At 36.8% G+C, this 72,089-nt stretch overlaps 2 protein-coding genes across 2 annotated transcripts; both read right to left on the bottom strand.

Annotated features, from left to right (window-relative positions):
* Positions 1–26,173: 26,173 nt before the first annotated feature.
* LOC131659960 (uncharacterized) lies at positions 26,174–26,737 on the bottom strand. The gene has a single exon (XM_058929071.1). The coding sequence runs from the start codon at positions 26,735–26,737 to the stop codon at positions 26,174–26,176; it is 564 nt and encodes a 187-aa protein (XP_058785054.1).
* A 9,624-nt stretch (positions 26,738–36,361) lies between these two features.
* On the bottom strand, positions 36,362–37,294 carry LOC131659953 (uncharacterized). Its single transcript, XM_058929063.1, has one exon. The coding sequence runs from the start codon at positions 37,292–37,294 to the stop codon at positions 36,362–36,364; it is 933 nt and encodes a 310-aa protein (XP_058785046.1).
* Between the last annotated feature and the right edge of the window lie 34,795 nt (positions 37,295–72,089).

Below are 72,089 nucleotides of genomic sequence, written 5' to 3'. Positions count from 1 at the left end.
GTGTGGCTTTGTTTCTGATCACTTCACCTTTTTCATTCAACTTATTTCTGAAAACCCATTTTGTTCCAATAGTGTCCAATCAGTATCTTCCAGAGCTTCATCAACAGAGGTTGGCTCAATCAGAGACACTAATCCAAATAGAGACTTTGCATTGTTCTTTAGAAATGATCTTGTTCTGATGGGATCATCTTTCTTTCCAATGATGACATCATCTGGATGAGCTGAGTTGATCCTTGAAGATCATCTAACTGTTGGTTCCTCAGATATTCTGAGATTCTCTAACGAAGCAGCAACTTTATCTTCAGAGTCATCCTTTCCTCTAGGCTCTTCATGATCTAGATCAAAGATGTCTATATCTGCAAAATTCTCATTCTGCTTTGACTTTTCAATTCCAAGCTTATCATCAAATCTGACATGAATTGATTTCTCAACTATCAGAGTTTCAGTATTGTATACTCTGTAGCCTTTAGAGCGTTCAGAATATCCAAGAAGAAAACACTTCTGAGCTTTGGAAAAAACTTGTTCAGATGATCCTTAGTATTCAGAATATAACAAATACATCCAAAAGGATGGAAATAAGAATATTGGGCTTTATGTTCTTCCACAATTCATAAGGAGTCTTATTTAGAATAGGTCTTATGGAGATTCTATTCTGAATATAACATACTGTGTTAATTGCTTCTGCCCAGAAATGTTTAGCCATATTAGTCTCATTGATCATGGTTCTAGCCATTTCTTGTAGAGTCCTATTCTTTCGTTCTACAACTCCATTTTTGTTGTGGAGTTCTAGGACAAGAGAATGAAGGATAGAAAAACACTTAGAAAGGGGGGTTTGAATAAGTGTAGCTTTAAAAACTTGACAGATAAAAATAAATTGCACAGTTATTTTTATCCTGGTTCGTTGTTAACTAAACTACTCCAGTCCACCCCCGCAGAGATGATTTACCTCAACTGAGGATTTAATCCACTAATCGCACGGATTATAATGGTTTTCCACTTAGTCCACGACTAAGTCTTCTAGAGTATCCTGATCACAACCTGATCACTCCAGGAACAACTGCTTAGACACAAGCTAAGACTTTCTTAGAGTATCCTGACCACCACGTGATCACTCTAATTACAACTGCTTAGACACAAGCTAAGACTTCCTAGAGTATTCTGATCAACACGATCACTCTAGTTACTTACAACTTAATGTAATCTTTCTAAGAGTATTACAATGCTTCTTAAAAGCTATAATCACAAACTGTGATATTTCTCTTAACGTTTAAGCTTAACCTCACTAATATATTACAACAGCAATGTAGTGAGCTTTGATGAAGATGAAGTTTCTGAGCTTTGAATTTGAACAGCGTTTCAGCAAGTCTTTCAGAATAATTTTGTTCAGCGTTGTTCAGAATTATTAACCTTGCTTCTCATCATAACTTCATATATATAGGCGTTTGAGAAGATGACCGTTTAATGCATTTAATGCTTTGCGTGTTCCGTACAGCTTTGCATTTAATGTTATACGCTTTTGTCAACTACCTCGAGCCTTGTTCACGCTGTGTCTACTGACGTTGCCTTTAATAGCTTCTAACGTTCCTTTTGTCAGTCAGCGTAGCCTGCCACTTGTACTTTCTTCTGATCTGATGTTTGTAAATACAACGTTTGATTATCATCAGAGTCAAACAGCTTGGTGCAAAGCATCTTCTGATCTTCTGACCTTGAAGTGCTTCTGAGCGTGATACCATCAGAACTTCAGTGCTTCTGATCTCATGTTCTTCTGATGCTTCCATAGACCCATGTTCTGATTCTGCTTCGACCATCTTCTGATGTCTTGCCAGACCATGTTCTGATGTTGCATGCTGAACCTTCTGAGTCAAAGCTTCTGAGCGCTGATTTATGCATACTATATATATATTTCCTGAAAAGGAAATTGCATTGGATTAGAGTACCATATTATCTTAAGCAAAATTCATATTATTGTTATCATCAAAACTAAGATAATTGATCAGAACAAATCTTGTTCTAACAATCTCCCCCTTTTTGATGATGACAAAAACATATATAAATGATATGAATTTGCGATCAGAAAGAGCAGACGGCAAAAGACAAATTACACAGCTATAGCATAAGCATGTGAATATGTCTCCCCCTGAGATTAACAATCTCCCCCTGAGATAAATAATCTCCCCCTGAAATAAATACTCGAAGAACTTTAATAAAAGACTTCCCTGATTATTTCGGTAGAGACGATCACATAAGCTTCTGTCTTCAGAGAATTCATAGCTTCTGACTTCTGCTTCCATTGGACAGCTTCAGAACTTGAATTTCTTTAGATCCCTAGAACACTCATAGCTTCTGATTCCTGCTTCCATCTAGGACAGCTTCAGAACTTGAATTTCTTTGATCTTCAGAACATTCCCAGCTTCTGATTCCTGCTTCCATCTAGGACAGCTTCAGAACTTGAATTTCTTTGATCTTCAGAACATTCACAGCTTCTGATTTCTGCTTCCATTTAGGACAGCTTCAGAACTTGAGTTTTCTGGATCTTTAGAACATTCACAGCTTCTGATTTCTGCTTCCCTCGGATAGCTTCAGAGCTTTGAATTTCTACCAACATCACTTCATGCTAGATTTGTATCAGAACATTGTTGAATGTACCAGAGCATCATCAGAGCATCTCTACATCCTGAAATGTTACAGAACAAAAACTAAACGACAAAAGTCAGCATGAACGAGTCAGAACATAAAATGTATATTAGAACACATGATATGTATCAGAGCCATATAGGCTAAAATAATGTATCAGAGCAAATAGAATTTTGTCAAAGCAAATAGACAAATTTTGGATCAAATTCTATTATTAGTGCTTCTGATTCTGAAGCTTGACAGCACTCAGCTTGCTTCAGTTTCCATAAGCTTATTCTTTTTACAGAATAACGCTTCTTATGGTTTTGCTTCTTGTGTTTGCTTTGAATATTTTCTTCACTTCTTTATACCTGCAAAACACTTAAACCATATAGAACTTGCAGTTCTTGTTAGTGAAAGCAACTGATTAAATCAAATCATTTATCACATATTTCTCCCCCTTTTTGTCATATCATCAAAAAACAGAAAAGATTCAGAGACAAACAAAAAGAAACACACGGAGGAAAAGGATGATTTCATTTAAGTGCAAACAACAGGTACAGAAGTACACACAGAGAAGAAAGACAAGATGCACAAAAACAGATGCAGCAAAAAGAAAGAAACAACACAGACTCAATCTATGACCCTAGCTTTGACAGGATCTTGGCCAGCATCTCTTGAATTTCATTGTTGTGTCCATCTTGCCTCACCATGAAAGTTCTAAACTCAGCATTGAGTGAGCTTTGCTCATCCTGTCTCTTCTGAATTTCTTCCAGAGTCCTTGCAAGACGAGAAGATTGATCAGAAGAAGTTTCACCGCTTTCAACCACAGGAATAGCAACTTGATCTGTAGCTTCCATGGATAGATCATTTGCAGGAATTTCCTCAACGGGATCTGATTCATCAACATGATCTTCAGCATCTGCTTCTTGCATAGAAGCATCTCCATATTCTGCAGCATGAATTTCCGAGTCTCCATTCTCAAGTGCCTGAAGAATGGCAGCTAGATTCCTGGGAGCAGAAGGACCTTCAACTTCTGGTGGGTCAACAACTTCCGGAATGACCACGCTTGGGCCTTTCTTAGAAGGATTTTCCCTCAGATAGTTAAAGAGTGTCTTGATGTCTCCGAGCAGAACAGGATGATCAGGAATAAAGATAACCATATCCCTGCATGGATTTGCTTCCATTACAGCAGCCAATCTTAACTGTTCCAGCTCATCCACAAAGGGCTTCTCTTCAGCCGCAACACAATTTCTGAGAGGATGGTAGTATATACCATTATCATCCTCCAGAAGGTAGCCAGGGTAACCAGGAGCAGCAACCACTAGTCTTTTCTGTACTCCCATTGCTTCTACTTGAAAATCCTTGCGAAATCTTCTCCATAGATTTCTTGTAGAAACATCATCCAGACCATTTAGAAATGCATCCTTCAGAAGGTCTAGACTGCTAATCACCTCATGTCTGAAAAGTTCCAGGTAGGTATAGGGTTCAGGTTCAGGCGGATTGAAGGTGAATTTGTAGTCAGGGTAGAGAAGACAGTAAGGTTTGGATTTTCTGGTAGGTAAGGGATGGGATATAGAAGATGGAGGTGCGGTGGATGAGGAAGAAGGGATATCTGAGAGAATGATTGATGATGATGGAATATCAGAGATGATAGATTGAGAAGAGGATGGAGTATTTGTAAAGGGAATAGGTGAGAAAGATTTATCAGAAGGGGTTGGAGGAAGAATACTTAAAGGTGTGGGATTTAAAATAGGAGAGGAGAAGGATGATGGAGAAGGATTTGGTAAGGTGAAGTTTATTTTTGGTTCAGATGGAGGTGATTGGGAAGATGGTTTAGGGACAGAAGGTGGTGGAATGAAAACCTGCCTGGAGGTTTGTACAGAAGAAGAGGATCTGGTTCTGCGAAAGGAATCTCTGATCCTTTTATCTCTTCTTTCTTCAGAGTTTACCTTGTCAGGATCAAAGGTGACTCTCAACTTCTTTGCTTCCTTAGCCTCATCTTCTCGGGCTTTTCTTTTAGACCTAGCCTTTTGTTCCTTCTGATCCTTCTTTAAAAGGTCAGCCTTGGACGGAAGTATTCTGCCACGGATCCAAGCAGGATCAATATCTGATTGCTTCCTAACACAATCTTCCAGGTAAAGCTTGACAGTCTGATGCAGTTCTTTTTGAAACAAGGGGGCAAAACCTTCAACAGCAACTCTTCTTGAGAGAATGTCAGGAAAGCTTGAGCATACGGAAGGTACACTTTGAATGAGTTCTAATCTGAACAAATCCACACCATTGAAAATGGGACCTTGAACTACTCCAAGCAAATGGGATGCATTGAGTTTTCTGATGGAGTCCAGCACTTTGCTTTCAATCAGAATGTCTGAAATCATTCTTCCAAAAGGAATAGTCGTTCTTGAAATATGAGGGTACTTCGCCCTTTCGTCTTCTCTTGACTCAAAGATAGAAGTCTTCAGATTCTCAAACAAAATATGGGAGATGTTGATTTCAGTCTTTTTGCCAATGCAGAAAAGAGTATACTTGTGATCCGGACTGATGTAGGAGGAGGAGAGCATCCTTTTTCTGTGGTGAAGGGAACCCAGAATAATCTCAGCCCATACTCTATAAAACGGCCTTAAGGTGCCTGTGTTATTAGAGTCAATTCCACAAGTCTGAGAGATTTGTTGTTCAACTTTAGGCCAATCAACTGATGCATGTCGAAAACCAGTCCAGCCTTCTTCATCCTTCAAATTGTACAGCTTCCTGATGAGCTTTTCAGTGATAACCACTTCATGCCCTAGCACGAATGAAATGATGGCAGTTGGGGTAACCGTTGCATGTACCCAGAAATCCTTCACAAGTTCAGGATAAATTGGACCAACCAATCTATCAAGATACTTAGACCATCCTTGCTCAAATATTCTTGCATCACACTTAAAGCCATTCGCTTTAAGATTGATTAAGTCCACAGCAGTTTCACATAAAACTTCCAGTTCTTTCGTGGGTATTAAGCAAGTTTTCAATGGAGCATACTCATATTTGCTTAGAAGGATCTGTGTAGAGGTGAGGTTTTCTTTTGAGTTTGATGAACAAGAAGACGAGTTCATGATGATTATGCTTTGAGATCAAAATAAAAAAACTAGGGTTTTAAAAAAAATGCAACGAGGGGGATGCACAAGAGAGAGAGAGAAAGAGAGAGAAAGAGGGAACGAAGATGAAGCGGGTTATTTAAAAGATTTGAAAATAAAGAAATCATTATACATTTAATGAGAAATGACATTAGGAGAGAGAACATGGTAAATGAAATGATTTTAAAGCAGTTACCTAGGTCGGCGTCTTTTCAACTGCACGCTTTGTACTAACCGCACAGACACGTGTTCATCATCAGATAATGGATGTCAGTTGTAGAATATGAATAGACTTTACGCCTTTTTGATTCTGATCACTGCTTCTGATTGATCAAGTTTCTCTTCTGGAAACGCTCCTTCTGAAGTGTGCTGATGTAAATCTGAATGATCTTCTGATCCATTCCTTCTAATATACATAGCTTCTGGAGATTTGCTTCTTGGTTCTGCAGCTTCTGATAAGATAAACTATATCTGCAAAATTCTTAAGCTGCTTTGATTCTTCAAAACCAAGTTTATCATCAAACCAGATATTGATTGATTCTTCTACAATCAATGTTTCAATTATTGTATATTCTGTAGCTTTTAGAGCACTTAGAATAGCCAAGAACGAAACACCATTGCTTTAGAAACAAACTTAAACAGATGGTTCTAGATCTAATAAACTTGCTCTTCTGATCTCCTTCACACTTAACTTCTTCAGCAGATTTAAGTATCAGGACTTGGAAAACAGTCCTTCTTCTCTTCAAGTGTTGAGAACATCTTGAGTCCAGGTGACATGACATGTTGTATGTTATCTTCTTTGTCACCAAGAGAATCTGCAAAAGAAATAATCTTTTTCTTTGGTACCCACATCTTCTTGGGTCCTTTCTTGTTAGTTCTCTTCAAGTTCTGGTGGAACTTGGGTTTAGCAAAATATTTAACAGGAGGAACAGAATGATACATCTTATTCTGAGTTTCATGATATTTCCTAGGTTGTGTCACATGCTTCTTAGTGTGTGTTATGTGAAAGCTTTGTGCATGTGATGTGTGCCTAATATCATGGGAGTGGCCAAATTTAAATTGGTTATACAGAGGCTTGTATGATATTTTCATATCATCCACAGATTCAAGCTTGTATGGGATTTCACCCTCATAACCAATGCCTACTCTATTATTTCCAGACACAGCATATATCATAGAAGCAAGTTGACTTCTGCCTATGCTTCTAGATAAAAAATTTCTGAAGCTCAAGTCATATTCTTTCAGAATATGATTCATGCTAGGAATGGCTTTTTCTGTTTCAGAAGGAGATCCACTGTTTTTGGATAACTTTAAAACTTTTTCCTTCAGTTCAGAATTTTCCAATTCCAGCTTCTTAGTTTCAAATTCAAATTGCTTCTTCAGCTTTTTGTATTTGATACTAAGATGAGCTTTGAGTTCCAGAAGTTCTGTTAGACTGGAAACTAACTCTTTTCTAGATAGTTCAGAAAATACCTCTTCAGAATCTGATTCTGATGTAGATTCTGATCCGTCATCTTCTGTCGCCATCAGCGCACAGTTAGCCTGCTCATCTTCAGAGTCTGAATCATCTTCTGACTCATCCCAGGTTGCCATAAGACCTTTCTTCTTATGAAACTTCTTCTTGGGATTTTCTTTCTGAAGTTTCGGACACTCATTCTTGTAATGTCCAGGCTCATTGCACTCATAGCAGACAGCCTTCTTCTTGTCAGATCTTCTGTCATCAGAAGATTCTCCACGTTCAAATTTCTTTGAACTTCTGACGCCTCTGAACTTCCTTTGCTTGTTCTTCTAGAGTTGATTTAGCCTTCTGGAGATCATGGACAGTTCATCTTCTTCTTCAGATTCTGATTCTTCAGGATCTTCTTCTCTAGCCTGAAAAGCGTTAGTGCATTTTTTGATATTTGATTTTAATGCAATAGACTTACCTTTCTTTTGAGGCTCGTTTGCGTCCAGCTCAATTTCATGGCTTCTCAAGGCACTGATAAGCTCTTCCAAAGAAACTTCATTCAGATTCTTTGCAATCTTGAATGCAGTTACCATTGGGCCCCATCTTCTGGGCAAACTTCTGATGATCTTCTTTACATGATCAGCCTTGGTGTAGCCTTTATCCAGAACTCTCAATCCAGCAGTAAGAGTTTGAAATCTTGAAAACATCCTTTCAATGTCTTCATCATCCTCCATCTTGAAGGCTTCATACTTCTGGATTAATGCAAGAGCTTTGGTCTCCTTGACTTGAGCGTTTCCTTCATGAGTCATTTTCAAGGACTCATATATGTCATAGGCCGTTTCCCTGTTAGATATCTTCTCATACTCAGCATGAGAGATAGCATTCAGCAAAACAGTTCTGCATTTATGATGATTCCTGAAAAGCTTCTTCTGATCATCGCTCATTTCTTGCCTTGTCAGCTTTACGCCTCTGGCATTTACCGGATGTTTGTAACCATCCATCAGAAGATCCCATAGATCACCATCTAGACCAAGAAAGTAACTTTCCAGTTTATCTTTCCAGTATTCAAAGTTTTCACCGTCAAATACTGGTGGTCTAGTATAACCATTGTTTCCATTGTGTTGCTCAGCAGAGCCAGATGTAGATGGAGTTGGATTTGCTTGAGATTCACCAGCCATCTTTTAATGAAGTGTTTTTCTCTTCCTGAATCTTTTCTAAACACGGTTAAGTGCTTGCACCTTAGAACCGGCGCTCTGATACCAATTGAAGGATAGAAAAACACTTAGAAAGGGGGGGTTTGAATAAGTGTAGCTTTAAAAACTTGACAGATAAAAATAAATTGCACAGTTATTTTTATCCTGGTTCGTTGTTAACTAAACTACTCCAGTCCACCCCCGCAGAGATGATTTACCTCAACTGAGGATTTAATCCACTAATCGCACGGATTACAATGGTTTTCCACTTAGTCCACGACTAAGTCTTCTAGAGTATCCTGATCACAACCTGATCACTCCAGGAACAACTGCTTAGACACAAGCTAAGACTTTCTTAGAGTATCCTGACCACCACGTGATCACTCTAATTACAACTGCTTAGACACAAGCTAAGACTTCCTAGAGTATTCTGATCAACACGATCACTCTAGTTACTTACAACTTAATGTAATCTTTCTAAGAGTATTACAATGCTTCTTAAAAGCTATAATCACAAACTGTGATATTTCTCTTAACGTTTAAGCTTAACCTCACTAATATATTACAACAGCAATGTAGTGAGCTTTGATGAAGATGAAGTTTCTGAGCTTTGAATTTGAACAGCGTTTCAGCAAGTCTTTCAGAATAATTTTGTTCAGCGTTGTTCAGAATTATTAACCTTGCTTCTCATCATAACTTCATATATATAGGCGTTTGAGAAGATGACCGTTTAATGCATTTAATGCTTTGCGTGTTCCGTACAGCTTTGCATTTAATGTTATACGCTTTTGTCAACTACCTCGAGCCTTGTTCACGCTGTGTCTACTGACGTTGCCTTTAATAGCTTCTAACGTTCCTTTTGTCAGTCAGCGTAGCCTGCCACTTGTACTTTCTTCTGATCTGATGTTTGTAAATACAACGTTTGATTATCATCAGAGTCAAACAGCTTGGTGCAAAGCATCTTCTGATCTTCTGACCTTGAAGTGCTTCTGAGCGTGATACCATCAGAACTTCAGTGCTTCTGATCTCATGTTCTTCTGATGCTTCCATAGACCCATGTTCTGATTCTGCTTCGACCATCTTCTGATGTCTTGCCAGACCATGTTCTGATGTTGCATGCTGAACCTTCTGAGTCAAAGCTTCTGAGCGCTGATTTATGCATACTATATATATATTTCCTGAAAAGGAAATTGCATTGGATTAGAGTACCATATTATCTTAAGCAAAATTCATATTATTGTTATCATCAAAACTAAGATAATTGATCAGAACAAATCTTGTTCTAACAGAGAAATCATGGGCAATACCATTTTCTTTGAAATAAATTGCAAATAATCTGTTCTCAAATTCACCACTATGATTACTTTTGACTTTTATGATTTTACATTCCTTTTCAGATTGAATCTGTTTGCAGAAGTCAAAGAACACAGAATGTGACTCATCCTTGTGTTTTAAGAACTTTACCCATGTCCATTTGTTGTAGTCATCTACAACCAATCCATATTTCTTGCCTCTGATTGATGTTGTTTTGACTGGATCAAACAGTTCAATATGCAGAAGTTCTAAAGGCCTAGAAGAAGAAACAACATTGTTAGACTTAAAAGCATATTTTGAAAACTTCCCTTTCTGACATGCTTCACAAAGAGCATCTGATTTATATTTCAGATTAGGGAGTCCTTTGACTAGATTGAGTTTGTTAATCTAAGAAATTTTTTCATGCTAACATAACCCAATCTTCTGTGCCAGACCCACTGCTCTCATTGACAATAAGAAGGCAAGTAACCTGCTGGTTTTTAAGATCTGAAAGATCAATCTTATAAATGTTGTTCTTTCTTTTGCTTGTAAATAGGATTGAGCCATCCTTTTGACTAACAGCTCTACAAGACTTTTGATTAAAGATTATGTCATAACCATTGTCACTTAATTGACTTATGGACAATAAGTTATGAGCTAATCCATCTACAAGTAGAACATTAGTTATAGAGGGAGAGTTACCAATACCAATGGTTCCAGAGCCTATGATCTTGCCCTTCTGGTTCCCTCCGAACTTTACGTCTCCTCTAGGTTTAACTTCCAGACTTTGGAACATAGACCTTTTTCTCGTCATGTGACGTGAGCATCCAGAGTCCAGGTACCATGACATGTTTGTCTTTTGTGCTGTTAAGGAGATCTGCAACAGGGATAATTTTATCCTTAGGTACCCACATTCTTTTGGGTCCTTTGAGGTTAGTTTTTCTCATGTTCTGATTGAACTGAGATTTAGCATGGGAGTATCAGAATGTGCAACATGATATTTCCTAGTGTGTGTGACATGGAAATTCTTAGGATGTGATGTGCATTTAATATCATGTGAATGACCATACTGGAATTGTTTATACACAGGTTTATATTCAATAACCATCTTGTAAACAGGTTCCAGTTTATATGGGATATCTCCCTCATATCCTATACCTATTCTCTTATTTCCACTAACTCCATATATCATAGATGCCATCTGGCTTCTACCTATACTTCTGGATATGAACTTTCTGAAACTCAAGTCATATTCTTTAAGAATATTGTTTGTACTTGGAATAGAAGCATATGGACAAGAAGATGTTTTCAGACTTTCAACATCTTTTGTTAGTTTTAAAACTTTTTCCTTAAGTCCAAAGTTTTCTATCTCAAGTGTCTTAGTTTCATATGCAAATGTCTTTTTGAGACTTTTATATTTGATACTAAGTTTACTCTTGATTTCCAGAAGTTCTGAGAGACTAGAAACAAGTTCTTCTCTAGATAGTTCAGAAAATACCTCTTTAGAATCCGAGTCAGATGTAGATTTTTCTTCACCATCTATAGTTGCCATGAACGCAATGTTTGCTTGCGCATCTTCATAGTCCGACTCTTGATCAGTGGAGTCTGAGTCATCCCAAGTGGCCATCATGCCTTTCTTCTTCTCAAATCTTTTCTTGGGCTTTTCTCTCTGAAGCTTAGGACATTCATTCTTGAAGTGTCCTGGTTCTTTGCATTCATAGCAGACTATGCCTTTCTTTCCAGATCTTCTGGGTCCAAAAGATTCTCCCTTTTCAGGTTTCTTAAAGCTTTTGAATCTTCTCTGCTTGCTTTTCCAGAGTTGACTTACTCTTCTAGAAATAAGAGATAAATCATCATCTTCTTCAGATTCTGAGTCATCAGATCTTTCTTCTCTAGCCTCAAAAGCATTAGAACAGTTTTTATTATTATTAGACTTTAAAGCAATAAACTTACCTTTCTTCTGAGGTTCATTTTCATTAAGCTCAATTTCATGGCTCCTTAGGGCACTTATGAGCTCCTCAAGAGATACTTCATTCATATTTTTAGCAATCTTGAACGCTGTAACCATTGGTCCCCATCTTCTGGGCAGACTTCTAATTATTTTCTTGACATGATCAACTTTGGTGTATCCCTTGTCTAGCACTCTCAATCCAGCAGTCAGAGTCTGGAATCTAGAAAACATTGCTTCATTGTTTTCATCATATTCCATCTTGAAAGCTTCGTACTTCTAGATGAGAGCCAGAGCTTTTGTCTCCTTGACCTGAGCATTCCCTTCATGAGTCATCTTTAAAGATTCAAAAATATCATGGGTTGTTTCCCTGTTTGTTATCTTCTCATACTCAGCATGAGATATAGCATTCAACAATATGGTTCTTGCTTTATGATGATTTTTGAACTCTTTCTTTTGAGCATCAGTCATAGCTTGTCTACTGATATTGACTCCAGCAGTTTCTGGATGTTTGTAACCATCCAACACCAAGTCCTATAGGTCACCATCTTGACATAGAAAGTAGCTCTCTAGCCTATCTTTCCAATATTCAAAATTTTCACCGTCAAAGACTGGTGGGCTGTTGTATCCATTGAAACTGTTACTACCATTGTTGTTTTGTTCATTAGGAGGTGGTACTGGAGCTGCCATTTGCGTGTTTTTCTCCTGAATCTTTTATCTAACACTGTTAAGTGCTTGCACCTAGAACCAATGCGCTCTGATGCCAATTGAAGGAGTGAAAAACACTTAGAAAGGGGGGATTGAATAAGGGTTGTTTCTTTTTGGCAGATAAAAATAATGAACACAATTATTTTTATCCTGGTTCGTTTGAACTCAAACTACCTCCAGTCCACCCTCACAGGTGATTTACCTCCACTGAGGATTTAATCCACTAATAAAAAAAGATTACAATGGTTCTCCACTTAGATCAACCTCTAAGTCTTCTCGAGTCTACAAATCACAACTTGATCACTCAAGGAATTTTGGTTTACAAAGATATAATCAAATACAAGAGATTAATGTTGCTTCTAATAAAGCTGTAATCAACAAATGATTTTTCTCTTAAGCTTTAGTTCTAAATCTCACTAAGTATACAAAAGTATGTGAGCTTGAAGATGAAGTTTGCTTTTTTGTTCTTTAGCTTTTGCGTGAAAAAGGTTCAGAGTCAGACGATGAGAATGTGTAAAATGAATGTAGGCTTTCAAACATTTCTCCTTGTTGACTTCTTCCTTTTATAGGCATGAGAATATGACCGTTGAATAGTACCGCAATTAATGCTTTGAGTGTACAACACAACGTTGCATCTAATGCTTCACTCTTTTGTCAACTACCTCGAGCCTTGCAATAAATGCTACTTCTGACTTTGCTTTTTGTAGGCATAATTCCAATGTTCCTTTTGTCAGACACACAAACTAGTCTAGTTAGTCTTTTTATCACTTGCTTTCTTCTGGACTCGGACTTTATGTATTACTTTGATCATCAGAGTTTTCAGCGTTTGGTGCAGATCAGAACTTCAGCGCTTCAACCTTTGGAAGTCCTTTAGAGCGTGATACCTTTAGAGCTTCAGAACTTGCTTCTGCTTGTCATGATCTGAGAACTTCAAGTTCATCTTCGGATGTCTTCAAGACCATGTTCTGATGAGACCATCCAGAACATCTAAGACAGAGCATCTGAAAGCTAATGTAGTGCATACTCTTTTATATTTTTCCTGAAATGGAAAACGCAATTTATTAGAGTACCACATTGTCTTATACAAAATTCATATTTAATGTTATCATCAAAACTAGAAAATATGGTCAGAACATTTCATGTTCTAACAGTTGGTAGTCTAAGAAATATGCACATTAAATGTTAGTCGTGTCATTGAAACATTATTTTGGCAGAGGCATCCATGTGTACCTAGATTCCTTTAGTAAGGATGTGACGTCCTTAGGGTACTCGAGTACTGTTATGGAATCGAGGTTTCATCTAGACCGTCGATTATGACCTTTGATGCTTCCTTGATTTTCAATCGTTGATCCTGACACCCCTAGTCCCTTGTAAATTGCATGAGTGAAATCAGTTAACATTTTTTTCTTTCCCAGCTTCGAAGTGTCATAATTTTTTTTTGCTCCTTTGGTAAAACACATCATAATCTTTTAGTATTCTTCAATCTTTGCTCCTAGTTGCAAAGCTTAATTCTGAGCTTTTGGGTATTTTCCTACTTAAATTCTACAAAGCATGTAAAAAACATTCAAGGCATCAATTTCTCACATTTCTTTTTTATATTCTTTGCATTTTCTTTGTATTCATGGCCAATGTAGGAAACTGATACATCCCCTTCATAGATTTGGTTAGTGATGAAGAAGTCAGTGATGCTTCATCTCAAACAAATAAACTAAAAATCCCCACAAAACATAGAGTCGTCATCTTAGAGGTAAGACACCTTATATTGGCTTTTGTAGAAGTGAGAGAGCCCGATGGTGCAAAAGATCCAGGCATGGGCGCTGCTGGAAGTGAGAGACCCTCAAATAAATTTCGTTTGAGAGAGAGAGAGAGAGAGAGAGAGAGAGAGAGAGAGAGAGAGAGAGAGAGAGAGAGAGAGAGAGAGAGAGAGAGAGAGAGAGAGAACATGTTCCACTAGGATTGACATTAGTGAAGTTGCATGTGGCTTTGCCTTTCCTAAGCTTCATATGCCAAACCCAAAAAACCATAAACAATCCCATATATAGACCAAAGGCTCACACCTACATTAATGACCATAAACGCTTCTTTGTTTGGGAACCTACTAATAACGAATTTAGGTGGTGGATAGAGTTTCAGTCACACACTCTTACTCACAATCATACTTTTAGCATTTTGGCGGTGAGGTTGATATGGTGTGGTAGGGACAACAAAATCTTGAATTCTCTATTGATGGTGATAATTACCCATACATGGATCAAGGAATATTGGGGATGATATGTATTCAAGAAGAACACATGCTAGAAAATGAACATTGTGATAAAATCTTGTCTTCTAAGTAGGCAATATTGCATGTTGACCTCAATATGCGATTATGTAGTTGATTCGAAAAGTGCGAGTTGTCTGTGCATGAGTGCTATATTATCTTGATTGGGGTTTAGGCTCCCTTTAAACGATTTCGAGGCCGCGATCATGAACCATTAAGGAGTTTTCCCTTCATTGTTGCAAGTTATGAGTTGGGCTTAAATCAAGGTATTATAAGTTGACCAAGTGACTCCAAACATAAGAGAGTGTGAGTTGTGTTATTCGATAATAGAGATTAATTCATAAAATATTTGGTTTTTAAAATGACTAAATTAGATTTCTTATCAACGTCCGAAAGTTGTTTGAAAGATGGAGTTGTCTTATTTATAAGTTTCTTGATAGTTGTCATTAGTTGTTATCATCAGTCATCAGTTGTTATTATTTGTAGTCAACAAAATCAATAAACGATCATACATACACAACACATAGATCCACATTCTCCCCAATTTTTATGATGACAATCTATCTCTCAAGAAAGTGGTATGCAAAGAAAAAAGATAAATAAATATTTGGAGTGGTTAAACTCCCCCTTATAGATATATAGGGTATATTGTACTCCCCATGAGAGCATACTTCTCCCATTTTGAAATTATCAAAAAGGCGAATACATAAATAGCATAAGAACTTAGATCACACAACTTATAATCTTAGAAGTGAACTTATAATTAAATTAGAAGGGAAAATATTCATTATAATAAAGAAATAAACACGGGAAAATAAAGCACAATAAAGCAAGAAATAAAACATAAAGCAAGACAATTACTCATTGTCACTATCATCTATAAGAACAAGTTTTGGTTCTACATTTGGCCTTTAGTTTTGATGATAAAAATTCATGATATCTTAGAGAATAATTTTGTACCCTAATGTTTTTTTCTCTAGTGTGTAGCTTTTGCTTTCAGGTTCTGACTCTGATATTATGGCGCGTGACTTCGTCAATTTCTGGAATCAACACACTCTGACCACGGGACGATACAAAGCGTACTTTACAAAGATTATAGTCAAGATCTGGAATGCTCATTTGACCGTGCTTCTGATAGAATGCAAGTCATCGCTTCTAATTGTGACTCTGATAAAGGAGCTTCTGAAGACTCTCAAGATTCGACTTTTGGTGCAAGTTCTGAAGACCAAGTTTTGAAGACTCTGAAGACAAGGTTCCGGAGAACAAGCTCTAAAGATTCTGAAGATAAGGTTCTGAAGAATTTGTTTAAACATTTGATCCTTTTAAACATGCTTCACTAATCTACATCTTGAAGCCTCTGATGATTATAAAATAAGATCAAAGGTTTTACGTGGGACAGAACAGTACATGGTACAAATCAGATATTCCTTCCACTATGCATGTCTTGCGGCACAAGGAATGTACGATTTTACAATGTTGTCTACCACTCTCTGCTGACCATTATGGAGAAAACATCTAAGAGATTATGAAATTCCAACTTCACCCTCCAACGGTTCTTTTGATGCCTATATATTGAAGACTTGAAAATTGCAAGATTGACGAATCAACGACTACAGAACAAAAAATTTGGAATATGCTAAAACTCTATTAATTTGAAAAGCTGTAAAAAGCAAGGAACTTTTGTTCATTAACTTGCTTGACACTGTTGTGTTATCTTGTATTTCATTTGTGTAATCTGCTTTTAAGAAGCATCTTGTAAACACGCGCTCTTTGTATTTCAACTTGTAAGTTAATTATGTTCCTTGAGAGACTAGGGTATAGTCATAATTTCTTAAGAAGACATTGACAAGTAGTCTTTATGGTATCTGTAATCAAGTTGATTATAATGGATTAAGTCCTTGTTAATAAGGCAAAATCACCTTGGCAGGTGGACTAAAGTAGCTTCGTTAACAGTTAACCGGAATAAAATATCTTGTTCTTTATTTTTATCCTTTGCTCCTTTTTTGTCTTAGTTAAGCAAAAGTTTTAAATCTTGAAACCCAATTCAATCCCCCCTTTCTTGTGTTTCCCTTTACCTTCATCATCATCAACATGCAAGAAATCATGCAATTCTAGATAAAATAATAAATCTAACACCTAATGCAAGCAAGAAATCTAAACTAGAGAAAGAAAAGGAGAGAATGCACTAGGATTTATATTGGTTTCGTGTCATCGTCCTTGTAGGAACCTAATCCAGTCTCTGATGGTGAACCATAGAAAATTTGTTCTTCCACTATATTCATTGATTTAGGTTTCAGTTACAACAATTTAATTGAAACAAGGATAAACTCTAACAATCTAATTTATCTTTCCCTTGCTTCTCGATTAGTCTTATCTGCAAAGAGCTCTTCACCCACTTGTGATCTTCACTCGATCACCATCTTCAACCTTTTGCAAACCTCAATTTTGAATGCTTATTAATCTTCACTTAATCCTAAGCTTCAAACCTTGAGTTCTTTCCTTCAACATTGACAACTTGTTGATCTTCACGTGATCCTAAATTTCAAGCCTTGAGTGCTTCTTCTTCAATAGGTTGACTAATGCACTGTGAAAAACTCTTCACATATGAAGAAAATATTCATTTTTTTCTTTAATGAAATTAAGTTGTTGAGTTTCCTCAAGATCAGACATATTCTATGAAATCTACTAACGGTCCAAAATATACAACTAGAACAATAATGGATTCACACAATCCCTTATCATACGCATAAATAATATGGTAAGTCTCCAAGAAAATGATGCAGACGGAGATTTAAGAGAGTAAATAAGTTGTAGTTTCAAAGCTTTCTCTCATAGAAAATTATTGATATTGCTCTCTCGATAAGAGTTTCCTCATCAAGTTATGAATTTATATTGTAACACCCGAGGCCGAAGAAGGCGAGGGGTGGTTGCACCGCATGGAACACCTGAGGCCAAAGTGGGCAATGGTGGTCGACACATCAGAATGAGAGGGATTCTGAGGCTGTGCAGGTATGGGACTGCATGGTTGAAGGAAAGCTTATAAGGATTGATGGGTACTACCTATACCAACAAGATGCATCTTATTTTTGGTAGCCTGTTCCATAAGAACTCCACAGTTAAGCGTGCTTGACTTGGAGTAGTATTGGGATGGGTGACCTTCTGGGAAATTTCCCGGAAAGCGTGTGAGTGAGGTCAAAGCATGCTGAAAAGACTCGTGTTGGTTTGTGGGGTCAGTCAATCATCCCGAAAGCAGTCTGGGGTGTTACATATATGTTAATGAATCGAATCAAATTTTGCAATGTATCATTTCCAATGTTTTTGCTGTAAATGATCAGGAACAAAAGTCAATATAATTGATTCCATAGAAAAGCTAGAAATCACATCCTTCCAACATGTGAGTCAATTCCTACAAGAAGAGGCAAAACATGAACTATAAAATTGTTAATTGAATCATTTCCAATTGGTGTGTAATTCAATTTAAACAAACAGGAATAAAATAAGAGTTTGGAAAAATCTAATTGAATTGATTCCAAGTGGTGGGTGAATCGGTTCCAACAAATAGAATGAAATCGCGAATTTGAAAAACATCAATTTGAAAAGATTCCAATTGTTGTTTGAATCGATTCCAATAGACTGAATGTTTTAATTTGATCATGCTTTATCTTGAATAGATTTATTCAAGGTTAACTTTAGTCAACTTTTCATTAAATGCATAGAAAGCCTATTATTTGTGTGTATGATAAGAGATTCACTCTCCTCCTTTTTTATGCTTGACAAAAACTGAGTAATTTGAGTGACTGATTGAGCTATGCTCCCTGCACATTAAAAACTCACTGCAACCGTCAAATTCATATTTAAAGCTCCCCCTTCCTTGAAAAATAAATTAGGGAAGAACTAAAACATGAGATACGATGGAATCGCACAGACTGTCATATAACAATACACATACAACAATAGCTCATAATGATAACTGATAAGCAAATATCATAAAAAAATATCTCAATCAATTTCAGAAACAGAAGCAGAAAGAGAATCATACACAAAATTTAATACAGAGGTAGGCAACAGAATCACAAACAACCAAATACTAAGCAAATACTTAGATACCAATTGCTAAGCCAATTATAAGGTAACACAACAAAAACCTTGAACAAATTATAGAATATTCATAAGATAAATAGAAATTTATATGCCAATTTCTTGAAATTAATAGCCAATAAAAAATGGAAACAAGTAAATAAGATTGCATTTAAATAGAGATTAAATTCGTAGAACACTAAACATGCACCATATAAAATATAGCTGAAGAGAAGCAAACATATCACTAACTATACAAGCATATAAATCGATCAGTTATAAAACAAAGAGAGGTAAAAGTATTGGAGAGATCATACCAAATAAAACCGATTAGGGAAAAACATCTACACATGACACGATTAGTAAAAACAAAATATTATGCAGCAAATTTAAAAATTTATATGATTACTCTTTCAAAGCAAGAAGGATCGAGGATCCCTAGTTCTCTTCAAATCTTATGGAATAGCTTTGCGGACAACTACTTTGTAAAATATCAGCAGTCTAATTTTTAGTGTCCATGTATTCAAAAACTAAATTGCCTTTTTCCATACAATCGCAAAGAAAATGATGTCTAATCTCTATATGCTTAGTGCGCGAATGTAACATATGGTTTTTGGTTAGACTTATAGCGCTAATGTTGTAACATTTGATCGGGGCACAACCTAGTCTTAAATCATAATCCAATAATTTTTGAATTATCAAGAAATAAGAAAGTGACTTTTCAAAAAATAATAATAATAAGCAAGTGTTGTATTATCCTTAACTAAAGTAGAATATATTGTTGCAGGTAGTTGTGGTGCACAAGTAATTTGGATGAAACAAGAGTTAATTGATTATGGAATTAATATATAATCTATCTTGATTAAGTGAAACAACACTAGCGCCATAAACCTCACTAAAAATCTGATACTTAACTCTCATACGAAACACACTAAGATTAGACACTATTTTATTCGGGATTTTGTCGAAAAAAAGGATTTGATAACTGAGTTTGTGCCTTCACCTAATCAATTGAAAAATACTTTTACTAAGTGTAACACCCTTCTAAACTCCGTGGAAAATTAAATAAATACATCAGAGTAAAAACATAAACACAAGGGTGCCACAATTATTTAAATAAAATAAACCAACCACGGTCAAAGTCATGCTTCATTAGGAAACGGTTCATCAAAACGTAATCATGTTTATCACAGCGGAATAAGAAACATCGTCAAATACAACCAAATGGAAACACAATTCATCACCAAATAAAATAGAGTAATCTCATAAAACTCTAAAACTATTGTTTCCCAATGTTACAAGATCAGAGCATGACCGACACGACCCAACATAAACGGATAAACTCTACGAGTCATCCTCACCGAGCACTAATGCCGCTACTCCTCAATCTGAAAATGACAACATGTAAGGGTGAGTCTCATTCTCAATTAGTAAATATTATGCAATTCATAAGCAACAAGCATCATAATATACCGTTCACCCAATTATACATATTCAGATTCACCTCTATTATTCATCAATTCGTACAATAATAGATTACAACATATAACACAGAAATCCATACAATCATGTTATGACAAATGCATATGACTCAACTGACACTATGCATGTGGTACCAATAAACCGTGGAATCAATCCACCTGACCGATCTACGCCTCATCGAGATACGGCCCACCAACACAAATTCCACACAATGGGAATTATGTCCACCATCGATCCAAACATCACCGGGATCCATTACCGAATGCATATGAATGAATAAAACACACATAACATACTTAAAAACATCACCGAATCACGATGAACAACTCACCTCAACACCACATCACCGAATAAGTATGTACATGTTTTCAATATCACTCAAATAGTCTTGAATTCATCACAATCATAATAATAATCACAACCAATTCATCACCGCGTCAAATACATTGTCACACCCATCTCATATGTACACAATGTTCAATTCACATTCAAGTAATTAAATCGAGTTTTAAAGAAATAAAGTCGGCCACTGCCCATATTCATCATTCATCATATAAAACATTTAATTACTTACACAACGCCCAAAACGGCACTAAGAAAGGATTCACGAATCAAAAGATACGCCATTTTAAAGTTTTTAGAAAAATTCCCGCACAGCAAGGTTCGCTTAGCGACGCGAGGCAGAAGCTAACCAGGTCGGGTCCTCCGCTCAGCGGACCTCTAGCGACGTTAGACAGAAGCTAACCAGGTCGGGTCCTCCGCTCAGCGGACCCCCCCTCCGCTCAGCGGACCTGTGATTTTACCAATTCTCAGGTCTGCGACAGACCCTGCGATTCCACCTATTTTCAGTCCAAAATCGAGTTTAAACAGCATATACAGGCATACAACCATCATACAATCAATCATACACCACCAAACATCATTTAAACTCATTATTAACCAAATAGTTCACACAATTTTCATCAATTCAATCCAAATTATAACACCCTAACCTAACAATCCCAATATCTAATCGAACCAAACCATACATCAATCTACCTATTACCTAAGACCACATAAGAGATACTAAAAGGAAAAGTCCCCCTTACCTCGATGGATGTTTTTGAAGGTTCCTTTCTTCCTCTTCTTCTTCTCTCCTTTGTTCTTTCACGTGTTCTTCCTTTTTCTCCCCAAATGGCTCTTTTCTTATTTTATGAAAAATAAAATGACCACAACTTAGTAAAAGGCCTAACCAAATAGCACCCCTCTTTTACTAACATTACACCATAAGCCCAATAGCTCTTATTCCATAATTTTCCAGTTAAATCCAAATTAAAATACTAAAATTCCAATTATTTAATTTAAATCCAAATTAAATTAATAAACGGAAAATATGGGGTGTTACACTAAGCGTTTTGCTAAATACAAATTCTTTTTTATTAGAACAGAGCTAAGAGTTCTAAGTTAATCATGAATCAATTAAATTTTTATCTGCTTCTTCTCTTTCTTCTTTTTTCTCTTCACAATGTGAAATATGCACTCTATTTATTGTTTATATCCTTCTTATTTGTACGCCTTTTTATAATACCAAAGGAGGAGAAGTATACTCTAAGGGGGATAAGTGTATACTTTTTTTATCTATGAGTGAGAGTTAACCCCTCCAAACAGTTTCTTCTTAATATTTATGTTTTACCACCTCCTTGAGAGATGTGTTGTCATTATTAAAAGTGGAGGAATGTTATTCTATGTAATGTGCATGTATCTTTGAACATGATGGTGGTTTTCATGATAACTAAAAGATGAAAGAAAAATAAATATTAAGCATCTTAAAGAAAGAAAAAGATTGAAGTATATCAAAAAGTGAAGCTAAGAAGGTTTTGATGTGTGGAGTGAAGAAAGTAAAATGTTAAGATCAACATTAAAGAAACTTAATTCTTTGAAAACTCGCATGATCATGTGCCTTAGTTTATTTTTATCAGTTTAGGATCAATAGTGTGTAATAAATGTGAGTAGATCTCAAAGTACTAAACTAATGCGCGCACACACACTTAAAATGGTTTTACAAACTTCATCTCTTTAAAATAATTCTTAAAAATCATTTATGGTCTTTTGTTAATCGGTTAGCAAAGCGTACCTAACCAATTAGAAAAAAAGTAATATCGTTCTCTAATTGATTAGAACGTGTGTAACCGATTATGGAGCAAACTTTCCACCTAATCGTTTAGGAACCATCTTAATTGATTAGTCTTTGAACCTGAATAATTACTTTCCTAATTAGCTAGGTCAAACCAATTAGCAGCATAGACTAATCAATTAGAGAGCGAATTCAGCCCATTTTTCTTTCCTTTTTTTTGCCAAATTTTCTCAACTATATAAAGGAGACCTCATCTTCACTTCTCAACACAAGAAATATGATTTCTACTCTTGTCTCTTACTCACTCTCTTTTTAGAAACTATTTTATATAAAAGAGACATATATAATTGTTTCTAATTTGTCTAGCGCGGAGCACAAAGAACCATCAAATGTATATTAGTGATCTAGTAATCGAAGTTCCACCCGATCCTTAGTGTTTGGCGTGCCCTTATGAATTGCGTTTATAGATAGAACCCGTTTTTATAGATCATTGATTGGCCAGTTCGAAATATATAGTATTATTAAATCCTTCATTTATATCCTACATTGAATTTGTTATTTGGTATAAATCTAAGAAGTTAGAGATATGGTCTTTCATTATTTTTTTAAAGGCAATGATATAAGTTAGGTTTAATGCTGGAATCCATTATGCCTACGTACATACATATGTGGGATTTTACATGCCAATTACAAAACAAAAGTGCACAAAAAAAGGAAATAATCCATCATTTGATTGTACCTTATTACCATGTGCGTCCCGTGGAATTTGAGTCAATTAAACCAAGCTGTATTATTCTTCTTACCAAATTTATTGCATTGTACCTTTTTCCTCATAAAAGTAAAGCCAAAAATATACTACCTCCGGTCCCATTTATAAAAAAAGATTCTCTTTTTAGATACATTGAATAAATAATATATCTAGATAGTATGTTGTCCAGATACATTATTTATTTAATGTATCTAAAGAGAGAATCTTTTCTTATAAATGAGACCAGAGGGAGTAGTATAGTTGCCACGTGAAAATTATTCCATTTCAATTTTCATGGTCCCATTTACCTAGAATCTTTTGTCTACTAGTGAATTCTTGAACACTCCAACAGTGTTATTTTCTTCATCCATTCTTGAACCAAGAGAGTCGTCGACCCTGAAATTATAGCTTTTAATCAAAACTACTCAAGAAAATTAATAATAAATGACCTTATTAGAAGAATTAATAAGTCATTTTAGTTTAGTTGAACACATGGAAAGAAAAAAAAATGTATGTATCTTTTTCAAGGTTCTGTCACTTTTGTTTCTTTTGAAATGTTATTATCTGAATTTTGGATCGATATGAAATAAAGTAAGAATTTTATTTGATATGATGTTTGTGTTTGCCTCAATAATTTTGTTTGGAAGCAAAATTGTACTTTGAGATCGTTGGCTAGAATTTAATATGTACTATTAGATAAGATTCCCTGGAAAATAAGTACACGACGTACGAGACTAATTATCGAAATAAATATTTGGTAGACCTAATAGTTTTAGATTAATTCTTATGATCAAATTATTGAATCAAAATGACTAAAAGGAACGTTTGACCCAAATCAAGAGGAATTGGAACAATGCCTATTATTCACCAATTGATAATATACTAATTAGAGAAGTATATACTTTTCCAAGTACCAAAAAATTAGAGAAGTATATACAAGTGGTGTGGTGTGTTATAATCAAAGGTTTTGATAACGGCGAGAGTTTAAATTTCTTTTTATATAAGTTTTAAATTTTCATGAGACAAAGACATATCCAGAAATTAAGGGTGTGAGAAATGAAATTTATCATTACAAAATTATTCATAATTGTTTATTTGTAACTATCATTGATTCTTTAAAGATGAGTGACTAATTCTCCAAATTTAAACTATTCTTAGATGAATTTGTCTAGTGGCGTGAACCATGCAAACTGCTAAGTTTTGTTCTCTGTAAATGAATTTTCTCTTATAATATTCAATTTTGTTTGTGTTAAATGTTTTTCTTCCGTCTACAGAATTGGTAGAAACAATTTAGTTAGCAATAAGACTAGTCGTAGATTTGCATACTGAAATCAAATAGGATTACGAAATTGTTTATGATTGCTAGAGATAGAGCATATTCAATTGTGACGCGAGATGTTTCATGTGCGATAAACATTTATGTTGTTACCTTAGGATCACCGGAGTAATGACAATAACAAAAAGAGTCGTGATTTGAGAGGGGTCATTAAATATTCAAGCATGGATACATCACATGAAAGTGGCAAAGGATTCGAGGGAGACTTAATTATTTCCCTCATAAATTAATTCAACCATTAGTCAATCAATCATGCGCTGCGTATCATCGATTACAATCATGTTTCATTAAACTTTTAAGGGTTAATGAACTTTTTCGTCCCTTTAAATATTTTAAAATTCGTTTTTAGTCCCTCCAAAATTTTTCTTCAAGAAATCGTCCCTTCAAAAATTTTCTTCTGAATTATTGGTCCTTAACGTCAAATTTCGTAGCTAATCGGTGGCTAAATTCGTAGCTAATCTCTAGCAAATTTGACGTTAGGGACCAATAATTTAGACGAAAAATTTTGAAGGGACGATTTCTTAAAGGAAAATTATGGAGGGACTAAAAACGAAATCTGCAATATTTAGAGGGACCAAAAAGTTCATTAACCCAACTTTTAATAACAAATATAATGTCCCCAGTCTTGTCAACTTAACGAATTTTTTTATCGATAAGATTAGAACATACTTGCACTTTGTGATTTTTGTTGGTAACATAATTATTTTGCAATTGAAACACATAGACTTAAATAAGCAATAGTAAACTATTGTACTTGATATTAAAAGTATTTAAAATATATTTTCTTTTATTTCATTTTTTTAATTTTATTTTTCAATTTTAATTTTATCTTTTTTTGATATTATTGAAAGCATCTCTTTGTTACTTTATGTGTTATGATCGTTTAAAAGAATTACAGTTTGATCTAGTATTGAAAGGACTACAAGGGTAATCTAACAAGTTATTTGTGTAGCTAAACTACAAGAGGAGAAGATGATCGGTCCTCTTAGACGTGTTCTAGAATATTTTGGACGACAAACAAACGAGTACAAACTAGTGCATCTGTGATATTTTGATATTAAAAATTACGTTCTTTCATATTTGAGGGTATTAGAGTTTGACTTAACTCATCCTTACAAAACCGGTTGGTAGAGTGAGGATTGCCCCCACTTATAAGCACATGTCTAGGCCATATATTATTCGATGAGGGACTCTTAACACACTCTCTCACGTCCAGGACAAGACAACTGGAGCGTGGAAATAAATGGTGGGTGACCCGATAGCGGAAACCATAATAGGTGGCCCACCGGATCTTAAACGAGGCTCTGATACCATGTTAAGAAATGTGGTTGGCCCTAACTCATCCCTACAAAACCGGCTTGGGACCAAGGATGTCGGGTTGTTCCTTTGGATTTCCTGTTGTTGGATACGGACAAGGTGGTGTAGCCCATGGTTGCCATGGCAGTGAGCTCCATTGTTAATATTTATTTGGGTACGATGGATAAGCCCACTGCTGATGCGGGTAATATGGTGAAGGCCACTATTTTTGCGAAGCACGACCTCCACCACGTTTATTGTTTTGCCCGCGGCCTCGTCCACGTTGTCCTTTACCATTGCTTCGGCCACCACGATTGTGGTTGCCGCGGTTAGGACGGGATGTCGATGAATTAACTGGTACGTCATTGTGAGACGCCATGAAAGATGAATTTTCGACTAAGCTTGACACCTTTTTTTGCAATGTTGTTTCTTCCAGAATGATCATGGAACGGGCTTTATAGAACTGAGGAAGTGAATCAGCATGACGAATTTAGGATCCCACAGTAGCATATGCATCGGTTAGTCCCGAAATGAGTTGAAGAACTAAACATTCATTCGATACAGAGCACCAACATTAGCTAGTTGATCAGAAAGAGACTTGAGATTCTGGAAGTAGGAGGAAGCATCAGAGAATTTCTCCATATGAGTTCGCGAAAATTCTTTCTCTAGGTAGAGAGCCCTAGAATTCTTGTTATCATAAAAAATGTCGAATAAGTGATTCCACGCGATTTCAGCGGTGGAATTATGTTCAATGATAGTGTTAAGAAGATCATCGAAGATTGTTCCATATATCCACTGCAAAACGATGGCGTCGAGACGAAGCCATAACTGTGGATCAGTAGTTTTGAGAGAAGGATCTGCGGCTGGTTCAGAGGGAATAATATGGCCAGTCACTTGAAAAACTCGAGCCTGAATTTTGAAAAGTTCTGACCACGTGTTATACGTGCCCTTTTCAATGCTCAGAGTAATCTTAATGAAATTAGTAATATTCGGGACAGTGAGAGCAAGACGGGTCGTCTTAGGAATGGGAGGTGGAGGAGGAGGGTCGGTACGACCGGTGGACTGTGAGGGAGAGTTGTTGTTGGAGGACTCAAAAGTGTTAGTCATGGCTGTTTTGCAGTGGTTGAAGAGAAAAAGAATGAAAGATGGGAAGAAAATATCTTGGCGGCTGGTTTTAGGGTTTTGTAAGGATGATTTAGGTCAAACTCTAATAGAGGGGCATCTCATTCGATGGAAGTCCTCTGATAGATCCCTACGAGCACCTGGCAAGATTTAAATAGATGTGTTCATTCTGAAGTCCAAATGAAATAAGTGAAAGCTAAAAGATACTTCATTTGTTTGCATTAACGCTTACAGGATGAGCTAAAGATTAAATGGAAACATTGGTAAGTAAAATGATAAATACCGGGGTAGAACTTGAGATATTTTACTCAATAATAAGTTTATACATAAGATGACTAACATTAATAAGTTTGATAAAGGGGATACTCACTCTCTACGACGAGTGAGAAAGGTATAAACTCATGATTAAACGTTTTCCCGTAACAAAAGGAATTTAAGGAGAAACAAGATTGTTACTGGATGATTCAAATAGAAACATCATGTTAAATAAATCTTCTACGTATATGAAAGCGTTGATCGAGATATGTCTTAGAATTAGTACCAACATTATCTAATAGAGACGCTACAAGAAGAGGAAACAAATCATTCGACACATAGAGCATATTATTATATTGTCACAAACAAATTAGGCGCAATTGGATGCTCTGGACAAGCAACTTCCAAATTTCCCAAAGGGATATCATTAGATAAAGTAGGTGCAACAAGCTCTCATATGCGATTACATGGGCGGTGGTTATGAAAGTAGTCAATGCTATTCATAAGGTTATAATGAAGAAGAAACTAATTTCATGTGAAACTTCCAAAGAAATAGTTATTTCTCAAGCACACTTATTCACATTCTTGGAGAAACCATCCAAATTGCCTGTGGAGTGAAAATACTAGTCAAGGGTCAAATCAAGGGCAGCAGTGTCAACCACAATATCATAATAAAAACCCTAGACAACAACAATAGACAAGTCAATAACCATCATATCTAAATCAACAACAATCTCCACAACAATATCTTCAACCATCTCAACACATACTGCAACAACAAATAGAAATGATAATCATCACCGACGTCAACAAGAGAATAATCAACAACCACATCAGGCGAGAAAACCTTCTTAAATAGAGGACACCTTGAACTAGTTCATGCATGTGTCCCAAGAGAATTTCAAAATTATGAAGTTTGATCAAGAATCGAATAACCAAAACACTAAATCATCTATAAAAAATTTAGAGACACAGATTGTACAACTCTCAAAACATAGGGTACCTTTTGAAGCAAGTGATATTTGGGGCAATATCAAAACACCAATGAATAAAATATACTTAGATAGGTTGATGAGAGAACTCATACCACCACTTGGAAAAGAGCAGTAGTAAGAAGCTTACCAAATCAAGTAGAATCAACAAGATCCCCTACCTCCCCACCCAAAACCTATGCCGTGGAATTCATGACTTAGGCTAAATATTTATTTGCAAAAATATACATTAAATCCTAATAATGGATCCCCGCTTTCGAGCAACTGCATTAGAGTACTGAATGATGGATCGTCAATCTAACGTCTTTGAGAGATTTGAGACAAGGAAAATTTGCAAATCTTCTTGCAAGAGCAAGGAGAATTTTTAGTTGTTTATGAAACGAATATAATTGTTGAATTTGATGAAGGAGAAAGAGCAAGTATTGAATTGTTCCAACCCAACAACACCTTAAACCAAATGTGTTTTGGAGCATCTCACTCTAATTTTTTTCTCTCTCTTAATTGTTGTTTTACTTTTTTTAACTATTTTTTTTTATTTGTTGTTATTTTTCTTTAGTTATTTTTATTGGTGTTGATGAGTAGTACTCACCACACTAAATTTTGTAACAATTTTCATTTTTCTATTAATGAAATTGCTTGAATTATATGAAATTTATGTTACACTTAAATTTTTATAACTACTACAATGATAATGATAAATAAGAGTTGAATGTGAAAGAAATTAGGCACCAAATTGTAAATGTTTAAGATAAATGGAAATTCAAAAAGACTTAAGGCTGATAACAAAAAAAGATGGAAATCTAACTCAAATATTTTTCAACTTTTAAAATACCTAAACAAATAAGGTTTAATCTAAGAAAATTTCTTTACCCACCTCCCTATGGGGGTCATCCCCGGCGAAAACCCCAGATTACCCCTATTTCGGAAGTTCATTTCTGAAGTATTTTTTTTTAAAAAAAAATTCAGACTTCGGAAGTGCATCTCCGAAAACACCTCATGGGGGTGTTTTCGGAGATGCACTTCCGAAAACACATTTTTTCAGATTTTGGGGGGTTTCGGAAATGAACTTCCGAATTATGCAGAAACTGTGTTTTTTTTTTATGTTTTTGGAAATAGTCTCGTATTTTTAATTAAAGGAAGCCGGGAAATAAAATAAGCGCATATAAACAGAATTCTACTAATATGATAAAAATAGTAATATGTACAAACCGATCCAAATCCAAATAATAATAGTGTGCTAAAGATACAATCCGAAAACAAAAAGAAATAAACCCGACCACTACTGGGTATGCCTAACCCTCTCTCCCTGGGACCTCCTCTGCCGCCTGTATGCCGCCGCATGGCCCGCATCAGTGACGATCATCTCCATCACGGCGACTGCCTCTGGACCGCCCTGATGAACGACACCTCGATCCAACGCGTCCCGCCCAAGCATCTCTATCCGCTGGCAGATCGGCAGGAGATCAATGGCGTGGTCATCCTCGGCCTGCTGGTTCTCCAGGATCTCCTCGTGTGCTGGCCTAGGAGCGCCGGGAACGTCGGGTCTCAGCAGAGGATGTGACACCCGGTAGAACCATGTGACGTATCCCTCCACACTATGCCAGTCCTGGGTGACCCGAGTGCGACGGTACTCCTCCGGTACCACATGACGCTCCCAATCCTCCCATATGGCAGTGAGCTGCACTCGGGTCACTGTGTCGGGAGCAGCCTCAAAGGGTGACCTAGGTATCATCTGCACAAATCCGAACTGCCGCATGCACCGCTCAGAGAGATACCGGACCATGATGGTAGTCCCGCATGCCAACCAGCCAGAATATAGAGATATGCCGTCAAAGGGGACAATCTGAGTGTAGTCGCTGAACGGCCTCCAGGTGACGTCATCGTGCATCGTGCGGTCCAAGTACCCACGGTATGGTCCCACCGCATTGTTCCCCCTCTGGAGAACGTATCTGGCGGCCCTGGACATGGCGTCAACGTACGCAGGATCGATGTGGAAGCCGTGGATGCGGGAGAAGTAGGAGATGATCCAGCTCTGAAACACAAACACGATAATGTATTAAAAATAAATACGAAACATAAATAAATACAAAACAATTAAAATGAAACGTACCGTAAGTAGTGTGCAGGATCCGACCAACTGCCTCGTCCTCCAGTTGGAGGCCTCATTCAGCTTCTGGTATAGGTATGCCAGAGTAGCTGCCCCCCAGTCCCACTAGTGAACGGTAGTCAGGTCCATGAAGTAGCGGAGGTAGGTCACGTCGACGTACTTGCACTCTTGTCCACAAAGACTGCAGCGCCTACCACATGCATGTACCAGCACCGGAGAGCGCAGCCACGGTGATAATGTGTAAATAGGTCGTCACCCGCATCCTCGGCATCGGCCGCCGCGTCCAGGTGGTGCTCGAAATAGCAGCTCAGTGTGGTGAACCGGATATGAGGCCCAGATGTCGTGATACATTCGTAGTCAGCAGCTTCGGACTCCATGCCCAAATAGAGCGCCATCCACTGACTGGCTTCGACCCTCTGGACCCGGGAGTGGGTCAACAGCGGACCCCTGATCGGCAGGTGGAGAAGACACTGCACGTCATGCAAGGTGATCGTCATCTCCCCAACCGGCAAGTGGAAAGAAGACGTCTCCTTGTGCCAGCGCTCCACAAAGGCCCCCTGCATGTCGTGGCTGATGGTGGTGTACCCCGTCATGCAGAGCCCACTAAGCCCTGAAGCTCTCACCGAGTCGTTAAACCACTCAGCAGTCGGTTTAAACAGACTGAAAATCTTCCGGGCGTGGTTCACCATTTTCAACGGATCTCTCTCCTGTTATAAAAAAAACAAATAAAAGCGTATGTTAAATAGACCGTTAAGAAAATATCGAATAAACGTCTAAATTATAAACGGTTAAATAATGTAGTCGGGCAAATTATAAAAAATACCTCTCCCTCCCAGATACGTCGAGCGACGTGATCGTGGTAGGTAATCAGCACGAAAGTGTCAAAGGGCCCTCCCGGGTATCTGTCCTCTTGCTCATCCTCCTCCCCGAGTGGAGGGTCAACATCCGGTACCCCCTCCGCCTCGTGGTATGGCACTGCCACCTCCTCCTCCTCCTCCTCTCGCTGGCGGGAAGAAGATACCCGAGCCAGCCGACTCCTCGATCCAGATGTAGAGGTACCCTCGTCCATCTCCACGGGGACTCGCACACGTCGTCCCCGGCTCTGCCCCCGTCCCTGTGTCGACGCCAGCTGCGCCGCCGCCCGCTCGCGTCTAGCCGACGCAGTCTGGGTCTCTCTACCCTGTCTGATGCGTGCTGGTTGGTTGTCTGACATGTTCCTGTAAACAATTGAAATCGATTAATATGCGAGACAACAGAAAAAACTAAAAAAAATTGAAATTCTGATACACTTCGGAAGTTCATTTCCGAAACTGGGAATGGAGGTGTTTTCGGAAATGAACTTCCGAAACACCCCTGCGCAAAAGTTCTCTGCAACCTCCAATGGCAGACCCCAAAATCCTAAATCAAAACTATGTTTACACATTCTAAACATCCTAAATATCAGTACAAACCTAACCTAATACATTTTTTGCTATTTGTAAACACCCTAATATAAATTTTAATCATAGATCTTAAAATCAAAATGCTTACCGATTCAATAGATTGGAGGGCTTTTGAATGTAGTAGAGCAACTTGATGTGGAATATAATGTAGCCTTGGAAGTGGTTTGCAGAAAAATCTCTTTGGGGTTGAGTTTGAAGTTGATTTAGGGTAAATGAATTGGGGGAGGGGCTGTTTTGCTAAATCTGCAAAACGCGCAATATTTCGGAAATGAACTTCCGAAATGGTGGTTTCGGAAATGCATTTCCGAAATAAGTCAAATTTTTTTTTTAAAAAAAAAGGCGCTTTTGGAGATGCATCTCCGAAAACACCTTTTTCTTGCATTTCGAAAATGCATTTCCGAAGTCAGGGGTATAAGTGATTTTTCACCAGAGGTGACCTAGAAGGTTGGGAGGTGGGTTAAGAATTTTTCTAATCTAAATGGTCCTTGTGTATTTTTTTTTTATAAATATGAGTGTATTCATATATTAGTGAAATTTTCTAGAACTTATATTATATTTTTACATTTAATTGTCTTGTTATTCACATGCTAAAACATATTTTTATGGTACTTATAACCCCTTAGGACTACCCAATTTTGATTTAGTTGTATATCATTTGCGAGTTCCTTCGAGTCTAAGACACTTCTTTGCTTTAAACTGAAAAAATACTATAAATTCTAAATTGCTTGTAATTGTCTTATCTCCTTTGAATTAGGTAGTCATAAGAAATAATATCATATGTATGACATAGTTTTAAGTTTGGAGTTTCTCTAGAATAGAAATGTTTTCAGTTTAGGGTGGTGGTGTTAAAGAGCAAATATCATAAATGAGGCTGAAAAATGTTGTAGCGGACTAAAAATTTAAAGTAACTAAAAAAATAATAAAATCGTAATCAAAATTTATTAAAATAGAAAAAATATTAATAAAATAATTTAAAACTAGATTATAAGTTCGGTAGTTGATTAAACGTGTTGAAGAACATCCTCGACATCCATTTAAATTACAATTACTTTTAATTAATTGTACATAATATTATTAACTTCTAACATATTTTTCCTCCTTATTATTAAACACAAATTAAAATTTATGTTTTAAATAAAATTATAATTTTTTATTAATTTTTAAATAAAAATATATTTGAAATAAAAGTTATTATTATTATTATTATTATTATTATTATTATTATTATTATTTTTTGAGAATAGAATTTATTAATATTCCTCAAAAAACAGTTACACCCGGCCGATCCCTTAGGATCCAGGCAGCTATTCAAACCAAGCAACAAACATTCAACTAATCACAAGTAGACCAACATCTATATGGTGCCTAAGTCTGTGTTGTACTACACCTCTAATGACAACAGTATACTGTATTTGGTGCAACAAATTTTCCTCTATAGTCTTCTTTTGAAAAATAATTTCATTCCTTGTTTTCCAAATCATATAGCAAGTTTCAGCATGGGGTTCTTTCCTTTGTAGTTTGGAGATATGTAATCTTTTCTTTTAGATCCACTATCAATCCAAGAACCTTCAGCATTGGTTCCATCGCCTTGAATCTGCCATTCTGGGCGTTTACCTCTGAAGTTAATGGGTTTCACCCATTTGTCTTCAGGGACATCCGTCTTGGGACGGAAAGTCCTTGGTTTTTCAAACATCTTCATGTATTCTCCAGCCCTTCGACCACTGTTTTCTCCTGTATACATGAATTGACGATTCTTGCCTCGACGAGGGTCGAACCTCACTTTGTTTGCAGCATCGACATTGAAAACAACATCACACCTTGGGCATAATCCAACTTGGGAGTTGTTATTGTGGCATCTCTCAAGGAATTTCAAAAGACTTTCTTTTGGTTCAGGATAAACCATGTTCAAAACTTTGCCATCAGTAGCGCCGTTTTGCTTTCTAACGAAACCATCAGTAGTCTCGACCATCATCACATCAGCAAGCTCAGTATAGTGAGCCTCTTCGACTTGCAAAGGATCAGTATCAACTTGCATTGATGACTTTGGCTTTTCTCCAAACTGTAACCTTCCTTCTTTCAAAGCTTTTTGCACTAAATCCCTGAAAAGGACACATTGAGAAGTTTTATGACCCAAGAAATTATGAAATTTACAAAATCCTCTTTTTTTCTTTTGTTCAAGAGGAGGATTTTTAAGTCCCGGGGGTACTATGATTTGCCCATCAGAAACCAACAAATCAAATATTTCATCACATTTTGTTATATCAAATGAATACGTTTTACTAGAAAATTTTTCATTCTTACTTTCAACCTGATTTTTATCTTTTGAAGGTTTAAGCAATTTACAGATATATGGTGGCTCTGGCTTTAAATCAGCCACGTTGACCTCTCCCTCTTCGTATTCACTGTCGCTATTAGATTCGAACTCACTTGTAGTAACATAAGCTATTTTTTCTTTCTTATGATATTTACTAGCTCTGGCTTTTTCAGCTTTTAGCCTTTCGACCTGGCGTACTCTATCTGCCAGTTGTGCCATATCTCTCAAATGTTGGGTGTCTAATTTCTTCCTTATGGAATAATCTAACCCACCTGCAGCCATTTCGACTAACTCATGTTCAGGAATTTGTGTAAAACATCTAGCTTTCAGTAACCTAAAACGGTTTAGATAGTCATCGACTGGTTCTGTACCCTTTCGCCTAACTCCAGCCAATTCTTTCAAGCTGATTTTCGACTGTCCCATATAAAATTGTTCATGAGACAATCGTTCTAATTGGTTCCATGAGAACAAAGATTGGGGAGATAAGGTCGTGAACCAAGTAAATGCATTTTTCGTTAAAGAACTTGGAAAATACTTCATCTTTAGATTTTCATTGTTTGCTATTTCTCCAGCCTCTGTCTGGAACCTAGCAATATGTTCGACCGTCGACTCGCTAGTCTCACCAGCAAATTTGGTGAATTTTGGGACTTTCCACCCCCTAGGCAATTCTGTTTGCCTTACATATTCTGACAACGGGGAAACGAAATTTGGTCTATGCAAACCTACATTTTTTCCATTCTGAACTAAAATTTGTTCAACTACATTAGAGATATTATTGTGTCCAATATTGACATCTTGCTGGATGTTCCTAAGAACCTGGTCAGCATCTTGATGCCTTTGTACTATTCTAGGGATCTCTTGCTCAATTTGATCTCCTTGTCCTATAGGTTCGACCCCTCTCACATTCGACCCTTGAGTAGTCAAAAGGTTTGGTTGTGGGGGCGCTCCAAAGAAATCTGCAATTCTGGCCATTTGTCCTGCCAATATTTCATAACTTTGATTCGTATTATTTATCATGGGAGTAAAAACAGTTCCCATTTTTTGAGTAAGGACATTCACCATTTCATGATTACTTTCGTCCATTTGTTGTCGAATTGACAACATTGACGTAGTACTTAAAGATGGCAAAACCTGATGATTATATCCTATGCCTATAGGTCGACCCCCTGGATTTGATGTGCTTGTAGCCATCATGCTGTCAGAATATAATGAAGGATTTGTGTGCAAACCTTGCATCATAGACGTGGGCATTCCAAACTGAGGGTTAAAACCTGGTGGAGGCATCATTCCATGAAACGGCGGTCGTAATGGATTCAACGGTGACCGTACATTCGTTGGTGATGATACCATTATTGCTGCCGTCGATCCACCAGTATTTGTTGTTCCTACTGGGGATGAATCTGCGGCATTTTGCGGTGTTGCTCCGGTTAGAACACCTCCTTGATTTCCAGAAAGATCAGAATTATTTGTATTAACTTCAGCCATGTTAGTTAATTTCCGACCACTTCTTAATATCATACATAACTATTATACTAACAAATATAAAACAAACAGCAATTGACGAGTCCCACTGGGCGTGCCAATTTGTTTACCCAGAGAAATGGTAAACAAGCGCTAGTTTCCTTTTTAAAGGTTACTTTTGCGGAATCAACTAGAATACTCCAGGACTAATTGCTTTATTTTGTTATATTATGTGTATCTGGTTTGTATTAAATGCAACAGTAACTTTAAAATAAAGTAAACACTGAAATTAAAGGCTTTAAAGTAAATCAAAGCAATAAAAAAGCAGTAAATGTGCACTGAAAGAAGAGATATAACGTAAAATGATTGCATTAATTAAACTGGTACGCATACGTACATTCCAAAGTTGCACTCGTTACTCATTTTTGCACAAAGATTTGAGTTTACTTGTGTTTATGTAGAAAATGCGGACCCATAACTATTCCTATGGAACTTGCTTAAATAGTAAAAATAAAATAACTACTACTAACGGTCGACTGGTTATCAGTCAACACGTGTCTTCGACATGCAAGATCTTCAATTGTGAGACCTCCACGCGTCCTGTAAGAACTGCCACAAAACTGCTTGAAACTGCCTCTTAACTTCTAATACCTCTCGACTTCCACTTCAGTTTCTGCAGCAAAATTCTTAAGTCTTCACATACTTCTGATCGAACGCTGAAGCCTCTGATCATCTTTCTAGTCGAACAGCTTCGACTACTAAGCATTACTTAGTCGAACCACTTCGACCCAAATGGCAATGTAATTATTTAATTGAGGCCCAATTACCAATTTAGGTCCTTTCTACCAAATTGAGGCCCAATTACCAATTTTGAGCCCCAGTTGCCCATTTATTAGTAAGTCGAAATCCTAGGGTAACACGACGCCATCCTTTTCTCCTCGCCTCCAGACTAAGCCAATTCCTCTCTGCTTCCCAGTTTTGTGGTATTCGATCATACCCGATCCAACGCATGATTCCTCTCCAAATATGATTAGTGAATCAGCACGTAAAATATAAATGCTCTATGGTTTCCTCAGCATTACAAAAACAGCACAACATATCCGTTATCACTCCAAACTTTGCAATCCTGTTCTTTGTGGGAATTCTTCCCATCAAAACCATCCAAGTGTGAAACTTAGCCCAAGGCCTAGCATGATTATGGTAGAGGATTGTCCTCCACTCCACCTTAGGTTTCTCACCTCTCAAGGCGTGGTACCATTTCTTGGTATGGAATTTTTCTAATGTAAGCTCCTGCTGCCACTTCTGATCATCCAGAATCCACTCACGACTTTTCATGATTTGTTTCACAATCCATGAACTATCAGCCGGGACAATCCAGTGCCTCACATTTTTCCCTTTAATGTAGTACGCATCCAACCATTTTACCCAAAGTTTATCCTTCTTATCTTGTATATTCCACAAGAGTTTAAGCATTGATACTTTATTCCATTCTAGAAGAGACACAATACTCAAACCTCCTGCACTGTTCGGATCGCAAATTTTGTCCCATGCTATGGGAGCCTTCCTACTACCTTCACTTTTTCCACTCCAAAGGAACACTCTACAAATAGCTTCCACTCTATGCAAAATTTTCTTTGGAAGGGGGAAGACTTGAGCCCAGTAGGCTGTTATGGAAAACAACACGCTTTTAACAAGTTGACTCCTACCCGCATAACTCAATAGATGTGTTGTCCAGTGGTTGACTCGAGCCACAATTTTATCAATCAATGGTTGACATTGGTTAATACTCAGCTTTCTACTTGAGAGAGGCACCCCGAGATACTTGAACGATAATATGCCTTCCTCAAAACCAGATACAGCCAGAATTTTCTGCTTATCCTCCTCTTTTACGCCTCCAAAATACACCTTGCATTTCCTCGGATTAGCTTGCAAACCTGTGGAAGCAGTAAATTTGTTCCATGGATTGCTCATCCCCTCGAGTAAAGAGCATCAAATCATCTGCAAAGCAGATATTTGTGATGCGCAGTCTTGCACATTTGGGATGAAATCTGAAGGTAGGATTTTGGTGTAATTTGTGTTGTAAATTATTAATTATAATTAATAATATGGGTGTGTTCCAAAATGACAAGGAAAATATGCTAGTGGATTTGAATTTTGAATTTGAAAGTTGGCAACTCTTCATGAATTGTTGCAACCGTTGGTGAACCATGCTATGGGCCAAAAGTCATAACTCTTGGAAAAGAAATTGTTTCACCAAGAGTCGCTACCTTGTGAAACAATATCAGCATGGCCTATAAAAATCATAATTTCGGATTCAGAATTTATATCGGAAAAATGCAAATCCTCTAAAATAATTCCAGAGCACTCTTCGCTACATTCGAGTTTTCGCCGGTCTTGCGCAAACTCGAGAAGGCTGAATTATCCTGGGTATTCCTGCGTAGAAACTCCAAGACAAATTGGGAGTGCTTGAAATACTATAAGGAAAGTGTTTCGTGCACGATTCTAGCCTCGATTCCATTCGGTTTCAATTGATTTTCTAACAATCTTATAGTATTATCAAATAATGGCAATTGAGGCTTCCGTTTCAAACATCATATGATGAACTATTGTATCGTGGATGCATTAAGAACCAATAAGAATCGACATGATAAATCCGGGTACGTTTTATTTTTTCGTAGAAATTAAAGTATTGTGAAAATCATATCATCAAGTATTTAAATAAAAGTAAATAAAGTTTATATTAGAGCATGGTTACCCATAGTATGATTTTCCGATAAATATCCAAAATATTGTGTATTAAAATAAATTGATCCTAAAAGTTTGGAAAACGATACAGTAATTAAAACTTGTATAACTAAGCACATCATGTGTATATACAAGTAGTTCATTTACATAACTAAGTGGTTCTTTTTTTTTACGTAATTAAGTTTTGGCTTTAATGGAGTTATATACACACATCATATGTATATACAAGAAGTGCACAGTTACGTAAATATATTGTACTATACTAGACTTGTGTTATACATATATATTCTAATAGCCTCTCGTATTGATCCATCGTGTTGATTCATATAGTACCAGTTCATTTATTTTGAAACCAAAGTCATATATACTGCAACTTTAAGAAGTCATACATTACTAGTAGTAAATGTCAAAGAGGCTATTGATCTATTTATTTTACAATTGAAAATCTTGAATATATAAACATATGTGATTTATGTTACCTGCATGCATATCTATGTAATTATTTGTGTTGAAAAACATGAAGATAAATTTCAAAAGTTTGTTTTGTGATAGTACCGTATCAAATAGCACCGACTCAATGAATAACTATATGCAATATTATAAATTGGTACTGTTTGAAATTTTGACTATATACATATGTTACGTTATTATAAATTGGTACTGTTTGAAATTTGAAGTGCATGAACCGTCACTTACGCATTGGCACATTGTATATTAATGAAGATGTTGTAAAATGCATTTTAGAATAACATTCTTGTATTCAATGAGACTTATTATTATAAGACATATAAAGATCATTTAAAGATGGATAATGATTTATATGTACCACTGAAATTGATATCGCCATTGAATTCTGAGATGTGAAATTTTGAGAACCTTATCACGGAGGATAAGGAATTCAAGATTCCCACAAATGAAAACTTCGTGAGGAAGGTTCTCTACGGATTTATTGAAAAATAAATTGAAAGTTCGTCAATGATTATTGAAAAACAAATCGAACTTAGAATACACAGAAAATCTGAAAGGCTAAGGATCTAGGATCGAATAAAATCGATTGTCGGCATATTTCTTGTATAGAAGAAAATAGTGAAAATTTTGTTCGTAAGATTCCTATTATTCTTCGAGTGGAAGATGATCCTAAAGATTTTCAATGAAGATGTAATTTCAAGGGACTTCTCTTGGAATGATGTTATCCAAGATGAAATGGAATCAACAATGTCAAATCATACTCCTTTGGATGCAAACGGATGTTTAGAAAAAGTATCATAGTGATGGTACATTAAAACATCTACAAGGATTGATTAGTAACCAAGGGTTTTAGACAAAATAAAGATGTTGATTATTTTGACACATATGCACTAGAAGCAAGCATAATGAAAATTATAGTTTTGTTTGGATTAGCTTCATCAAATAAATGTCAAAGGACATTCCTAAATAGAAATCTCAATGAGGAGATTTATATGGAGCAATCAGAATGTTATATTGTTCCTACTGATGAACAAAAAGGTGTGCAAGTTTTTCAAATCCTTGTATGGATTAAAATATGCACCAAAACAATGGCACCAAAAGTTTGATTCTATCATTGCAAGATTTGCAAATTAAAGAGGAGACACACAAGTTAGGGGGAGAATTCCATATCTTATCAAAATAAGAATTCAAAAAGTTTGTCATCATCAAAAAGGGGGAGATTGTGAAGAATATATCTTATATCTAGTTTTGATGAAGACAAAGACTATCAAAGAAGAAAAAGAATCAAAACTGTCATGCACGTCAATGATGAAGTTAACCAAGAAGGTTTACGATATAAATTCAAGTGAAGATTTGAGAGAAGCAAAAATAACCAAGGTACTTGTTGCAATTTATATTATACTATTTTAAATTGCTCATAATTTCATCTCTCACTTCATCTAAAAACCTTCTTGCATCATCATGCATGATTATCTAAAAAGCTTCTTCATCTAATTCTTGTGATAAGTGTTTGTACACAAAGTTGTGTAAGAATATTGTGATATTTCTTTGTCTCTATGTTGATTACATGTTGATCATTAGCAACGAGATGAATGAAATCTTAGAAACAAAGAGGTTTCTAGCTTCCACATTCAAGATGAAAATCTTGAAATAGTGGACACTCTTTTCGATTAAAGTAAAGCGAAAGAGTGGGGGTTGAGAAAACCACATTCAAGATGAAAGATCTTGGATAAGTTGACACTCTTTTGGAAATCAAAGTAATTCAAAAATAGTGGGGGTTATGAACTTAGTCAAAGACACTTTGAGAAAGTTCTTGATAAGTTCAAACTATCACGTTTCAAGAAAGTGAATATTCAATTTGATCTTAGTGTCAAAATGATGATGGAAGAGAGGTGGCTTTATTAGAATACGCAAGTGAAATTGGTGTTCTAATGTAATGTACTAGACCTGACATAGCATTTGCACTTAGTAAATGAGTAGATTTACTAGCAATCCAAATGGTGAGCATTCCAAGGAAATCACAAGGATTTTGATTATCTTTCAAAACAAAATCTTGACCTCCATTATGGTAGGTTTCCTACCATAGTAGAAGGATATACCAATATGAGTTGGATATCGAGTGTTGGAGTTCATATATTTACAACTAAGTGGATATGTACACTAGTTGGGGTGAGATTTCTTGGAAGAGCAATAAATAAAGATGCATGACTATCTTGACCATGAAGCCATAGTGTGTGGATATTTCTACCACTGGTCAAAGAAGTTGAATGATTGAGGGACCTTCTGTTGGAAGTTCCATTGGCTATAAACACGGTGTTTCAAAGGTGTTAACACAACGTGACAGTTAAGCCAGTTTAGCAAAAGAATTCAGATAAGTGTAAAATGAAAAGTTTGGGCACTGAGGCCTTAGATATTCTTTCATGAGAAAATTGATTAAAGATGTAATCATTTCATTCACATATATACGATCGATCTATAATTTGAATGATTCATTTACTAAACCAATGGTCATGGATTAGTAAAGACAATCTCAAAAAGTGTGAGGTTGAAACTCCTTGAATAAGTGTTCCAACAATGATAGCAACCCAATCTGAAGTTAATACATCTTAACCTAAGATTCAATGGGTAACAACAAGTCGTTGATTTGGAAGTTGGTGCAACATTTTGTGACAATGTTGACTATTATATAATTGAGGGTTGAGTTTCTTTAAAAACTCTTAATGAAGTTTTATATCGAGGAGGATATGTATCTCAAGAAATAGATACAAATGAAACTTCACCTATATGAATTTCGAGATGGTGCCGTCTTAAAGTGAGAGTTGGAGTTTCTCTCATAAAAAATTCATGAAAACAGGAAAAGCACATGGCCATAAATAGTGCTAGGCGAGATATGTAGGCGAAGAACCTTTAAAGAGTGTGTGTATAGTAACGCCGGTCTGATCACATGGGATAACGGTTCAAAGCATAGCTACCTAACGTTCCGATTAGGCTTTGCGTTGTCTTTACTAAGGTTAAGTTCAAATCGAAAGATACCTAACTGTATTAACACTCTTTTGCTTTCTATATTCTGGAATTAGACTTGTCATTATTAGAACAAGTGGGGGATTGTTGTAAATTATTAATTATAATTAATAATATGGGTGTGTTCCAAAATGACAAGGAAAATATGCTAGTGGATTTGAATTTTGAATTTGAAAGTTGGCAACTCTTCATGAATTGTTGCAACCGTTGGTGAACCATGCTATGGGCCAAAAGTCATAACTCTTGGAAAAGAAATTGTTTCACCAAGAGTCGCTACCTTGTGAAACAATATCAGCATGGCCTATAAAAATCATAATTTCGGATTCAGAATTTATATCGGAAAAATGCAAATCCTCTAAAATAATTCCAGAGCACTCTTCGCTACATTCGAGTTTTCGCCGGTCTTGCGCAAACTCGAGAAGGCTGAATTATCCTGGGTATTCCTGCGTAGAAACTCCAAGACAAATTGGGAGTGCTTGAAATACTATAAGGAAAGTGTTTCGTGCACGATTCTAGCCTCGATTCCATTCGGTTTCAATTGATTTTCTAACAATTTGCTCATGCACCTATACAAGTATTCCATGACTAGCACAAACAGTAGGAAGGATATGGGGTCCCCTTATCTAAGTCCTCTTTTTGCTTTTAGGATACTACTTGTATGTCCATTAATTGAGTATTTGTAGGAGACAGTATTGGTGCACAACATGATCCACTCAATAAACTCAGTTGGGAAATTCAGTTCCTGCATAATCATCTCAAGAGCCTTCCATTCTACCGTATCGTACGCTTTCTGTACGTCCATTTGCACTGTGCACCTTGGGGATATATGCTTTCTCGAGTAACCTTTAATCAGCTCATGCGCAATGAGGATATTATCCTGAATTGTTCTGCCGGGGATGAAGGCAGATTGGCTATCATCTACCACTTCTCCAATTACCTTACTCAATCGCTTGGTAAGTATCTTGGATATAATCTTGTATACTGTGGAACAACATGCTATAGGTCTAAGCTCTTTCACAGTTTTGGCATCTCTTGTTTTTGGAATAAGAGTCACTAAGGCACAGTTCATAGCAGGTAGTAACCGTTTTTGTACAAAAAATTCTTGGACAGCATGTAGAACATCCTTTTTAACAACCAGCCAGCTGCTTTTGAAAAATTTGGCACTATAGCCATCTTCACCCGGAGCCTTATGATCATTTATGCTCTTTAAAGCTTGAACAATTTCTTCTTCTGAGACCTCCTTTGTAAGGTTATTCGCACTCGCTCTAGACAATTGCTTCCCATTTCTAAGGACATCAATGTTCACATGGGTCAAACTGCTAGCAGACTTGCCTACTAATTCCCCATAGAAAGTCAAAATCTCCCTTTCAATATCTTCAGGTTTCTCTAACTGGGCACCTGCACTATCTTCAAGCCTGGATAGTGTTTTCTGTCTATTTTTCTCCTTTAAATTGGCAAAGAAGTATTTGTTGTTTCCATCCCCAAGTTGGAGCCAGTTAATTTTTGACTTTTGCATCAGGATTTTTTCTTCCAGCTCATTTTTTGCCTCAATCTCAGTTACTAGCTCTTTGCTCCTCTGTAGCAGACTCTGATTAAACAGATCATGATTGAGTTTGGTTTGAATATCATCAAGCTCCTTTCTGCTAGCCTGTAAATTCTTCATCTCATCAGTAATTTTCCGATTCAACTTACTCAAACCATGCTGCAGCCTTTTTAGTTTGTACCAAATTCAACTTATTATTATTATTATTATTATTATTATTATTATTATTATTATTATTATTATTATTATTATTATTATTATTATTATTATTATATTTATGTTTATGTTTGACAATAGTTAAATCTCCCTCCTATTTAATTTCTAGGGGGAGCTTTGAACATATAAGGTGGGTTGATATTGGAAAATATCTCATATTTCCGTAGAACTTCAGGTAAAACCTGCCTTTCCGAGGTCCATGGACTCTTTTTAAATTGGTGGGATAATATCTTTCTTTTGAGGGAAAATTTTACTTTGTACTCTTACAATTATATTTATACTCCTACATGAAAAAAAATTGGGCCGAAATACCCTCGTATAAATAGTATATATTTTAAAAAAATTCATTTTTTTCTCACACTTCAGAAAAAAATTCGAAACACCCAAAAATATATAAACCGGAATACTTTTTCAAAGTCTTCCAGTTTATAAAAAATCACATCGGAACACTTAGAAAAAGAATTCCGGTAATTTTCAGTTATTTAAAGTTGCATACCAGAACACTTATTTAAAGTGTTCCGGTGGTTTATTTTTTTTATATAATTCTAGACTTTACGCAACGGTTTTAAGCGTTGCCTAAAGTGAATGACAAATTAAAGAAAACGTTGCCTAAAGTGTGGTTTGAAGCAACAATCAGCACAGGCAACGGTTTTATTCTGTTGGCCAATACCTTTTGGCAACGATTTAAAACCGTTGCGTAAAGTTTAGAAATTTTTAAAAAAATTAAACCTCCGGAACAGTTTTAATAAGTGTTCCGGGATGCATATTTAAACCCCACTTTTAAGTTACCGGAACTTTTTTTCTAAGTGTTCCGGTGTGATTTTTTTGAACCGGAAAACTTTGAAAAAGTGTTTCGGTTTATATATTTTTGGGTGTTTCAATTTTTTTTTGAAAATATGAGAAAAAAATGAAAAAAAAATTAAAATATGTATTATTTATAAGAGGGTATTTCGGTCCAAAATTTTTTTGTGTAGGGGTAGGAAGTAAATTTTTCCTTTTGAGGAATGTTTCTGACACCTCTTGGTACCCCACATGAGAGGTACTTTTATAATAATAACCTTTGAGATTTTTAAATTTTTTAAAAAATAATATGTTTTTCGAATTTTCGAAAAGTTTTTATCTGAGTTTTGGAGATATTTATGAGTTTCTATCGGGTTTTTAAGAGTTTTATGAATTTTTATCGAATTTTTTGAGGATCACATGAGTTTTTAATAAATTTTTCAAAATTTACCAGATTTGAACTATCGGATTTTTCAAAATTCTATAAATATTTATAGGAATTTTTAAAATACACTACTGAATTTTTCACAACTCTAGAAATTTTTACTACCGAGTTTTTCAAAAATCTATGAGTTTATACAAGATTTTCATTAAGCCTAAGAGTTTTTACCGGATTTTTTAAGAAATATATAAGTTTTTATTGGATTTTTCAAGAAATTTACGAGTTTTTATCGAATTTTTCAAATTTATTATCGAATATTTCAAAAACTACAAGTTTTTATCGATTTTTTAAAAAATATTAATATTTTTTATCTATAAAAAATGGAATATCGATTTATTACAAAACATACCGAATTTATCAAATAATTCAGAATGTTTAATTTATTTTTCTAAAATCTAATAAAAACGCATACTAGACTTTTTAAAATACACTATAAAATTTTTTAATTTATACTGAATTTTTTATTCGCTCTTTTTTATTAAATTTTGACGAGTATTATTACCATTATAAAAAATTATAGAGCTGTCAGATTTAATTAGAGAGGTGGCAGAAAAATTCCTTATTTTTTTTATATTAAAATTTGAAGCGATCAAATTGTTGAATAGTCCTTTGCTAAGACTTTTTATTGTGTACTTTTGTCATTTTGAAGTGTTGGAACAATAAGAATAAAAACAGTTAAAATTTGCAAATCAAGCATCATGCTTTGAGAATGTATTACTAACTATAAAAGGGTTAACCATAGGGGTGGTAAAACGAGTTCAATCCGTTGGATATGTCTGTTTTGTCCGCGATTTTGCTTATTTTAAACCTTTATTATGTAGTGTGGCCGTCTCATCCTGTTTTTTATGCAAGCTTTTGTGGACACTTAAATTAATATAAATTTTGCATTTTTAAACTTATGAAAATAAAACATAACCTCAAATCAAGTTTAGGCACCGAAATCAAAGATACATTTTTTATACGAGCTCTTGCATTTTTAGGCTTTTGCAGAGCGGAGCAATGTTTTAGACCCACACCCTCAACTATGATCGTCCCGCTCCGTTTTCTTGCAGACTTTTGCGAGTCAGGCCTAATCAAGCACATGGCTAAGATGTTTAAACATGTTCATTAGTTATCTCCTAAGTTCTGAAATCAAGCATGTTTACTCCTACCATAACAATGTTGAAACAAAGCCAAGGTCCAAACCATAACAATGTTGAAACCAGAGCAATTCATATTCAATGAGCATCATTAATAACCAATAGATTAAGCTGCAAAACATTGAAAAACAACATTACCGTAAATTATTTTTATAAAATTTAAATTATGTAAATTCTACCACCATTTGTCTTCCATATCTTTAATGAAAATATTTTATGTGCATGTTAGTTATTTTAATAAAAATTATTTGTAGTCTTATTTGTTTTTACAATTTTCCTTTGCTTTTTTATTTTGTTTTATATTTTTTTTATAGACTTGGACCTTCAAGGCCTATAAGATAGTGATTATTTTGGTAGTGTTATCTCCACTTTGCTTTAGAATTCCCACTTGTTGAAAAAAGAATTACAAGTGAGAGTTGTCCGGAGAAATTTCACATTGATTAAGAAAATGAAGACTTTAATATTTATAAGTGAGTGAATCCACTCATCTATTACTTTAAAATTTTGGATGAATATGTGATTCGTCTCTCACAAATATGTGTTGCTCAAAAGAAATATTTTCAAAAGTAAAAATGTTGATAGTTTGACCCTCCAAATTATGCCAACACAATTGCCACAAACCATTATCTATTAATCTATTCTATTAATAATATAAGAAAACAATATACCATCATAATTACTTACTTAACCTAATTAACCCATTTTAAAAGCCTTAATTCATGTCCCTAAATGTCATTTCTGTTAATTAATTATTAGAAAATATAAAAATAAATACTACCATTGAAATTCCAACTTTGCAATCATTCATATACGTTTCATTTGATATTGTAGGCAAATACAATGCATAGCCTTATATTATCATTTCCAAAGATTGAACTTTGCATTGGAAAATCAATTAATGACATTATTGGTACCGTCTATTACCAAGGCTACTACTATCATTACTATAAATTTTGTTTATTCCAACAATTCACATTAACTATTCCACCACCCTAATCTTCCACCTACATGTTTCATCATCTTTAAAAACAACAACAACGTCCTTACATAAACCATAGCAACACCACATAAGAACAACAAACCAAAAATTTAGAAACAACAAAACCTCAGAAGAATAACACAAAATTTGAAAAGTGCAAAAGATAACGAAACATGAAATCAGAACTAAATAGATGGAAGAAGTAGAACTGAACAGATCCAGACAGCCACCGTGTCAGAATGCTATGACGTTGACCTCACTCCGGCAGCGATTATGAGTCATAAATTTGACCATCATTTTGTTTCCGTTGCGGTAATCTATGTTCTCCCTTTCCTAAGTTGATTCCTGAGATTTTTCTTTGCTATTTCGAATACACAACTTATGTTTCTTGTGTGAATGAATGGACTGAATGAATTTATGTTGTTTTGGTTTTGGAAATCATTTTGAGTTTATGTTAGAATTTTCAATAAAAAAGTTTCATAGATCTGAAGCGAGAAGGAAGCGTTTCGATCTGATAATTTTTTTCTTTTGTTACTTATTTATTTGTTTCATTTCAGTAGAGTCAATTTGATTTTGACAAAATAACTCTTTAATCACTCTATAATCAATTACTTAGCATTTATGGAATTGTTTCAAGTTCTGATTTTTCGTTTATACATTGGTTTGGCTTAGTTTGTCGGTCGATCTTTTTACATCTCTAACCATTCTTTTTTCGTATTTCGTTTTCCTATGTGGATCAGTGAATATGGGTTCTAAACCTTTGGGATTTTTACTTCTCAAGATAAGATTTTGTTCCACTAACGTATTATAGTTCATTTGTTATATTCTTCTTTCCATCTATTTTTATTTTTTTATTTTTCATTTATAAGTTTGCAAATGAAATCGTTTAGAGTTAGCAAATCAAATCTTATAAACTACATAAACATTCTTTTCTGATTTGCAAATCAATATGTAAGTTGTGTATTATTTTTCTACAAATTGATTTGTTTCGATAATAATTTATTGTCTTCCAATTTTAACAAATTCATTTCAAAATATTAACTTTTCAGTTATGGTTTGTATTCAAAATAATTCATTTACTTTGCTTCTATTTAGGTTAAATGTTTTGAGTATTTGTAGAGAATGTATTATTCATTTTTTATTTTCAAAAATTATTTTTGATTTCACAATCCTTTTCTCAATTGGTGGCACACACATAGATCTGCAAAACTGTAAATGACAAAGACAATGAAATTTTGAAAAAGTGAAAAGTGAAGTCGTTACGGTGGGCCTGTGAGAAATTGAAATAAAGATGGTCGCAAATATGGTTAATGATAATGGCTATGGGAAAATTGATAGATCTCTCAAGTTACATGTATGGTAAATTTCCATTAGTATTGTTTTCTCCATTATGTCTATTTTTTTTCAAAAAAATTTATTCATCTCTGTGATTCTTTGGTTTTTTATGGGTTTTTGTTTTGTAGATTTTTTTCGATTGACTGATTTAAGGATGGGCAAAAAATCTGCATCAGAAATATGTTATGAATTTGAATGAAATGGAATTGATTCATTAGAATTTTTAGTGCAGGGAACAATGATTAGGGTTGAATTTGGTAATGCAACAATGACTGCTTTGATGCCTTTAACCAAATAGTTATAAATGTTGTCCAACATTCATATCTAATTGAATAGGGGATCGATCCTCTTCTTCCAACATTCCCTCTCTTTCAAATAGATTATTACGATGATAGTGGATCCTTTCATATTTTATGCATCAATATGATCAGCATTTTGCTTCGTATTTAAAGCAGTTTGGCATTGTGAAATTGTAATATGACTTTTGGTTATCAATTTTAAAGGTTCAGTTTATGATGGAGGAAATTTTGTATTCGATCCATATAGTTATACCGATAAGGTTTAGAATATTTGTTTATTTGTCTGAAAAATTTGCTTGATTCTTAACATGCACACTTGGCTTGAAATGATAGACACAAAAGACTACTTTATCTTAATCTGTGTTGATACATGTTGATATATTTACAGTGTCTCAGGGCAGGTGGAATGAGCGTCTCACCAGAAAGCCTCGGTGGCCACGTTGTTGGTGGAGTAGTTACTATTATTGGTTTCTATGTAGCAGTGTCGTGTCGGTTGTGTAACACCCCAATTCTACCCCACAATTATAAGCGAAAATCAGAGTATATTAAAAAATATTCATCAAACGATGGGATGTCACATTTCGACTTAACCAAACAAACATACTTATATTGCATTTAATAAAGATACATAGCATTCGAAAAACAAAACTTTATCCAACAACTTCCAATTTCAACTTGTAAACATCTTTCAATTCAACTTAAAACGAATGTCATCATGGTATACAACAATTAAATAATAACGACTAATCCCCCCCCAAGTGCTACGTATCAGAGCAATGGACACCAACTCGACTTGCCATAAAGCAACATAAAGACTTCACATCAATAACCTCAAACATCCACGACTAATCTTGAGTACCTGCCCATTTTCCATGGTAGGGGAAATATCATAAAAGGGGTGAGATATCTTACAATATAAAGGAATAATATAGGAGATATATATTATACATAATTTCACCACTTCTCATCACATAACATCTCACAACAATTGTCATCGCAAAACAACTTATCAATATAATACAACTTTCAAAAACAACAACAATGTCATTAATCAATTAAGACAACATATTCAATTTCACCATTATACTATCATCACGTTACAACAAACATATCATTGTCTCAACAATTCAAATCACATAATCAACTTATGAAATGACAACAATGTCAACAATCAACCATGACAATATATGCAATTCATAGGTATGATTCCAACACATCACGACATACATCTCATCATCACGTCACGACAAGCATCTCATCATCTCAACAATACAAACACAATTCAAGTGCGATTAAAATGCGACTCAAATGTGACTCAAACTTATGCAAATGCATGTGGTACCATTGGAGTAAAACTCCCGTCTCAAACAATTGTCATTAGGCCGTCTCAAACATTTGCCACTAGGGTCGTCTCAAACATTTTCCATTAAGGCCGTCTCAAACAATGCAATGGATGCGACTCAATGATGCACATCCATAAATACTACATAAACAATACGTCTCAAACATCGTCTAAATCACCATCGAACATTATCAATATAATGTCGAACTTCAACAACAAAATCATCATCATTCATAAGAATATATCATTTCACAATCACGTCGCTATGTTGCACACGTCATACAACAATACATCACTTCACAACAACAATCACAATACAACTTATCAACATTGACCATAGGACTTACGACAACAACAACAACAACAACAACAACAACAATTTCCACATACTAGCAACAACAACAACAAACATCAACATGTTACAACAATAACAATTCAACATATTGCAACAATAACAACAATTAGCATATAATCATTCACACTCATTATGAATATCATATCACATATCATGCCAACAATATTATTATCAATCAACACCAATTCACATATTACATAGGTACGATTCAAGTAACATGTTATCACTCAAATATAATCATACTCATAGTATTCAACAATTCAACATCTCATTATACATGTAGTAAACAATTGCCAATACATTTGTGCATATCCTCGTCAATTCATTACGGTATACAATATGAATAAATTACAACGTATCATATCAACACATGTTATTCACATTTCATCAAGCCATAACACATATTCATATACATACATGTTATTAACACAACCATATCATAATTAAGTCATCAAGTAATCATTATCCACAAGAACATTCGAATAACACATATTAACAACAAACATCACATTACACAATTCAAGTAACGACATAACATGGTTAATTCAACTTCTTAATGAAATCCTGTTCATTGTTAATTCATTACAAAGCATCATTATCTCAGCATAAGGAAAGTACATATCATCATCTCAATAGCATTGTATCTTCATAAGAAAAACATACATCAAGTTATATCACAACATGGTTATGTCAATTCATCGCAAAGAGCATACTTCATATGTTAACACAACATAGTTAATCACTTAATCCTAATAAACATAATAGGAGACTATATCCTATGAACCATTTCATTGCGTTAGCTTTCCAACGCTTCAAACGGTGCATAAAACGGAGTTACGGATCAAAAGTTATGGTCTTCACAAAATCTGTAAAAAGAAGATCTTCAGGTCGACGCAAGGAATCTTCAAGTCGACGCATAAACATTTATGTCCCCCTCGGGTTTGCTCAGGTCGACCCTTCCTACTGTATAGGTTGTCCTATGGTGCGTAAAAACCCTAAAATCACCATTTTCCTTCCCCAATCTCCCCATACAACAACCACTAACCCTCATACAATTTATACATCAATTGAAAGCAATTTAGCACACATGTAAGGTTCCTAAACATGTTTCTAACCATGGGTTCATGCACAAACATCAACAACATGATTAATGGCACAATTTCATGGATTCTATCATAAACCCTAACAATTTCAAACTCACATATCCATGGAGAATAACATACAATCTAACCCACCATAAACATCATCATGCCAACCCTTAGAGAGTAAGAACCCCACCCTTACCTTAGCAAAAGCTTCACCTTCTTCAATGGAGTCCTTCCTCTTCATGCCACAAATTTCCTCTTTCTTCCCTTCTTTCTCTTCTTTCTCTTATTTCTCTTCTTTCTCCAAATGAGAGTTATGTCTCTAAAACCCTAACTCTCTTACTATCTTTCTTTTCTTAATTGGGCTTAACCCACAATCCAATCTCATATTCTATATAGGCCAAATTCGTAACATTCCTCTAATTACTCAATTAAGCCAAATAACACACATAAATAAATAATCACACAACATAACGAATATTATTCCTAATAATATTCCACAACTACAATCGCTCCATAACTTAATTAATACCAACTCACGATTGCATTTCTCTGACTAACCCGACTAATTAATCCAACCAAAAACTTAACTGCTCAAATCAACATATTAATCCAATCATGCCTTTAGAATAATACCGATAAATTCCAACTTCGACTAATTCCAACAAATAAATCCTTGATTAATTTAATTAAATAACTAATTAAATTCGGGGCGTTACAACTCTCCCGCACTTAGAATATTTTCGTCCTCGAAAATCTATTCGACATAACCATCCTCAACTTTGCTTTATGCACTATTAAGCTAGCAGGATACGTCTATACCATCCAGTCACGATTTCGTCTACTATCAACAACATATTAAGGGTGATCAAGTCCTCAATTTGTCAATAGATAGCCGATAACCATAATGAAGTATAAACCATCATTACCAACATTAATAATGTTCTTTTCAAACTTGTACTCATATCACCAGAAGCACTACAATTCCATAATTCACTAATCTTCCAAAATCATCCTAAAACTAACACCGACGTCTTGCAGCTACCTTCTTAAACACCTCTGACGATACGTCAAAACAAAATTCTTGTACGCCATTATCAACACTTCTTATTATTGAAATCATACTCCTCTCTTCGCATCCTTAACTCTTACTCACGCTTCAGAACGTCTCAACAACTTCAACAACCTTTGCCACTGTCTCAATCACTTACCAATAATCCTACAACAAGGTCTATAGCAATACTTTACTAAATCACTGATCCAACATCGACATCTTACACAAGGCTACTCAAACAACAACTTCACAGTCCATCAGTAGCGCTGGAACATCACAACTTATAAATTCCATCTTCTAGGATTTATTCTTGTTACTTAACAGTTACCTTCAGAAACATCCGTAACTTGAACCATACTTGCATATCACCAATCGCTACATTGCTCCTCATCCTTCGAGTAGTAAACATCAACAATTCCTGCTCACCTTCTTCCTCAAGAGACTCCAACTTAAATAGCAACCAAAATCTTAAATCCAAGTCACCTTCAATTCGAGAAACAACAAACTCCCTCGATACTTGCACTGTCGCTAGCAGCAATATACTAACACCTTATAACTGAACATATCCGAGAAGCATAGCTTTTCTCCCACTTAGCTTCAAACCAACTCATGCAGAAAAACGATTAGAAGAACAACAAGTACCGACAGTGTTTCACACACTTGTCGCGTACACGGGAATAAACAACATTAGACAACATTGGCCGGACAGACCGACCTGCTCTGATACCACTAATGTAACACCTCAATTCCACCCCGCAGTTATAAGTGAAAATCAGAGTGCATTTAAAAATATTCATCAAACGATGGGATGTCACATTTCGACTTAACCAAACAAACATACTTATATTGCATTTAATAAAGATACATAGCATTCGGAAAACAAAACTTTATCCAACAACTTCCAATTTCAACTTATAAACATCTTTCAATTCAACTTAAAATGAATGTCATCATGGTATACAACAATTAAATAATAACGACTAATCCCCCCCCCCCCCCGAGTGCTACGTATCAGAGCAATGGACACCAACTCGACTTTCCATAAAGTAACATAAATACTTCACATCAATAACCTCGAACATCCACAACTAATCTTGAGTACCTGCCCATTTCCCATGGTAGGGGAAATATCAGCAAAAGGGTGAGATATCTTACAATATAATGGAATGCATGATAAATAATATAGGAGATATAGATCATACATAATTTCACAAATTCTCATCACATAACATGTCACAACAATTTTCATCGCAAAACAACTTATCAATATAATACAACTTTCAAAAACGGCAACAATGTCATTAATCAATTAAGACAACATATTCAATTTCACAATTATATTATCATCACGTCACAACAAACATATCATCATCTAAAAAATTCAAATCACATAATCAACTTATTAAATGGTGTCATACCCCAAAATTTTCCCATCTCATTTCATCTGCAAAGCTCATGCATAGGTGCAAGACTCAAAGGTTAAGTTAAGGCACACTCTCCTAAGCAGAGATATCCTGAACTAGGGTTTTGCATCCTCTGAAGGAAATTGGTGAATCATGGTCTCCAAGGGATTTCATATGGCTTATTAGGTTTCAAACTACCTCTATGACAAAATTCAAGCTTCAATTCCAGAGTTTGATCAATCAACAGTTCAAATAGTCAACAGTCGTCTAGTTTGGCCTAAAAGTCAACTATGGTCAAATCACAATCAAAACTCCTGATTTTTGGTCAACATCAATATTTTGAAGTTAAATTCATCATTTGATCAAGAGTTGATCATGATTCATTAAGGAGAATGCAGAAATCAACAAAATTCAAAGGTTTCTAAATTAGGATTTTAGGAGAAAAGTCAACCCAACTTTGACTGATCATATCTCCCACATACTTTATCAGAAATTCCCCAACCAAATCTCATTATCAAGGAAATTTAATTCTCTACAACTTTGAAGTTGGGTCCAAGATCCAGAAATGCTTCAGCCTAAGAGATACGAGTCAAAACATTACAGGTCCCTCTAGAAGCTCGCAAAAAGCAGTTTTTTGTCAGAAGACATAACTTCAAGATAAAATCCTCAAATGCAAAAAAGGTTGCAAAGTGGTTTGTAGAGGATATCTTGGGCTTTCCAAAAAGTCCTAGAACACTTCCATGCCTTAAATATTGAGGGAGTTATGGCTTGTAGAAGTGGGTCGATTTTCAAGAAGAGGGTGAAACCCTAATTGACAAAATTCCAATTTTTGAGTAATGGACCTATAATTTTAGACTATGCACGAAATTCTAAGCTCAAGATAGGCCCATTGATCATATAAATTTTATTTTATGATTTTATTTTATTTATATTTGATTTTATTCATTTAAATTCAAATTAAAATCAAATAAAATCACATTTAAATGAAATAACTTTCATGATCCAATCTCCATTCATTCAATCAATCCAAATTAAATCCAATGGTCAAGATTAAATGGAAAATATGCAGGAATTAGCATGGTGTTCAAAATTAGAAAGATTTTATACAAAATCTTTTTCAATTTCCATGTTACTAATTGATTGATTATTTTCCAAAGTACTAACCCTAATGTGATGCTCTATATATTCCAAATTCATTCACCATTAGGAGGGCACGGATTCAGTAGCCAAGCAACTAGGGTTCTCCATTCAAAAATTCAATACACAATTGCACTATCAAATTTTGTATTGCAGCCGTTCTCAACCGATTTCAAGTGTATATTCAGATTCCTGAGTTAAGTTTGAGTAAGTATGGAACCAATCTCATGGCCATGACACGCAGAACTATACATGCACGAATACACTTTCTTTGCATTTTTTTATTGATTGTATTTTACCTTATAGCGTGTTTCAATTTAAAATAACTATGCTAATGGCTTCATGAGATGTAATAGAACAGGTCTGAGTTATCGTTTACAAGTTTTCATGGCTAAAACGCAAACCACCATTATTAGGGCACAACATATTTCCTCTTCGTATCTCAATTTGTAGGCTATTTCAAACCAAACGGACGGCAAATTCGTGATCAGGGGGTATTTTAACATTGATTTGGGCTATTATCTGTTATTGTTGATGTTGTTGTTGCAGGTTTTAAGTTTCAAAGTATTTTCCGCAGCAAAATTCACAGGAAAATCCATGGATGAATCCGCAAGTATGAAGGAGGAAGAAGATGAACAACAACCCCCACGTGGTGCTGTCTCGTTCGCCAATCAGTCGGCTGACTATTCCAGCGCGCGCGTGTCTCTCTTTGATTTGAGGGTCAAATACATTCATCTTCTCTCTCCAGCATGATTGGTTCATTCAGCCAGCAGTGGGGCCCGGGCAGAATTTTCTATTTGTTTGTTATTTAATATTGTTGCTCTCCATATATTTTTATCAATGCATGTATTTAACAATTGATGACTATGGTACAACTGACTTGAGGAAGAGTTTTATGTCTAACAAGACCTGGGTTCGATCCCAGAGTCTTACAAATTATTCTTCCTCTTTGTTCATTCACAGATCACATGCATCTCGCTTGTGCTTCCTCACTATAGACCCTCGCTCATAAGCCATCAGATCGTCTCAAGCTGCGGATCCAATGCTCATGGAATACAGACGTACCACGGAGACTCAAGAGCCAACCACACTTAATTCCAGCGCCCAGGTTTTTCTATTTTTTTATATATTTATTTATATGACTTGTTTTAATCTTTTTTAATAAAAACAAAACAATTACATTTTTTTTTAAACCAAAACCTTTTTTTTATGAATACAATAATTTATTTTTTAGGTTTTTATACAATTTTATAGTTAGGGTTTAATTAATAATATTTAGGGTTATTTTAATTTAATCAAATTAGAATTTTAGGCTAATTAATTATTTTTAGGTTTTCAAACCCTGATTTTATTTTTGGTTAACTTATTTTCATCATGACTATTAATCACTGTTTTCGCTAACCCTTTTAATTTTTGATCTGTTACAACCTTATAATTGTTGAGTTTTTTTTTTAACGCGCGAATTTCTTTTCTCATCTCAAAAACTCCAATGATTGTTGAATGCCTTTATTTAATATTTGCTTTTATTAAATTTCTGCCTTTATTTAATTTCTGCCTTTATTTTATGCTATTTTTATTTTTTTTGCCTTTTAAATTCTAGAAAATATGTATAGGCTTGCAAAAGGTTTTTTATGTAATAGTAATTAGGATTTACTTTCCCGCCTTTATTTTTCTGCCATACAGGTGTTTATTGTAATAGCGTAGGACATTTAATTTTGTTTTATATTTCTGCGTGGTTAGTAATCCTAGGGAGTGCAAGCCTTGTTAAAATGAATTAGACCACTTATTTACAAGATAAATATCTGAATATTAATCACTTGATTGTGCCACACACACACACACCTTTAGGGTAACCCTTCTTGTTGCCTGTTGCCTTTTAATTACGATTCTAAAATAGTCAAGTCTCTCGATTCCGAGGATACCTAAATCAAATGTTGCCTTAATTCATTGAAATCATCATAAGATTTTGTCCCTCGATGCTGCCTCGGAAATAAAGATGATTGTCCCATTGCTAAGGTATCCTCGCCTGTTGCCTAAATGACTATTCTATCCTTCCCTAAAGACTACTTACCCTCTATATGGTAGGGACAGTTTAATGGCGAACGATACTTCCTCGATGACCCTTTACATCCAATGAAAGGACTTCCTACCCTCTTGATGGTATGGATAGCCCTTTCAAACTGAAAAGCTAAAAGAACAATTTTTCTAACTTATGGTAGGTGCTTCTGATTGCTTGCTCTATTCAAATTCAAATTCAAAATTCAAAATTCAAAATATTTTCCCACTTCTTTTCAAAGAATCTTTTCAAAAAGGCTACACTTATTTACAAGCTAAAGTCCTTATTCAAATCATTTTCTTATTCACACATTACACTTCAAACATTTTGAAAACAAAGTGAGCTAAGCAATTAAGAGCCCATGGATAACCATGGATACAAAGGGTGCTTACACCTTCCCTTTGTATAACTTACCCCCCGAACTCAAAATCTTTTTGAGGTCTTTTCCTGTTCTTTTAGCCTTTTTATATATTGGATAAAATAAAAGTCGGTGGCAACTCTTGCTATCCGCAAAATTTAAAAAAGTCAGTTCTCCCACCGTATTACAAATGGCAACAATGTCAACAATCGACCATGACAATTTATGCAATTCACAGGTATGATTCCAACATATCACGACATACATCTCATCATCACGTCACGACAAGCATCTCATCATCTCAACAATACAAACACAATTCAAATGCGATTCAAATGCGACTCAAATGTGACTCAAACTTATGCAAATGCATGTGGTACCATTGGAGTAAAACTCCCGTCTCAAACAATTGCCATTGGGCCATCTCAAACATTTGCCACTAGGGCCGTCTCAAACATTTGCCATTAAGGTCGTCTCAAACAATGCAATGGATGCGACTCAATGATGCAATCCACAAATACCACATAAACAATACGTCTCAAACATCGTCTAAATCACCATTGAACATTATCAATATAATGCCGAACTTCAACAACAAAATCATCATCATTCATAAGAATGCATCACTTCACAATCATATCGCTATATTGCACACATCTTACAACAATACATCACTTCACAACAACAATTACAATACAACTTATCAACATTGACCATAGGATTTACGACAACAACAACAATTTCCACATACTAGCAACAACAACAACAAACATCAACATGTTGCAACAACAATAACAACAATTCAACATATTGCAACAACAACAACAAACATCAACATGTTACAACAACAACAATTAAACATATTACAACAATTAGCATATAATCTTTCACACTCATTATGAATATCATATCATATATCATGCCAACAATATTATTATCAATCAACACCAATTCACATATTACATAGGTACGATTCAAGTAGCATGTTATCACTCAAATATAATCATACTCATCCAATTCAACATCTCATTACACATGTAGTAAATAATTGCCAATACATTTATGCATATCCTCGTCAATTCATTATGGTATACAATATGAATAAATTACCATGTATCATATCAACACATGTTATTCACATTTCATCTAGCCATAACACATATTCATATACATACATGTTATTAAAACAACCACATCATAATTAAGTCATCAAGTAATCATTCTCCACAAGAACATTCAAATAACACATGTTAACAACAAACATCACATTACACAATTCAAGTAACGACATAACACGGTTAATTCAATTTCTTAATGAAAGCATATTCATTGTTGATTCATTACAAAGTATCGTTATCTCATCATAAGGAAAGTACATATCATCATCTCAATAGCATTGTATCTTCATAAAAAAAATACATCAAGTTATACCACAACATGGTTATGTCAACTCATCGCAAAGAGCATACTTCATATGTTAACACAACATAGTTCATCACTTAATCCTAATAAACATTATAGGAGACTATATTCTATGAACCATTTCATTGCATCATGGTATAGTTCATTGCGTTAGCTTTCCAACGCTTCAAACGGCGCATAAAACGGAGTTACGAATCAAAAGTTATGGTCTTCATAAAATCTGTAAAAAAAAGGATCTTCAGGTCGACGCAGGGAATCTTCAGGTCGACGCATAAACATTTATATCCCTCTCGGGTTTGCTCAGGTCGACCCTGCCTGCTGTATAGGTTAACCTATGCTCCGTAAAAACCCAAAAATCATCATTTTCCTTCCCCATTCTCCCCATACAACAACCACTAACCCTCATACAGTTTATACATCAATTAAAAGCAATTTAGAACACATGTAAGGTTCCTAAACATGTTTCTAACCATGAGTTCATACACGAACATCAACAAGATGATTAATGGCACAATTTCATGGATTCTATCATAAACCCTAACAATTTCAAACTCACACATACATGGAGAATAACATACAATCTAACCCACCATAAACATCATCATGCCAACCTTTAGAGAGTAAGAACCCCACCCTTACCTTAGCAAAAGCTTCACCTTCTTCAATGGAGTCCTTCCTCTTCATGTCATAGCTTTCCTCTTTCTTCCCTTCTTTCTCTTCTTTCTCTTATTTCTCTTCTTTCTCCAAATAAGTGTTATGTCTCTAAAATCCTAACTCTCTTACTATTATTTTCTTAATTGGGCTTAACCCACAATCCAATCTCATATTCTATATAAGCCAAATTCATAACATTCCTCTAATTACTCAATTAAGCCAAATAACACACATAAATGAATAATCAGACAACATAACGAATATTATTCCCAATAATATTCCATAACTACAATTGCCCCATAACTTAATTAATACCAACTCGCGATTGTATTTCTCCGACTAACCCGACTAATTAATCCAACCATAAACTTAACTGCTCAAATCAACATACTAATCCAATTTTGCCTTTAGAATAATACCGATAAATCTCAACTTCGACTAATTCCAACGAATAAATCCTTGATTAATATTATAAAGTACTTTGTGTATGTTGTTAATGTTTTGAAGGGAAATATAGATATCTAAAGGTTTATATGTTTGTACTTTGAATGAATTAGTATTAGTAAGTTTATAGAGTGGGATGTTTTTTTAGGAGTTGAATAACTTGCCTATCTAATATCAGAAATTGGTATTGGATCAAAGGTTAAGAATAAAAATTTATATGCAATAAGGTTGTTTGATTATTGATGTAACTGAAAGTTCTTGACTTCCTTTGAATTTTGATTTTTTTTATTCAAACTCTGTTAAACAATGATTTATGCTCATAGTTGTTAGTGAAATGCACCACAAGTCATTAACAGATTTAGGGAAAATTTGAGAAAGCTTATGGAAATTTCTATGTTTTTGATTCATCATTAATGTTATATCTTTATATCAGCTACTAAAGAATAATGAATACTAATATTTCACCATCTTTATTTTTCATTGCCAATTATTTGTGTTAATTGATTTTTCTTCAATAGTTGTCAAGTTGAAGTTTAACATCAGGTATCATACTATAGATTTTATTACTAGATTTAATTCTTAAACTAAATTATTTTAAAATAATCAAGATAATATAAATTTAAATATTTTAAAGTTATTATAATAATAAATTTAAATGATTTTATTGAATACGCAAATCTTTTATAATCAAACACAAATTTATTATTTTTTTTATGATAAATAATAATAACAGTGCGTGTTTGACACAGTGCGTGTTTGATTGCAAAGAGTGTATAATAATAAATTTTTATTGATATCTTTTTAATGCTCTTAATTATGTTTTTTTTTTACAACAAGAAACTAAATTATTTCATTAATAATAATATTGTAAATACAAGTAGGTACATCGTTAAAAATATGAAAACTAGCAAGAGATGGAGCCGCCTTAGCCAAAGCATGAGCAACCTCATTAACTTGTCTTCTAATGAACTTAACCTGAAAGTTTCTAGTAGAGTGAGTCAGAAATTGATAACAAGCTCGAGTAATGGCGCCAAAATCTGAGTCGTTTGGCTTAGGAATAGTCACACTATCTACTATACTTTTAGAGTCCGACTCGAAAACCACATTATCATAGCCGAGGTCCAAAAACCAATGAATAGCAGCCAAGAGAGACCAAGAGCTTCGTCCGTATCAACATCAGTAATAGGAGAAAACCATTCCATCCGTGCTGTAATAAAAATACCATCGTCATTTCTGATACAGGCGCCTATACCAACCTTGTTACTAGAAAAAGATGCATCAATGTTGCATTTTAGCCAACCGCTGGGTGTCTTACACCACTTTGGATCGGTTAACGATTGATCTATAGGAGAAGCTATGTTCCTGGCCTGTTGAGCGTCTCCCCAACCTGATAAAAGATGCGAACCTCGCAAGCAAATATTTTCTGGAGAATCCTTGATTTGATTCCAAAGGGCAGTGTTTCTACTTTTCCAAATACTCCACAAAATAGTAGAAAAGACCACCTGATTTTCATGAGTACAGACCTGCAAAAAAGAAAATACAACAGAACTAAAATCTCCTCCGTTGTTGACTAATTGTTGAATAGTTTGCCAAAGCCCCACTTTTTCCCAACAGGCAATACTCTTAGGACACTGAAAATATAAATGATTATTATTCTCATAACCATTCCCACATATCACACAACTATCAGGACACCCGACACCTTTGTCAATGAGACGCGTTCTAGTAGGGACACAATTTCTACATAAACGCCACAGGAAGTTCTTGACTCTTGGAGGGATCTTCATATTTCAATTAGTGACTATAATAATAAATTTAAATGATTTTATTGAATATGGAAATTTTTTATAATCAAATACAATTTTATTATTTTTGTATGTTATATATATATATATATATATATATATATATATTTTAAATTATCAATATATTATATTTATTTACAATTTATAACGATATAGTGCGACTCGTGCGGACGCACGGATAAATGACTATTTAATTATTTTTCTATTAAAATATATATTTCTACGAGTAGGCATTACTTAATTTGTTAAACTATATTTATTTATTAGTTATAACGATATTGTGCGACTCATGTGAATATATGGGTATATATATATATATATATATATATATATATATATATATATATATATATATATATATATATATGTTTGGCACAATTTTTTTTTTATTGACACACGCAAGGATATGAGAAGATAAATATTGATTGATATCTTTTTAATGCTCTAAATCATGTTAGTGATTATGATATATTTTTAATGTCCATTTATAGACAACCACATATATTTGAAATTTCAAATGAATGTGTCTTATTTTCTTTCTACGATTGGTTGTGTCTCCATTATACATTAAAATTTGAATGAAAGACATTTGGTTTTGTTTGCGAGTTTGGAGGGAAGGGATGGGAGGACTTTGAAAAATAGGAAGAATTGAATGAAAATAATAAAAAGATTTTGGGTAGGAGGGTTTTGGAGGGTTTGATTTTATTCATAACACCAAAAACCACATAAAATGGGGGGAACTCAAAAATTGTATTGAAGGAGGGCTTTAGAGGTTTTGGAGGGCTTACATAAATTTTCCAAATATCTTTTAGGTTGTTATACTATTCTGAAAATTAAATATTTAGTAATGATAATGATTCTATTATCATTCTAAACAAAATCATTTTTTCAAAAAATGTCAAATATTTTCCTATAACTTTTTAAAATTTCGTTTTCGGAAGTCCTCCACTCCCCTCCCCTCCAAACTCGCAAACATAGCCAAAGTAAACGAAATTGAAAACTGATGGCAGGAAAAATTATGAACATTGAAAGATGAAAAATATTAATATATAGTTTTCATATTTGGAGGAATTTTTTTAGAGCTTTAGTTTTTATTGTTTATTCAATTTAAGAATATATTTATAGAAATGATACGTTAGGGACATTTTAGCATTGCACATTTGTAACAATTGCGACCCATGCAAACGCATGGGTAGATAATCGATTTTATATGTGTGTGAAGTGTACTACACCGTATAGTCATATATTTTTCAACATAATTTGTATGTATATTCTAACAACTACTACAACTTAATAAAACTAATTTATATTTATATGACAATTTTTGTTTAAACCTTTTTTCTCTTATTTCATATATATTTGATTTTACGCCTTAATGAAGTATAAGTCTCTACTAGCATTATATATATATATATCTGTGTGTGTGTGTGTGTGTGTGTGTGTGTGTGTGTGTGTGTGTGTGTGTGTGTGTGTGTGTGTGTGTGTGTGTGTGTGTGTGTGTGTGTGTGTGTGTGTGTGTGAATTAATTGTAATAAAAAACTCAAACATACCAAAAACCAATTTTAAATTTTCAAAATCATTTTAGAAACATACTTCTGATTTCCTACCAGCAATGGCTTCGCGATTTGGTAGGTGCCATTGATGAGATGTTAGGAGATTAAAAGAAATTTTTTGCTAGAATTGGGGTTTTTTTCTGGGTAAGAAAGCGTAGGGAATATGAGATTGGAAAGCTTATAGTGTGGAAAATTTTAAAAATGATGAAGAAGAGGCTATTTATAAGCGAGGGAAATGACTTTCCCGTTTTTTTATTTTTAAATAAGGAAAAAGTTAGTGGGGCACGTGTATGCCTCCAAGAGGTGAATCATGGAGGTTTTATATTCGTTTACCACCATTACTCTTAAGAAATAGGGTTAATGATGTTGGCTGCAGAAGGTGCATGCCATGATGAGACGTTGAAAATAATGGTCATAATGATCATGACATCATAGCAGTGATTAAACAGTTACGTCGAAGACTGTAAAAAAATATCCATTTTACCGTATGATTGAAAAAGACTTTGGGGGGCAATTTGTTAGCTGCAAATTTGACGCTCTCCAAAAAAGGAAAATATTCAGGAGACAAAGGATTGAATGTTATGAAGGAATATTAACTTCAACGAAAGAAGGTATACTTCGACAAAGTCATATGACGAGGAGTTAATCATCCTGATGGGTTAATTGTGTTATCTAGGACTTAGAAATATTTTTAAGTTATCCAAATGTAGAATTCGACAAGATAAATTTCGAAATAGGCCAATGGCGGGATTTTTGGCCTTATTTGTTTCTTGAAAAGGACACGTGGAGGCTTGCAAGAGGCGAAGAGCATGCAGACGTGAAACATGTCATCTTCGGAGTAGAAGACCATTGAATATATATATATATATATATATATATATATATATGATCTTACCGGGCGGATCAGATGGCCAGCAACAAGGAATGCTTGAAATCCGGAGTGATTGGAAGGGGAAAAATGGTTGTACCTGCAAGGCACTCCGATGCCAAAGTAAGTATGTGATCCACAAGGTACAACAAAGTGAGAGATTTTGGGGGTAAGAAAAATATTACCTTGCCCTCTGATGTTAGAGGGCTATTTATAGGGTGGTCCCAAGCAAGATTGACTTTGTTTTGCAAGGCGTGAATCTAGACGACGCGTGAGCTGTCTGCTACCGGGCACGAGGCTCTCTCGTGCTCGGTTATGTCTGGTGTTTGCCCGGAGAGGACCGGGGGAGGCTGTTGTGCGTGTGTCCAGAGTGCTTTGGGCTGAAGGATGGATTGGCCCAATAAGAGTGATTGGGCCGGTCCAGAACATGAGCCCCCCAAGTCGTTGCTTCCACTCATGGGAGTGACGACTTAGAGGGCGTCAGTTAGAGGAGACCTTCCGGGGGAGCGGACCTGGCGTTTCCGAGGGAGATCGGTCCTGAGCTTCCGAGGAGAAGAAGGGTCAGGTCGGGAGTTAGGAAGCGTGTCGCTTCAGAGTTGTCAGTTGGGGGACATGTCGCATTTAATGTGAAATGATGGTTACCCTATTCGTAGGCTGCTAGGGTTAATGATGGCCATACCGTTTCCCAAAGCTCGCGTGCGGCGCACGTGAGGTTCTCACTTGCTTATAAATATTAGGGGTTATCATTTTCCCCAAACTTTTCAAATTCTTCTTTGCTTTCTACTCTCCGCTGCCGATCGTGAGCTCCGCCGCAACGTTCCTCCTTCAATCTTCGTTTCTTCCTTCAGAATCCTACTTGTAAGTTCGTTTTTCCCTCTATTTTTAGCTTTTCATGCTTTGATTGTTTTTAGAAATCTTTTGCATGTGGTTAGGGTAGATTTCTAGGAATGATTTTGAGGAAGATTTAGGAGCTTGTTGGTGGTAGACGGCAGAGGTAGCTGATTTCTCCGTCGTTGACGGCTGTATGCGATTGAATCCTTTGTTTAGAGCCATCTTCTGGTTTGCTGATTGTCATTTTGTAGTTTTGATCATGCGTTAGTGTATTCTTAGGTTTTTTCCAGAAGAATGGATCATTGTGACGTAGCATGGGGTTTTGCCCTTCCCTTTGGCGCGAGTCTTCTTCTGCTCGACGACTGTTTTCCTAGAGAAGGGCAAGGTCGGGGGGCCATTCGGCCCCCGGGCTGTTGGTGCGCCCTCTCACTTTGAACGGTGGTGGAAGGGTGGATTTGATTGAACTGTCGAATTCACTATTCTCCCTTGTTTTTCAGGTGAACATGGCCGAAGCAGGGCGTCCGTCAACGTCGGGCTCGTCGTCCTCGGCTCCCCCGACCCAGTAGGAGGTGTCTCTGTCGGCCTGGGTGCTTCAAGAGGCGCTCGACATTGAAAGTTACTTTGTGGAGGATGGCTCGGACATCTTCTTGGAGATCGGGGGTCACGTGGATCCTGCCGGGGACGCCTCCAGGAACGGGTGGTTGGTCCTTATCCCTGCTGAGGAGGACCGTATCTGTGATGTGTACGCCCCTGACCTGATCCCAGTGTATGAGGTGGGCTTTTGGGAGATGGGGTTCCGCGTGCCCTTTACCGAGTTTTAGATGGTTGTTTTCAACCACCTGGAGGTGGCCCCCGGGCAGCTTCATCCCAATGCGATCGCTTTTATCCGGGCGTTCGAGCTGACCTGTTCCCACTTGAAAATAGCGGCAACGATCCCTTTGTTCTTTTTCATATTCTGCATGCAGCGGACGGTGAGGGATGGTCATTTCGGATGAGTGTCCCTGAAGCTATCTAGGAAGATTTTTAAGTCTTACTCAGATTCTCTGAAAAACTATAAGCCTCGTTTCTTTCTTATCCGTCCCTAGTCCCGGGAGGCCCGCGACAGTGTTTTCGCTCGAGTGCCGACCATAGATATTCACGGTCGTCCGGTGCTTAATGATATTGGAGAGCCTGTCACTGCCCACAGGCAAAAGTTCAGGTTTTTCTGGTCTTGGGACCATTTTGAGTACGGGACCGACCAGTATATTACTAAGATTTCAGATTTGGACGAGGACGCTCGGGCGGATTACGCCATCCTCCAGAAGTTCGTGCAGGGCCTTCCCCCGGTCGCGAAATTGGATCGGTCGGGGAAGCCTGTTGTTGATGAAAACGGGGTGATTGTTAGAGAACCGAGTGTGATTAGTATAAAGGAACTTCTGGCCAGTGGGACCGATGAGGGTGTAGCTGCCTATCAGGGTATCTGCCCCCCCTCTTTCGTTTCGCGTCTAACTTACAATTATTATTGTTTGTAGTTTATGGTAGCGATCTTATGACGGGCTGATTCTCATGTTTTTCGTGTATTTTTTCTTTACAGAGTCAATGGATCGGACGCGCCATGATCGGATGCTCAGACAGGCGAGCAAGGCTAAAGCGGTCGTCAAAAAGAATGCTGGTCCCAGGTTGGCTGCTGTGCAGAGGTCCCCGGCAACTGGCTCGGGCGCTTCCTCTTCCTCCCCGACTGTTGTTGGTTCCCCGGTGTGGGCTTCTGACCAGGGTGAATCCTTGAGGCCGGTCACGGTTCTTCCTTCTCCTCTCTGTCAGTAGCCGGATCCGGATGCGCTAGTTCGTCACAAGCGGCAGAGGGTCGAGGTTGTGGATCTGACCCGAGAAGAGGTTGGTGATATCTTCACTTTGCCTTCATGTTTTCTCCAGCCTCAGTTTTTTGAGGGAGGTCCTTCTCTGACTATTCCTCGGGCAGAGTCGCTCCATATCGAAGGTTTGGAGACATTTGTTCGTCAAAGGTTCCTGGTGCAAGATGCTTCAGCTGTGGTTAGGGTTCTCGAGCTAGCTACCCTATATGCTCGTTCGGCGCCTTTGTCCGTGGAGGCGGCAAGGCTGCTCGAGGAGGATGCTAAGGTCAAGGCGTCTGCTCTGGAAGAGCGAGACCAGGAGCTGAAGGAGCAGGGTGAGGAGCTGGCGGTTGTGAAGGCTCGGTTGAGTGCTAAAGAGGATGCTCTGGCGGATGTGCAAGGCCAATACACTTTGCTCTACCGGACTCTGTACGGGGTGATGTTGTCTTCCTCGGTGAAGGAGACTTCTCTTCGCCGATCTCAGGCTCCTGATGAGGACGAGACGGAGGAGGAGAAAGCCCTCCTTACCCGGGCAGATTTGATCCAATATATAAGAGTCCTGGGGGGCGATTGTGTTGCTGCTGTCGAGGACACCTACAACTCCAATGTGGCCCAGATTAAGTTGAAGAACCCTAGGGTGGAATTGGTGACCGAAGGCACCGGGTTGTACCATCGCGTGGAGGGCAACTAGATTGTCTCTCCGAACTTTGGGGACGAGCCAGCGACTCAGGAGACCGGGGAAGTTCAAATGGCAGAAGGTGTATGAAGATTTTCTGTGTTTAAATTTTTGGCCTGCATGCCATTGCTTTTTGTTGTTATGTCCCGAGGGTTATGCCCCCCGTTTTTGATTTGTAACGATATTACCGGCTCGGCCGTCACGGCCGTAGTCGGGCACACTTATCGGGCCATGTGTCCGTTTTAATTTGCAAGTACTTTATTTTTAACGCCTTTGTTTATTGTGCCCTTTTCTTCGAAGTCTGTGTGCATGCGTTCTGACTTCTTGGACGGCGTGTCGCTGGTTTCCAATGTCTTTGTTCTTTAATGACTTGTCCGTTTCCCAAGCGTTTCTGTCCCCTTTCTTCTTATATAAAAGGAGGTCTCATGGACCTTTCTTCATTTTTACGCAGGAATGGGTGGCGCTAAGGTAAGAAAGGTTTCTTCAACCTCATGCTCTCGCGGAGTGAAGGAGAAGAAGAAGGTTTCGACCGGTTCTGCTTCTCGTTCCCGGGGGTCCGTGGCTCGGACGTAGAGGCTCAGTCTTCAGGCGTGAGAGTCGTGATCAATGCTGATGATTCTGAGACTGAGTGGGATGAGGATTGGTATCAGTACCTTCATTCGGAGGAGTTCGCTCGTCGGGCAAAATAACGTGTTTTTCTTTTATTTGATGTGTATTTGGTAACTCTCATGGATGATGAATAAAGTATTGTTGTTGTTGTGATTTTCGCGTGTATATTTGTTTTTGCTTAATTGGAAGAATTGCTCGACTGTAGTGTATTAATCGCCAAGTGTGTGGAACTGTGGTCGATTGTCGGGGACATGTGCATGGCGAGGGTGAGTCTCAGGCCTCGTTGTGCTGAGTTCTGAGCCTCATGGCATGAACGGTCCCCTTGCGAGCGGGGTGTTCTGTCGTCATGGTACTTGTTTACGACGAGAACGCTCGGCATTCGCGGCCCCCGAAGGACAAGGAGTCTGCTCAATTAAGAGAGCGGGCTTCTGTCTTTTTGTTTCATCTGGAGGTGCTCGGCATGTACCCGGGCCGCACCTGCGTTTCAGCTGTAATATTGCTTGAGCTTTTCAGCGTTCCAAGGTCGAGCGAGTTCTTCTCCTTGTAGGTTTTCCAAACAATATGCCCCATTTTCGGTGTTTTCCCGGACATGATAGGGGCCCTCCCAATTTGCGGCCAGTTTGCCCTCTCGGGAATCCTTGTGGTTTCTTTTGAGCACTAGGCTGTCTACCTCGAATTCCCGTTTAATGACCTCTGCGTCGTGTCTTAGGGCGATTTTTTGTTTGAGTGAAGCTTCGCGCATAGCGGCTCCTGTTCGGATTTCTTCGACTAGGTAGAGCTCTTCTTTAATTGCCTCGAGGTTGCCCTCTATTTCGAGGGGTTCCTCGACGCGCCTGGTGGGCACATGTATTTCGACGGGGATCACGGCCTCTGTCCTGTATGTAACTCGAAAGGGAGTCTCCCCGGTTGTGGAATGAGGTGTGGTGCGGTAGGCCCAGAGGATGCTGTGTAGCTCCTCGACCCATCCCTTTTTGATTTCGTCCAGTCTTCTTTTGATGCCCCTTAGAATGACTCTGTTAGCGGCCTCGGCTTGCCCGTTCGTCTGGGGGTGTTCGATTGATGAGAAGTGTTGCTTAGTTCCTAACTTTGTCACAAATTCTTGGAAGCGCCCGTTGGTGAACTGGGTGCCGTTGTCGGTGATGATAGCTAAGGGTATTCTGAACCGGGCGAGGATGTTTCTTTTGTATAAACGTAGTACATTTAGAGATGTGATTTTGGCCAATGGTTTGGCTTTGATCCATTTGGTGAAGTAGTCGACCGCGACTATGAGGTATTTGTTCTGATTGCTCCCGGTCACGGATGGGCCAAGGAGGTCCATGCCCCACCACGCGATCAGCCAGGGAGATGACAAAGACTTGAGTTCGTTGGGGGGCGCGAGGTGCATGTCCCCAAAGCGTTGGCACAGGTCACATTTCTTTACGTATTCTTTAGCGTCGTGCTGCAAGGTGGGCCAATAGTATCTGACTCGGAGCGTTTTCCTGGCGAGGGATCTTCCCCCTTGGTGTTGGGAGTTGATTCCTTCGTGTATTTCCCGGAGTATGTGGGGGGTTGTGCCCTTGTCAACGCATTTAAGGAGGGGTATGGAGAATCCTCGTAGGTAGAGTCGGTTCTCGACTAGGACGTATGAGCAGGCTCTTCTCCTAATTACAGAGGCTTCTTTAGGGTCGCTCGGCAGGAGATCACTCGTGAGATAATTGTACACGGGAGTCATCCAGCAAGACACGTCTCCGATCGCACTGACGAGCGTTAGCCCGACCGGAGGCTCGGTGCCGGGTCTGGGCAGTAAATCCTAGATCACGGATTTATTGCCCCCTTTCGACAGAACATCCGCCCGAGAATTATGTTCCCTCGGGATATGTTTTACTTTGGCGCTTTTGAACCAGGCCATCTTTTCGCGCACGAGGTTCAGGTATTCGGCAAGATGGTCGCTTTTGACTTGGTATTCTCCCGAGATGTGTGAAGCTACCAATTGGGAATCGGTGAACACTTCGATCTCCTCGGCGTCTAGATCGTTAGCGAGACGTAACCCTGCGAGCAGTGCTTCGTATTCCGCTTGGTTGTTAGAGGTCGGAAAAGAGAGCGATAGCGATACTTCTATCAACGTTCCTTCTCCGTTTTCTAAAATGATGCCTGCTCGGCTTCCGGATGACCTTGAAGCCCAATCTACGTATAAGGTCCATTTCCGAGCGCTGCGTGTCGTCGTGTCTTGGAAGCCCATTTCGGCTACGAAGTCCACTAGGACCTGTGCTTTTAGTGCCTTTCTTCCCTCGTACTTTATGTCGAATTTTGAGAGTTCTAGGGACCAGCGGAGCATCCTTCCGGCCATATCGGGGCGACCTAGCAGTTGTTTTATGCCTTGTACAGTGCGCACGACTACGGTGTATGCTAAGAAGTAGTGCCTCAGTCTCCTGGCTGTTGTGATCAGTGCGAGAGCGACTTTCTCAATCTGCTGATACTTGATTTCTGGGCCTTGGAGCGCTTTGCTCGTAAAATAAATGGGCCTTTGGCCTTCCGGGGTTTCTCTGATGAGAGCAGCGCTGACGGCCTCGGTTGCGACAGCCAGGTAGAGATAGAGGATTTCCCCGGTTTCGGGCCTTGAGAGCACGAGTGGGCGTCAGAGGGCTTGTTTGAGATGAGACAGGGCGCGCTCGCATTCGTTCGTCCATTTGGAAGTTGTCTCCTTTCGGAGGAGTTTGAAAAGTGGGAGGGCATGCTGGGCCGACTTGGCTACGAATCTGGATAGTGATGTGAGCATGTCGTTTAGGGATTGGATGGATTTCTTGGAGTTTGGCGTTGGGAACTCTGAAAAGGCCCTGCATTTGTCCGGATTCGCCTCGATCCCTCGTTTAGTAAGGTAAAAACCGAGGAATTTTCCTACTCGGACTCCGAAGGTGCATTTTTCGGGGTTAAACCTCATCTTGCACTTCCGGGCTTGTTCGAAGACCTTCTTGAGGTAAGCGGCATGATCGGTCTCCTCTTGGTATTTGACGATCATGTCGTCCATGTAGACTTCGAGCATATCGTCGATCTCCGCTCGGAATACTTTGTTCATCATTCGTTGGTATGTAGCTCCAGCATTTTTCAGACCGAAGGGCATTACGTTATGGTAGTAGTTGCTCGACTCGGTCATGAAAGCCGTGTACTTTTTATCCGTTTTAGACATGGGTATTTGGTTGTACCCAGAATACGCGTCCATAAATGATAAAAGTTTGAAACCTGCGGAATTATCGACTAATTTATCTATGTTAGGCAGAGGGTAAGCGTCTTTAGGGCTAGCCCTATTAAGGTCGGTATAGTCAATGCACATGCGCCATTTTCCATTAGATTTCTTTACAAGTACAACATTGGAGATCCAAGTAGTGTACTTGGCTTCCGATATGAATTTAGCCTCTAAGAGGTCCCTAACAGCTAGTTCGACCGCAACCGTTTTTTCCGGGGATTGCTTTCTTCTCTTCTGGGCGACGGCTTTACACGCGGGATCGATCTTCAGGTGGTGGCACGCTACTTCTAGATCGAGACCGGACATCTCGGCCGCGCTCCATGCGAAGAGGTCGACGTTCTCCTTGAGGCATGCCTTGAGTTGCCTTCTTGCTAGTTCGGGCAGGTCTGTACCGTTTTTAACTCCTCTAGTCTGGTCGTCGCCGAGGGCTATTAGCTCGAAGTCCCCATCGAGGATTGGACGGAGACCTTTTTCTCGTGTCTTCGCATCCGCTTTTCTTTCAGATTCTTTATGGAAGCGGCTGTCTAGGTCAATGGTGTCGATGCGGGGCATAGATTTGCTGGGCTCGGGGCCCGCGTTGCATGCTGCTTTGTCCTGGGCGGCAGTCTTTATAGAGCTGAGGCTTTTGGCGGAGGCTTCGAAACACCTTCTGGATGCTTCGATGTCGCTGTTGAGCATTGCAACTTGTCCTTTGGTCGTGTAGTACTTGAGCTTGAGATGCACGATTGAGGATATTGCGATTAGCTCGGCCAACGTCAGGCGTCCCAAGATGCACTGGTAGATTGAGGGGCAATCAATGACTAGGAACTGGACTTTGACGGCCCTTGTGGTTTTCGCCGACCCAATTGAAATGATAAGCTCGAGGAACCCCCATGGTTTTGTTACGATGCCGTTGAAACCTTGTAGGTCAGATCCTACGTAGGGGGTGAAGTGGTTGTCGTTCAGTTGCAGCGTCTTGAATAACTGGGAGTACATGATGTCCACCGAACTCCCTTGATCGACCAAAATGCGGCGCACCTTAAAGTTGGCCATTCGGGCCCAGATAAGGAGGGGGATGGTCGCATTGGGCTCTCAACCGGGCAGTTCATCCTTGTAGAA

This window comes from Vicia villosa, linkage group LG1, assembly GCF_029867415.1.
Source record: "Vicia villosa cultivar HV-30 ecotype Madison, WI linkage group LG1, Vvil1.0, whole genome shotgun sequence".
Classification (NCBI taxonomy): domain Eukaryota; kingdom Viridiplantae; phylum Streptophyta; class Magnoliopsida; order Fabales; family Fabaceae; genus Vicia; species Vicia villosa.
Note: the sequence above shows the minus strand (reverse complement) of the source record. Positions and strands in the feature narration are given on the sequence as shown.

Coding starts and splice junctions, on each gene's coding strand:
- LOC131659960 (XM_058929071.1), bottom strand. CDS start 26,737: ATGACTAACACTTTTGAGTCCTCCAACAACAACTCTCCCTCACAGTCC.
- LOC131659953 (XM_058929063.1), bottom strand. CDS start 37,294: ATGAGCAATCCATGGAACAAATTTACTGCTTCCACAGGTTTGCAAGCT.